Below are 72,089 nucleotides of genomic sequence, written 5' to 3'. Positions count from 1 at the left end.
ATAACAAACACCCTCCTTAATAACCATCATCGATTTAGTCCATCCCCTGCCCACCTCCTTCCATCACCCCTCAGTTTGTTCTACATTGTTAAGAGTCTCTAATGGTTTGGGGTGCCTGGGTGGCTCAGTCACTTAAACATCTGACTTCAGCTCAGGTCATGATCTCATGGTTTGTGAGTTCGAGCCCCGCTTTGGGCTCTGTGCTGACAGGTCACAGACAAGAGCCTGCTTCAGATTCTGTGTCTCCCTCTCTCTCTCTGCCTTTCCCCTTCTCGTGCTCGCTTGCTCTCTCTCTCTCTCTCTCTCTCTCTCCCTCTCTCCCTCCCTCCCTCTCTCAAGAATAAATAAACATTAAAAAAATTTTAGCTCCCTCTAGCTGCCATCTTTGTGTCCTAGCGTGTGTGTGCCTAATCTCAGCTGGTCCACCCAAGATCCCCTGAGCACCAGCCCTAGTCCCCCATGCATGGTCCCATTTCCACTCCAACCAGGTGAAAGAAACTATCACGAACCAGGAGAAACTCGACAAACTTGCAAGCACAAGTGCACGCTGGTGGGAAAGGAACTGCTCACGGAAAGAAGAAAGTGGTTCATAAAACAGCTACGGCAGATGATAAAAAACTTCATTTCTCCTTAAAGAAGTTAGGAGTAAACAATATCTCTGGTGTTGAAGAAGCAAATGTGTTCACAAACCAAGGAACAGTGACCCACTTTAACAACCATAAAGTTCAGGCATCCCTGGCATCGAACGGGCCATGCTGAGACAAAGCAGCTGACAGAAATGCTACCCGGTATCTTAAACCACCTTGGTGCAGACGGTCTGACTAGTTTAAGAAGACTGGCTGAAGCTCTGCCCAATCTGTGGATGGAAAGGCACCACTAGCTACCAGAGAGGACGATAATGATGAAGTTCCAGATCTTGTGGAGAATTTTGATGAAGCTTCCAAGAATGAAGCCAACTGAATTGAGTCAACTTCTGAAGAAGATAAAACTTGAAAAAGTTACAGGGAGCTGGTATCTTATATTATGACTGCTTTTTAAAAATTTTCTTCATGGGTCTGATAAAATCTAGATCTCTGATATTTTTAAGCCCACGCCCCTTGGACACTGCAGCTCTTTTCAGTTTTTGCTTATACACAATTCATTCTTTGCAGCTAATTAAGCTGAAGAAGGCTGGGAATAAAGTTTGAAACAAGGTTAATAAAGTTCTTTGCCTAGTTAAAAAAATTTTTTCAAGAGTCTCTTATGGTTTGTTTCCTTCTCTCTTCTTTCTTCCCCCACCATATGTTCATCTATTTTGTTTCTTAAATTCCACATATGAGTGAAATCATATGATACGTCTTTCACTGACTGTTTTCGCTTAGCATAATACACTCTAGCTCCCTCCACCTCACTGCAAATGGCAAGATTTAATTCTTTTTTGATAGCTGAGTAATATTCCATTGTGATTATACATACCACATCTTCTTTATCTCTTCATCAGTTGGTGGACATTTGGGCTCTTTCCATAATTGACTATTGTTGATAGTGCTGCTATAAACATCAGGGTGCATGCACCCCTTCAAATCTGTATTTTTGTGTCCTTTTGGGTAAATACCTAGTATTGCAATTGCTAGATCATAGGGTAGTTCTATTTTTTAACCTTTTGAGGAAACTCCATACTGTTCTCCAGAGTGGCTGCACCAGTTTGCATTCCCACCAACAGGGCAAGAGGGCTCCCCTTTCTCTGCATCCTCACCAACATCTGTTGTTTCTTTTGTTGTTAATTTCAGCCATTCTGACAGGTGTGAGTTGATACCTCATTGTAGTTTTGATCTGCATTTCTCTGATGATGAGTGATGTTTAGCATTTTTTCAGGTATCTGTTAGCTGTCTGGATGTCTTCTTTGGAAAACTGGCTATTCATGTCTTCAGCCCATTTCTTAACTGGATTATTTGTTTTCTGAGTGTTGAGTTTAATATCTTTATAGATTTTGGATACTAACCCTTTAATATCTGATATATCATTTACAAATATCTTCTCCCATTCTTTCAGTTGCCTTTTAGTTTTATTGATTGTTCACTTTGCAGAAACTTTTTATCTTCATGAAGTCCCAGTAGTTCATTTTTGCTTTTGTTACCCTTGCCTCTGGCCTGGTGACATGTCTAGCAAGAAGTTGCTCTGGCTGAGGTCCAAGAGGTTGCTACTTGTGTTCTCCTCTAGGATTTTGATGGTTTCCTGTCTCAAATTTAGGTCTTTCATCCATTTTGAATTTATTTTTGTGTATGGTGTAAGGAAGTGATCCAGTTTCTTTCTTCTGCATGTTGCTGTCCAGTTTTCCCAGTACCATTTGTTGAAAAGACTGCCTTTTTTCTATTGGATATTCTTTCCTGCTTTGTTGAGGATTAGTTGGCCATGTAATTGTGGGTCCATTTCCAGGTCTGCTGTGTTCCATTTTTCTATGTGTCTGTTTTTTGTGCCAGTACCATACTGTCTTGATGTCTATAGCTTTGTAATATAGCTTGAAGTCCAGAATCATGATGCCTCCAGCTTTTCTTTTCTTTTTCGGGATTGCCTTGGCTATTTGGGATCTTTTGTGGTTCCATACAGATTTTAGGATTATTCCTTCTACCTCTGTGAAAAATGCTGGTGGTATTTTGATAGGAATTGCATTAAATATGTAGATTGCTTTGGGTAGTGTAGACATTTTAACAATGTTTGTTCTTCCAATCCATGAGCATGGAATGTTTTCCATTTCTTTGTGTCCTCTTCAGTTTCCTTCATAAATGTTCTACAGTTTGTTTTAATAAGTTTATTTATTTATTTTGAGAGAGACAGAGACAGCATGAGTGGGAGAGTGTCAGAGAGAGAGGAAACAGAGAATACCAAGCAGACTCCATGCTGTCAGCACAGAGCCCAACCCTGGGCTTGAACTCACAAACCCGTGAGATCATGACCTGAGCTGAAACCGAGAATTGGACGCTTAACCAACTGAGCTACCCAGGTGCCCCAAGTATTCTCTAGTTTTCAGAGTACACATCTTTTACCTCTTTGGTTAGGTTTATTCCTAAGTATCTTATGGTTTGGGATGCAATTGAAAATGTGATCCATTCCTTGATTTCTTTTTTTGCTGCTTCATTATTGGTGTATAGAAATTGAACAGATTGCTTGATTTTATATCCTGGGACTTTGGTGAAAACATGTATTAGTTCTAGCTATTTTTTGATTGAGTATTTTGGGTTTTCTACATAGAATATCATGTCATCTGAAAATAGTGAAAGTGGACTTCTCCCTTGCTGATTTGGATGTCTTTTATTTCTTTCTTTTCTTTTCTTTTTTTCTTTTTTTTGTTTTTTTTTGTCTGATTGCTAAGGCTGAGACTGTGAGTACTATGTTAAATAGTAGTGGTGAGAGTGGACCTCACTGTCTTGTTCCTGTTTTGTTCCTACTGTCTTGTTCCTGACAGTAGAGGAAAAGCTCTGAGTTTTTCCCCATTGAGGATGATATTAGCTGTGGGTCTTTTGTATATAGCTTTTATGATGTTGAGTTATGTTCTGTCTATCCTCATTTTGTTGAGGGTTTTATCAAGAATGAACACTGTATTTTGTCAAATGCTTTTTCTGCATCTACTGAGAGGATCATATGGTTCTTATTTTTTATTTTATTAATGTGGTGATTTGCAAATATCGAACCACCCTTGCAACCCAGGAATAAATCCCACTTGATCATGATGAATAATTCTTTTAATGTACTGTTGGATTCCATTTGCTAGTATCTTGTTGAGAATTTTTGCATCCATGTTCATCAGGCATATTGGCCTGTAATTCTCCTTTTTAGTGGGGTTTTTGTCTGGTTTTGGAATCAAGGTAATGCTAGCCTCGTAAGGAGTTTGGAAGTTTTCTTTCCCTTTCTATTCTTTGGAACAATTTGAGAAGACTAGGTATTAACTCTTCCTCTGGGAAGGGGCACCTAGGTGACTCAGTCCGTTAAGCATCCGACTTTTGATTTTGGCTCAGGTCATGATCTCCTAGTTTGTGAGATTGAGTGCAGAGCCTGCTTGGGATTCTCTCTCTCCTTCTCTCTTTCTGCCCTTCCCCATCTTGTGTTCTCTCCCCCCTCCCCTGTCTCTTCCTCTCTCCCTCTCTCCCTCCCCCTCCCTCCCTCCCTCCCTCTCTCTTTTAAACTTAAATTAAAAAAAAAAAATAAGAATTCGTCTGGGAAGCCATCTGGCTCTGGACTTCTGTTTGTTGGAAGATTTTTGGTTACTGATTCAGTTTCTTTACTGGTTATGGGTCTGTTCAAATTTTTTACTTCTTCCTGTTTCAGTTTTGGTAGTTTGTATCTTTCTAGGAATTTGTCCATGTCTTCCAGATTGCCCAGTTCCTTGGCATAAAATTTTTCTTAGTATTCTCTTATGATTTCTGTGGTGTTGGTTGTGATCTCTCTTTTCGTTTGTGATTTTATTTATTTGGGTCCTTTCTCCTTTCTTTTTTGTGAGTCTCACTGGGGAGGGGAGGTTATCAATATTATTAATTCTTTCAAAGAACCAAGTTTTAGTTTTGTTGATTTGTTCTACTGGGTTTTTTGTTGTTGTTGTTGTTGTTTCTATATTGTTTATTTCTGCTGTAAACTTTATTATATCTGTTCTCCTGCTGGGTTTAGGCTTTATTTGCTGTTCCTTTTCTAGTTCCTTTGTAGGTGTAAAGTTAGGTTGTGTATTTGACACTTTTCTTGCTTCCTGAGGTAGACCTATATTGAAATATATTTTCCTTTTATGACTGCCTTTGTTGCATCTCAAAGGTTTGGGCTATCATGTTTTCATTTTCATTTGCTTTCATGTACTTTTAATTTCTTCTTTAATTTCCTGGTTAACCCATTCATTCTTTAGTAGGATATTCTTCAACCTCCATGTATTTGTGGTCTTTGCAAGTTTTTTCTTTTAGTTGACTTGAAGTTGCATAGCGTTGTGGTCTGAAAACATGCATGGAATGATCTTGATCTCTTTGTACTGTTGAGGGCTGATTTGTGATGCAGTATGTGATCATTCTGAAAATGCCCCATGTGCACTCAAAAAAAGTGTGTATTCTGCTGCTTTAGGGTGAAATGTTCTAAATATATCTGTTAACTCTATCTGGTTCAGTGTTTCATTCAAACCCATTGTTTCCTTGTTGATTTTCTGTTTATATGATCTGTCCATTGCTGTAAGTGGGGTGTTAAAGTCTTCTATTATTGTATTATCATCAATGAGTTTATGTTTTTTATTAATTGATTTATATATTTGGGTGTTGCAAGTCAGGGGCATAAATATTTACAATTGTTAGGATCTTCTTCATTGACAGACCCCTTAATTATGATGTAATGCCCTCCTTCATCTCTTGTTATAGCCTTTGTTTTATAATCTAGTTTGTTTGATATAAGTATGGCTACTCTGGATTTCTTTTGGCATCTATTAGCATGATAAATGGTTCTCCATCCCCTCATTTTCAATCAGCAAGTGACTTTAGACACTTTAAACACTTAAATAAGTGTCTTGTGGGCAACATATTGATGGGTCTTGGTTTTTAATTCCTTCCGATACCCTGTGTCTTTTGATTAGAGCATTTAGTCCATTTACATTTAGAGTGATTGTCGTAAAATATGAATTTAGTGCTATTGTGTCACCTGTAAAGTTGGTGTTTCTGGTGATGTTCTCTGTTCCTTTCTAGTCTTTTTTCCCCACTCAAAGTGTCCCCTTCAGGGACGCCTGGGTGGCTTAGTTGGTTGGGCATCCCAGTTCAGCTCAGGTCATGATCTCATGATTTGTGGGTTCGAGTCCTGCATTGGGCTCTGTGCTGGAGGCTTGGAGCCTGGGGCCTGCTTCGGATTCTGTGTCTCTGCTCCTCCCCCACTCACACTCTTTATTTCTCTGTCTCTCAAAAAATAAGTAAACTTTTAAAAAATGTCAATAAAGAATCCCCTTTAATATTTCTTGCAGGGCTCTTTTAGTGGTCATGAACTCCTTTAGTTTTTCTTTGTTTGGGAAACTCTTTATCTCTCCTCCTATATTGTATGATAGCCTTGCTGGATAAAGTAGTTTTGGCTGCATATTTTTCCCATTCAGCACATTGGATATATCCTGCCATTCACTTCTGACCTGCCAAGTTTTTGTGGATAGATCTGCTGTGAACCTTATTGGTCTTCCCTTGGAGGGTAAGGACTTTTTCCCTTGCTGATTTCCAGATTCTTTGCTTGTCTGTGTATTTTGTGAATTTGACTATGATATGTCTTGATGATGGCTGGCTTTTGCTGAATTTAATGGGAGTTCTCTGTGCTTCTTGGATTTCAGTGTGTGTCCTTCCCCAGATTAGGGAAGTTTTCAGCTATAATTTGCTCACATAATCCTTCTGTACCTTTTCTTTCTCTTCATCTTCTGGGACTCCTATGATATGGAAGTTAGCATGTTTTAAGAAGTCACGGAATTGCCTAACTGCCTTCTTGATCCAATACCTTTCTTTTCCTCTTCTTTATAGCTTCATTATTTTCTATGATTTTATCTTCTATAACACTAATTCATTCTTCTCCTTTGTCCATCCTTGCTCTTATGGCATTCATTTGGGTTTGCATCTTGGTTATAGCATTTTCAATTACTGCCTGACTAGATTTTGGCTCTTTTATCTCTGCAGTAAGGGATTCTCTAGTATCTTCTATGATTTTTTCAAACCCAGCTAGTATACTTATAATTGTTGTTATAAATTCTAATTCAGATATTTTATTTATATCCATATTGATTAAATCCCTGGCTGTTACTTCTATTTCCTGTTCTTTCTTTTGAGGTGAATTTCTTCACCTTGTCATTTTTGTCCAGGAAAAAGAAAAACAAAAGTGAGATCCTAGGTTGTTTTGGTCTGCTTGTTAAAAGCAGCTAGATCCAAAAAATTAAAAAAAAAAAAAATATATATATATATATATATAAATTTTTTAACAAAAAAATAATTTAAAAAAATAAAGGAAAGGATAGCTAAATCCTATTTCCCCTAGAGCTGAAGCTTTACAGCACTTTATGATTAGTAGACGTGGTACAGGCAAGGAATTTATGCTGGTCTTCTGGGGAAAGTGCCTGTTGTGCTTATTCTCAGGTCCATTTGCCCTAGTAGAGATGCACCTACAGGGGCACAGGGAGGGGGTAGGGAGCAGGGTTTGGTGTGACTCCTGTCTCCAGTTGGTGGCATTGTTTAGCTCTCTGAGGTTGGTCAATGCTAACTGGTGGGAGGCAAACTGGCAGCACTCTGCTCTCTTGCCTCCAGAGCAGAGAGCTCACACCTGCCTCTCTTCAGGAAGCCTTCACAGGAGAGCATTCACCTGCCTTGTGTCCCCGGCTTCTGCCAGTTTCCCCCCTTCACCTTCTCTGTGTCTGAGCTGTCCACCTACCAGGTTGCATAGTACTCCTGTGTTTTATCTCAGGTGCACAGCTGGGTTTCTAAACTCCAAATTTTAGGGACTCCCTTAGCATGACCCACGCTGGTCCGCTATGGGAGTGTCTCACCACACTTTTGCTGTTTGCCATTTTGTCCCAGGAAAGCCATCTCATGAGCACACAGCAATTTGGAGTTTATGGCTAAGCGGATCATAAAGCTGGCACCAAGGCTCAGTGCCTTCAGCCAGCATCCCCACTCTTATGCCTGGGAAGAGTGCACCTGTTTGTGCCACCCGTTCTTCTGTCAGGGGAAAGGCCTTGCCACCACTCCCAACTGCACTCCACCCCAGGTTTCTCCAGGTAAGACCAAGGGGATCCTCAAACCATCCTGTCTGCTCCTGGGTCTCCGCCCTCCTTGCCCCCAGGAGCACTGTTAAGCCAGATATGACCCTGGTGGTAGTGGACTTCTAAAACTTCAGATTTTGCACTGCACTGATTATAATACCTTGCAGTAGTCTCCACAATCAGGACTCCCTCCCCTCTGCAGCACCCAAAGTTCTCTCTCTCCCAAATTAACTCTTCACAGCTCCTACCTTCCACAAGCTGGTTATTTTTCTACTTATAGATATGCAGTTTTGTTCTTTCAGTCCTCAGATCGATTTCTTGGGTATTCAGAATGATTTGATATTTATCTAGCTGTGTTTGAGGGAGGAGGCAAGCTTAGGGTTGCCCCTACTCCTCTGCAATCTTAACTCCTCCTCCTCAACTAACCCATTTCTTTTGTAGTAGAATCTAATTCTCAAAAATGTTAAAAAAATCTTAAATTTATTTAGTGTGTGGGATGATTACCCCCCAGAATAAGATTCTAATTTATGCTGCTTTTTGAATGATTGTGCTGAGTGTCTGTGCTGAAATGATCTCTTTTGTCCATTAGTTGGACTTTTTTTCAAAGCTGTAATTTAATACTTTTCATTTTTTAAAATCATATTTAGAACATCTTCACAATAGACAATTTATAATTAAGGTAGACAATACATAGAGACATTTCGACTCTTAGCTGAATGAAGTAGCTAGGAGGCAGTCTTGTACTACAGTCTGATAATTTGTGGATTGAATCCCAAATGTGCTACCTACTGTTCTATGATCTGGGGCAAGTTATTCAACTTCTTGGAGTCTTGGTTTCTTAATCTGTAAAATGGGGGTCATGATACCTACTTTTTAGTATTGCATCACAGATGAAATAAGACAATTAAAGAGCCTAGTACCTAGGAGATAATAAATTGAATATTGGAGGATTCTAAGAGAAACACAGCCACTATATGTTCCCTTGGTTCTCTCTGGAGTTAGAGAGCAGATCAGTAACCATATAATCAACCTTCATATTTTCCCCTCATTTCCTGCCTGCAAGGGCTGAGAAAAATGCATAAAACGAGCTGAGGCTGAAGGCCTTCATGTTACTTACGTGTGGCTGTGTGTGCGTAGGTGTGGGTGTGGCTGCCAGAACTGTGGCTGGGAAGAACATTTCCTTTATCAACCATTTCCTCTCCCCTCACCTTGTCTCTTCTCTATTTCCATTTCATAAGACTACAAGCTTCACAGACATTTCTTGATTATTTCCCAGTGACACGTATTCACTGAAGAGGAGGCAGAGACTCATGGGGGAAATGCAGCTCAAGTCTAAAGCACTGACTTGGCGAAGACCTCCAGCTCTCTGAGCAGCCTCCCTCCCCTTTCCTCACAGTTTAATTTAGAGCCAGCCTGTGGTGTCGCTCCCTGGCCCCCATGGAGCTGTCAGGAAGGGCAGAGCCAGAATCTGCCCTGCCTGTAATTAAAGGTCTGGTCTTCCACCCCCTCCCCAACCATGTTGCGTTGAGACACCAGGTTCACTTAACACTCCTGGAAATGGCAAGAAAATCAATGTCTTGCTTGATATTCTTCTTGCTTGCTTTTCTTTCCTTTTATTTTTAAGTTAGAAAGTCAGGAAGTCACCCTGAAATCACTGAAAATGTCAACCAGAGAGCTGCCCATTTCATTTGGCCCCTGTGTGGGTTTTTTTCCCTCTTAATTATTATATCGATGACATTCCACCTTTCAAATTAAATCCCTTTCCTCATTATCTGGGGTTGCCATTATTACTGTGTGAGTTGAAATGGATTTCATGACAACTCTGAAAAACCAGGGTTGGCTAAATTTAGCTTTAATTAGGCATCATCGTAGCCCCGTGATTATTTCCTCATTTCATTCGGATTCTAACTGGAGTGCTGAGCGAGGGTTTGGCATGGCTTTTGTGCAGTTTTCACAGAATTATCCCCCACATTTCTTGTGATCATGGTAATTGTTTTCTGCCACAAATGGTTTTTGCAGATAGAGCTTTAGTCCCCTTTTATAACCCAGAGTTTATTAGAAATAGTCAAGCTATGTTCCACAGCTGGCAGCTTGTGCGAGGAAAACCCCAAACAAAATATCAGGATGTTTCTGCCTAATGTTGAGCCTCGTGAAATACCCCCAGTGGTAACTAGACACTGGCTATTCCACTTCAGGTGTACCTATCACCACTGAATGGAGGGATTGCCACAAACGATGTGCAAAGTGGAATTTTTCAGATCTTGCCTGGTCCTTCCCTTGCCTAGAGACATTCAAGCGTCCCGGTTAAGAGGAGGTTCTTCATGAAGCCAGAATGCCAGGTTCAAATCTCAGCTTCACTTTTTTTTTTTTTTAAGTTGATTTATTTATTTCGAGAGGGAGAATGAGAGAAAGTGGGGGAGGGGCAGAGAGAGAGGAAGAGAGAATCCCAAGCAGGCTCTGCACTGTCAGTGCAGAGCCCAACGCAGGGCTCGAGGTCACAAACGGTGAGATCATGACCTGAGCCAAGACAAGAGTCAGACACTTAGCCGACTGAGCCATCCAGACGCCCCTCAGCTTGACTTTCTAGTGGCCCTTTGACTTTAGGGAATTTCTTTGAGTCTTGGTTGCTGCACATGTCAAACTGAAATGTGGTAGTACTGCTTCATAGTGTGATTTTGAGAACTAAGTAAGTTAACATACATAAAACAATTAGAACAGCGTATCACACATAACTGCCTGTTGCTGCCGCCGCTTCTCTTACTACAGGGCCCTCAGAAAACAGCATCATACCACAGTTATGTTAGCAGACAGCAGTAAGGCAGGCATAGGCTGGGACTGAGGGGCAAAATTTCATTCCCTGCTGAGGAAATCACGGGAACTAGTCAGATTTTAATCTGTAGTGGACATCTATTGATTTTGCCTGCCAGAAATATATACCCTTTCCTGGATTTTCCTCTAAGGAATGTATGAGTCAGGTTCTAGTTGGCACAACACAAACCATGCCAGGTATTTCAAACAGAGGGAATTGTATTCCAGCAAGGAGTTATGCAGTTGGGAGGGATGGGAAGCCAGACGGGATGGTGAAGCTGCCCAGTGGTTAGCAACAGCAGGCTATCTCTACTCTAACACACAGAGCTAGGAGGCCAAGGGAGGGGGGCAGAGTCCAGGGCCATCTGTTGGAAGCTAGAACAATGGTGGGCCTGACCAGCCAGAGCTGAACCATGAAGGGAGGAGCCCCAGGGGAGACACAGCCATTGTCTGTGATACCCCTTGAAGTAGAGGGAAAGGAATAAACACCTTGGCTCCTCTCTCTTCCTACCCTCTAATCTTCTGTCAGTGCCTCCAATTAGCAGAGTCTACCTGAGAGCCAGAGGCAAAGCCATCAAGCAGCGAGAGTTCTCTGTGATCAGAGTAGCAAATAGGCAAATGTCTGGCCCAGAAATGACCTCTCTTCCAACCACCCACTCATACCGTCCTGATGCAGCAGACCTCGACCTTTGGCTCCAAGGGTGGGCATGTGACCTAGTCCTGGCCGATCAGCGTTTTCCCCTCCTCTGGCTATAGTGCCCCGAGTTGGTCCAATGAGAGTGAACCCTGGAATCTGGGGGAAAGAGGAAGCTGCTTTCTGATAAGGTTCCCAGGCATGTGGAATGTAAAGATAGAGTTGCTAACGGCCATGTTGCTACCATAGAAAAAAGAATGGCTTAGAATGAAGCTGGCATAAAGGGAAGCAGAACAAGGAGGAGAGAAAGATTACCAGCAACTATGTCTGAATACCTGGATTCAGCCATTGCTGTGCCTGGACCTCTCAGACGTATCAGCCATAATCTCTATGCTTCCTTCTTTTTTTTTTTTTTTTATAAGGTTGTTTCTGCCACTTTGAGCCAAATGTGTTATAAATAATATACAACAGACCTAAGACACACCTGGGGTACCAGGAGATGGCTACAATAAAAACTTGTGAACACTGGGGTGCCTGGCTGGCTCAGTCAGAAGAGCATGGGACTCTTGATCTGGGGGTCATGGGTTCAAGCCCCACATGGGGTACTGAGATTACTTAATAAAAAAAAAATTTTAAGCAACCCCCCCCCCCAAAAAAACAAAACAAAACAAAACAAAACAAAACTTGTGAACACTGACTAAGAGAGAAGTCTGTCTATCTGTGGAGTCAGTCATGGGGTTGGACATTTTTGTATAAGTCAGAAACCCAGAGATCTGAAGAAGTCTCCCCATCAGGGTCTGACATTCTACTTCTCATGCAGGATCTAGTTATAATAAACTTCTTACAAATTCCTCAGCTGCATTTTTTTCTCCTTTATCTCCAAGCTGTCACACTTGTTACTCCTTCAATATTGAGAACTCTTTCTTACTTTCATCCTTAAAAATTATTTTTCTTGTGAAGCCTTTTATGTGTCAGATACTGTGTTAATGAACTTATGTATATAGGAATTTATATATATGTATACATATATATGTATAGGATCTGTATATGAACATGCATAAGTGTATTCATATGAATACATATATACATTTCCTATTTAATCTTTACCTTTGAAGACAGTAATTTATGAGCTAAGAACTGTTATTATTTCTATTTGCCTTTTTAAAGTGTGGAAACTGAGGCAGAGTTGGGTTAATAACTTTGCCTAGGACTTGAACCTGGGCATCAGATCCCATATCCCACCATTGTAACCATGAAGCCTCCTTCTTCTCTGAGCATACTTATTTATCCATCTGGTGTCAGCTCAGATCTGTGCTTCAATTAGATTTTGTCCTGTTGCTGTGTATTCCATGAGCCCCCTGTTCTTCCTCCTCATAGTTGTCAACAGTATTGCCCACCACACCGTGGGCCACTTGCCACGACAGGTTGTATCTTGCATCTTCCCTGAGCTCTGTGCTATCCTCAGTTCCTAGCACATCACAGACTCTCAGTGACCATTTCCGTAACTAAGGGAATAATGAGTGTTGAACCAGCACTGTTGATTTGAAGGAATCCTGCCTTTCATTGAGGATTAACCTGAAAATTTGGTGAGAAGTGACCATTAGGATCAAGGAATTGTCAAGTAGTATTCCATTGTATACATACACCACAACTTCTTTATCCATTCATCAGTTGATGGACATTTAGGCTCTTCCCATTATTTGGCTATTGTTGAAAGTGCTGCTATAAACATTGGGGTACAAGTGCCCCTATGCATCAGCATACTACTTGGCAATGAGAAAGAATGAAATATGGCCTTTTGTAGCAATGTGGATGGAACTGGAGAGTATTATGCTAAATGAAATAAGTCACACAGAGAAGGACAGATACTATATGTTTTCACTCTTATGTGGATCCTGAGAAACTTAACAGAAGACCATGGGGAAAGGGAAGGGGGAAAACAAAAGGTTAGAGAGGGAGGGAGGCAAACCATAAGAGACTCTTAAAAACTGAGGATGAACTGAGGGTTGATGTGGGTAGGAGGAAGGGGAAAGTGGGTGATGGGCATTGAGGAGGGCACCTGTTGGGATGAGCACTGGGTGTTGTATGGAAATCAATTTGAGGGCCGCCTGGGTGGCTCAGTTGGTTAACCGCCCGACTTCGGCTCAGGTCATGATCTCACAGTTTGTGGGTACAAGCCCTGCGTTGGGCTCTGTGCTGACAGCTCAGAGCCTGGAGCCTGCTTCTGATTCTGTGCCTCATTCTGTCTCTGCTCTTCCCCCACTTGTGCTCTGTCTCTCAAAAATAAAATAACAATGTAAAAAAAAATTAAAAAAAAAAAAAGGAAGCCAATTTGACAATAAATTTCATGTACAAAAAAAAAAAAAAAAAAAAGGATCAAGGAATTGGCCTGTTAAGGAGCCAAGGACTACTGTAGCGAAGGAATCAGATACAGCTTGATTCAGCTCGAGTCTGAGGAATGGGAGATTCCAGGCCTGATAGCCAGATAAGGAGAGACTGTTGGGCAAGGGGAGTCTTGCTATCCTCCCAGATCACACCATGTGTATCTTCCCTGCTTATCCCACAACAAAGATTGTCTCTTTACCTTCTCCAGGAGGGTGTAAGCTTTCAAGAGAAGGATTTCTGTCTCTCAGCTCTATTTCCTGGCCCTCGACCTGGGGCTGGGCACCCTGTGGGCCCTTCCTGGATGCTACTTGGTTAGTCATTGATGGAATGTTCACTCCCAAGTCTACCTTCATCACTCTCCCAGGCTGAGCTGTGATGGACAAGGCTCATGCTAAATCCTCAGTGGCTGTCTGCTCTATGCAGCCTTAGTGGAAGTGCCAGCTATTTGAGAGACCAGCACAGTGACATTTCACAAATTCCTCATGCTTCCTTATTATTTCTGGTAATGTTATCTACTGGCAGATAATGCTCTTCATTACTCAGAATATGTGATGATTAGCTTAAATGTATCCCTGTAGGCATTGTAGGCATATTCACTCATTTGATCGTGTATTCATCACTCAGCAAATATTTTTTTTTAATTTTTTTTTTTTTACGTTTTATTTATTTTTGAGACAGGGAGAGACAGAGCATGAACAGGGGAGGGTCAGAGAGAGGGAGACACAGAATCTGAAACAGGCTTCCAGGCTCTGAGCGGTCAGCACAGAGCCCGACGCGGGGCTCGAACTCCCGGACCACGAGATCATGACCTGAACTGAAGTCGGCCACTTAACCGACTGAGCCACCCATGCGCCCCATCACTCAGCAAATATTTACTGAGCATGTAAATGTATCCAAGTACAAGGAGACACATGGTAGGTTCATGGCTGTTGGTAATGGGGCAAGGGGAGGGATAAAACAACCTAAATCCTGCTCTCAAAGAGCTGAGTTGACAGTACAGTAGCTACTATTTCTAAGGCACCTACTGTGTTCCAGACATATGCTAAATATTGTTTGATTTATTCTTTTTTTAATGTTTATTTATTTTTGAGACAGAGAGTGCAAGTGGGGCAAGGACAGAGAGAGAGGGGAACAGAGGATCGGGGCGGGGCTCAAACTCATGGAGCACAAGATCATGACCTGAGCCGAAGTCAGACACTTAACCCACTGAACCACCCAGGCACCCTTGTTTGATTTATTCTTCACCATCGCCATAAAATGTGGATAATGGATGGAGAAACTAGGGATCTATATGTTAAAGCTACTTGCTCATGATCACATAGCTGGTAAGAAGCAGAATGGGGATTCTTTCCCCCATTTCTGAGAAACCAAAGCCTCATTCTTACCTCTATGCTATACTGCCTCCAAAATAAGGACGAATAGAAGATGGGCTGTGACCTTTATTTCAAAGTGCCATAGAAGACTGGGGGTGACCACTTTCAGCCATGGAACTGCTGACCACTTCTGGAATGTGGAAGCCATCCATGTGGGTCTCTCTACCTTTCCCTTAATCTGGATGGAAATGGAAAATTCAGTGGAATCTTAGGTATCTGTGAACCCCAACATGAAATCACCAGGTATTTGGAACCAACTTTCCATTTCTATAAGATGGCCCATGTGTGGCACACACAGCCTTTGGGGTTTTTCCATTTTGCCTTGCTTGGCCCTAAACATCTGTGTAGCTGTGCTCCATATGGAATGTGTTCTGGGAAGAGGCACAGGTTAACCCTTTTTGTTTGTTTTAAAGTTAGAAACTAGGGGCACTTGGTTGGCTTAGTCATTTCAGTGTTCAACTTCAGCTCAGGTCACGATCTCATAATTTGTGATTCAAGCCCCACATTAGGCTCTCTGCTGTTAGCAAAGAGCCTGCTTTAGATCCTGTATCTCCCTCTCTCTCTCTGCCCCTCCCCTACTCTGTCTCAAAAATAAATAAACATAAAAATATGTTAATAAACATTAAAAAATAATAATAATGTTAGAAACTGTAACTCTTAGGACTTCAAACTGTATGTTATCTAAGGTAGAGATTATCCTGGGAGCGAAGACACCTTTGTTCTGGGAGGTCCCCTCTGGTGGGCACTGCTAATCAAGGCTAGTGAGCCAATACGTGAATCTGGGAAGTCACCCAAAGGCAGACTATCCAGCCTGTCCATGTTCTGTTGAGTCCTGTAAAGTGAGAGCACATCAGAGATGTGTGAGAGAATTTCTCTCCTCCTAAAGCTAGATTGAAGCTATCCTATATCTGAAAAAATTTATCTGAGCTGTTTATGTGTTCCTCATAAAGATTGTGAATGTTGGTCAAGACAAGTTACCTTCACACCAGGTTAGAAGAAAAACTGTATTTGGCTTAGGAGAGAGCTACCTAGTGAGTGTTGGTTTCACACACAGAGTGAACAGCCCCAGCTGGAGAATTTGGGCCAGTCCACTTCAGTGACCCAGTTCTGGCCATTGGGTAGGACCGAAGTATGTGTTGGACGTGGTGGGCTTCCCTTCAAATAAGTGGATGTTACCACTGTTGATCTTCCTGGGAACTTAACAGGCACTCTGAGAACTATATTAGGCTCTAGCATTCTTTTCTCCCCTTTCATTGAGACCTTGACTCCTGGGTGGGTGGCTTCAGTTGATTCCTGACCTATGGGCGTCTCCTAGGAAGCAGTAAAATCCCTGAGAATGAGTTTAGGACCAACCGTCTCTGGAAGTAATGAATCTTGGAGCAGATGTGAATTATCCTTTGTGGAATATTTCTGTGATTTCCAAGTCTTTAGTAAATTCTCATTAGAAGAGAAAAAGTAGAAGTTTCAGGTATAATTGCTGGCATCCTCCAGGTTTTACATTCTTTGATTTACTAGCTCTGTGACTGTCAGCTTACTTAATGTCTCTAAGCCTGTGATTCTTTATTTGTAAAGTGGGTAACAATTATACCTAACATATAGTATTAGTGCATGCTAGCTGAAAATGTGTCAGAGTAAATCAGATTCTCCCTGCGATGTTGGTATCTCCATGGCTAATTTCCCAGATGCAGGTTGGCTGTAAACTGAAGACAATTATCATTAGACTTTCAAAGCAACACACTTAGACTTTTTGTTAAAAAACAACAACAACAACAACAACAACAACTTTCCCCAGAGAAGCTCCAATTAGATGTTGATAGGATAGGCTATTTTCATTTTTTTCGTTTTCTTTTTTTAGCAAGGATTTTGAAAAGCATTAATGCCTGCTAATGAGATCATCATGACAAAGGTACTATAAAGAAATGCGGTAAAAATGAACCTATAACGATAACATCACTTTGGTGAAACTTATTTATTATTAAGCATATTTAAAAAGAAAAATGGATAGCAATTTAATTCAATTTATAACACTTTAATGGAATAACTTTCATAATGGGAAGGAATGCATATTTTGAAACAAGCTGTTCATGTTTGTCTACGAGGGGGAAATTCCATTGCTTCGGGAGCCAGAAAAAGCTGAACAGTATTTCCCCTCAACAAACAAGGCATTGTCCTGGAAATCTGGTCTTCCTTATCCCCCCCAGGTTTGATTGTTCAGCTACTCTGTTTCTACGGGCAGTTTTCAAAGGAATCAACAGGAAGAATTCTGCAAAGTGAAATTGGGCATTTGGTTATAAAATCTGGTGTGAAGGCATTACAGTGTGCTATTGGGAGAATATCAGAACAGCTCATAACTTCATGAGCCATTAATGAAGTTTAGATTCTCAACACACAGGCGTATTTCTTGACTAAGCACAATGTTACAGGTGATTTTTCTGGCTGCTTGCGGTTATGTGCCTATACTCTTATTTTTTTGAAAAAAAAATATATGCTTTCTACGTTTCTCCATTACTTCAGTAACACTGTAAGAAACTTCTAAGACACATGAATTCATATTTTGAAGAAATAAAAATGTAAAAAACTATGTTAATTTAATTTTTTCTTTGCTTTTTGGTTTCTTTTTAGTTCAATTTATTTAAACTAAAAAATAACATGAAAATAGTTCACCCATTTCTCCCATCCTTCCCCCTCCTCCCCCACCACCTCTGGTAATCGCCAAGCTGTACTCTGTATCTGTGAGCTTAGTTTTATATATATAGTTTACACACACACACACACACACACACACACACACACACATATATGTATGTATATATTTAGACTCCACGTATAAAAGAGGTCATATAGTATTTGCTTTCTTTGTCTGACTTATTTCACTTGGCATAATGCACTTGAGGTCTATCCATGTTGTCACAAATGGCAAGATTTCATTCTTTTTCTTGGCTGAGTAACATTCCATTGTATAAATATATACTACATCTTCTTTATCCATTCATCCATTGCTGGTTATTATGTCATTTCCATATCTTGGCTATTGTAAACAACGCCTCAGTGAATATATATCTTACTGAATTAATGTTTTCATTTTCTTCAGGTAAGTACCCAGAAGTGGAATTGCTGGACCATGTGATTGTTCTCTTTTTAATTTTTTCAGGAACCTCCATACTGTTTTCCACAGTGGCTGCCCCAATTTACATTCCCATCAACCATGCACAAGTGTTCCCTGTTCTTACATCCTCATCAATGCTTGTTATTTTGTGTCTTTTTGATGATGGCCACATGAACCAGTGTGAGTTGATAGCTCATTATGGTTTTGATTTGTATTTCTCTGAAGATGAGTGAAGTTGAGCATCTTTTCATGTACCTGTTGACCATCTGTCTGTCTTCTTTGAGAAAATATCTATTCAGATCTGCCCAATTTTTAATCACATTGTTTTTTTGCTATTGAGTTATATGAGTGTTTAAATGTACTTTGGATATTAGCACCTTATCAGATATATGATTTGCAAATACATTCTCTTGTCAGTAGGTTGCCTTTTCATTTTGTTGGTGGTTTCCTTTGCTATGCAGAAGCTTTTTAGTTTGACATAGTCCCCTTGTTTAGTTTTGTGGTTGTTGTCTTTGCTTTCGTGTCAGCTTCAAAACAATTTTCAAGACCTGTGTCAAGGAGCTTATAACCTAGGAGTTTTATGGTTTCAAGTCTTAAGTTCAAGTCTTTACTTGAGGTAATTTTTGAGGTAATTTTTGTGTATGGTGTAAGACAGTGGTCCAGTTTCCTTCTTTTGCATATGGCTGTCCAATTTTCCCAGTGCCATTTATTGAAGAGACTGTTCTTTCCTAATTGTAACTTCTTGCCTTTTTTTGTCATACATTGATTGACCATGTATGCATGGATTTATTTCTGGGCTCCATATTCATATGGAGTTATCTATAGGTCTATTATACCCTACTGTTTTAATTACATATTCTTGTAATATCGTTTGAAATCAGGGAGCGTGATGCCTCCATCTTCATTCTTCTTTCTCAAAAGTGCTTTGGTTATTCAGGGTATTTTGTGGGTCCATACGAATTTGCAAATTTTTTGTTCTATTTCTGTGAAAAATGCCATTGGAATTTTGATAGCAATTGCACTGAATCTGTATATTGCTTTGGGTAGTATGGACAGCTCACCAATATTAATTCTTCCAATTCATGATCATGGAATATCTTCCCATTTATTTGTGTCTTCTTAAGCTTCTTTAGTTAATGTCTTGTAGTTTTCAATATGTATATATTTTATCTCTTTAATTAAATTTATTCCTAGATTATTAAATGTGAGACCTGAAACCATAAAAATCCTAGAAGAAAACGCAGGCAGTAACCTCTTTGACGTCAACTGTGGCAATTTCTTCCTAGATGCCTCTGCTGAGGCAAGGGAAACAAAATTAAAAAAAAAATCTAATGGGACTACATGAAAATAAAAAGCTTCTGTACAGTAAAGGAAACTATCAGCAAAACAAAAAGCAACCTACTAAATAGAAGATATTTGCAAATGATATATCTGATAAGGGGTTAGTATCCAAAATATATTAAGAACTTATATAACTCAACCCCCCCAAAATGAATAATCCAATTTAAAAATGGGCAAAATACATAAATAGACATTCTTCCAAAGAAGACATACAGATCGCCAGCAGACACATTAAAAGAAGCTCAACATCACTCATCATTCAAAATTACAATGATATATCACCTCACATGTGTCAGAATGGCTAAAATGAAAAACACAAGAGGAGCACCTGGGTAGCTCAGTCATTTGAGTGTCCAGTGCTTCATTTCAGCTCAAGTCATGATCTCACGGTTGGCGGGATTGAGCCCCATATCACTGACTGCGCAGAGCCTGCTTGGGATTTTCTCTCTCGTTCTTTCTCTCTGCCCCTCCCCCATTTGTGCTCTCTGTCAAAATAAAGCAAAAAGAAAAAGAAAAACATAAGAAACAACAGGTGTTGGTGAGGATGTGGAGAAAGGGGAACCCTCTTGTGCTGTTGGTGGAAATGCAAACTAGTATAGCTACTCTGGAAAACAGTATGGAGGCTCCTCAAAAAGTTAAACATAGAATTACCCTACAGTCTAGCAATTGTTCTACCAGATATTTACCCAAAGAATACAAAAATACCAATTTGAAAGGATATAAGCATCCTGATGTTTATAGCAGTATTATCAACAATAGCAAAGTTATGGAAACAGCCCAGGTGTCCAACAATTGGTGAATGAATAAAAAGGATGTAGTATGTATGTTTGTATGTTATGTATGTGTGTGTGTATATATATACGGACACACAATGAATATTACTTAACCTTAAAAATGAATCAAATCTCACCATTTGCAACGACATGGATGGAGCTAGAAAATATTATGCTAAGTAATAGAAGTCAGTCAAAGAAAGACAAATACCATGTTTTTTCACTCATACGTGGAGTTTAAGAAGCAAGACAAATGTACAAAGGAGGAAAAAAGGAGAGAGAGGCAAACCAAGAAAACAGACTCAACTATAGAGAACAAACTGATGGCTACCAGAGGAGATGTGGATGGGGGGATGGGTTAAATAGGTGATGGGGATTAAGGAGTGCACTTTTTGTGGTGATCACCAGATGTTGAATCGTTGTATTGTGCACATGAAACTAATATTACACTGTATGTTAACTAACTGCAATTTAAATAAAACCTCAAAAATTTTATTCCTAGGTGTTTTATATTTTTAATGCAATTGCAAATGGGATTTTTTCTTAATCTCTCTGATAGTTTATTAGTAGTATGTAGAAACACAACGAATTTTTGTGTATTGATTTTGTATCCTGCAGCTTTATTTATTCATGTATTAGTTCTAATAATTTTTTGGCAGAGTTTTTTGGGTTTAGTCTTTTTATATATAATATCATGTCATCTACAAATAGTGACAGTTTTACTTCCTCCTTACCAAATCAGTTGCCTTTTATTTCTATTTCTTGCCTAATTTCTCCAGCTGGGGCTGCCAATGCTATGTTGAGTAAAAGTGGTGAGAGTGGGTGTCCTTGTCTTGTTTGTTGTTTTAAAGGAAATGCTGTCAGCTTTCATCGAGTATGTTAGCTGTGGGCTTGCTGTAAGTGGCCTTTATTATGTTGAGATACATTCCCTGTATACTCAATTTGTTGAGAATTATTTTATTATAAATGGATGTTGAATTTTGTCACATGCTTTTTCTGCCTATGTTGAAATGATCGTATCATTTTTATTTTTCATTTTGTTCATGTAGTGTATCACATTGACTGATTTATGGATGTTGGACCATTCTTGCATCTGTAGAGTAAATCCCACTTGATCATGGTGTATGATCCTTTTAATGTATTATTGAATTTGGTTTGCTACTATTTTGTTGAAGATTTCTGTATCTGTGTTCATCAAGGATATTGGCCTATAATTTTCTTTTCTTGTGGTATTTTTGACTGGTTTTTGGTATCAGGATACTGCTAGCATCATAAAATGAGTTTGGAAGCATACCTTCCTTTTTTTTATTTTTTAAAAGAGTTTGAGAAGGATTGTTTTAATTGTTTTTTGAATGTTTGGTAGAATTCACCAATGATGTCATCTGGTCCTGGACTTCAGTTTGTTGGGAGGTTTTTAATCACTGATTCAACCTCCTTACTGGTAATCGATCTCTTCAGATTTTCTATTTCATCATGGTGCAGCTTGGGGAGGTTATATGTTTCTAGTAATTCATCCATTTCTTTGTGTTGCCCAGTTTGTTAGCATATACCTGTTCATAATAGTCTCTAGTGATCCTTTGTATTGTAACATTTTCTCTTTCATATCTGATTTTAGATGAGTCTCCTCTCTTCTTACCTTGGTCAATCTACCTAAAGGTTTGTCAATTTTTTCTCTTCAGAGAGCGAGCTCTTGTTTCATTGATACTTTCTATCATCTTTTCGGTCCCTATTTCATTCATTTCTGCTCTAATCTTTATTTTCTTTATTCTACTAACTTTTGGCTTCATTTGTTCTTCTTCTTTTTTTTTTTTTTTTTTTTTTTTTTAGTTCCTTGAGGTGCAAAGTTAGGTTGTTTATTTGAGACTCTTCTTATTTTCTTGAGATAGGCATTTATTGCTATGAATGTCTCTCTTAAAACTGCTTTTGCTGCCTCCTATAAATTTTGGGATGTTACATTTCTATTTTCATTTATCTCAAGGTATTTTTTTATTGCTCTTATTTTATTCTTTGATCTACTGGTTCTTCATTAGCATGCTGCGTAATTTCCTAAGTGCCTCTACTTTAAATTCTTTCTAAGTTACAAACAATAATATTTAAGCAATTTGGAGCTTAGATTCTGTAGTCGAACTGCTAAGGTTAAAATCCCAGATCTACCAGTTATTAACTATGTGAGCAGGTCACTTAAAGTTCTTGAAAGCTCAGCTCATTTGTAAGTCTTTAAAATGGAAAGAAATAAGGGTAACTTATCTCATGGCTTACAGTGAGGACTTAGTGAAATAACATGTAAAGTGCCTAGCACAGTTCTCAAAAATTATTGGTAGTATTTTCTTTGCTTTTCTTGTACTTGCACATGATTGGAACATAACTCAAATAAGTTTTCAAAAATAATGATAGCATATTTTGGGGACACAGTATGTGCCACTCAGTAGGATAAACATTTCATCTTGTTTTATTTAATTAAAAGGACTTTTCAATATTGCATTTGTGGAAAACCTAGGTTTGGTCTGGATCCGGGTAAGGCTGGACCCAGGAGTTTGAATGCGGTCCTCAGAAATCTGTCTGTCTCTACCTTTCAATTCTCACCTCTATATTAACTTTGGTCTCAGCCAAATTCTCTCCATGAGAAAGCCAGATACTACTAGTAGTTCTAGATGTTCATGCATTCAGCTCTTCTAGCTCACGCCTTCCAGCAGAAGTCCCAGATCATTTTTGTTTGGGTACATTTGGGTCAGTGTCCTTCCCATGATGAACCTTCTGTTAACCTGATGTGGGTCACTCTCTCAACCCTTGTTTAGACTGAAGATTGAGAATCTGAATTGATGATAGCTCAGCTTATAAGCTTTCTTTTCTAGTTTCTGAAAAGCAGGGAGACCACCCATGTAACAAAAGTCAAAACCCATGGACAGTATCTTCAGATGTTGTAGGAGATAGAAAAAAAAAACCCAGACCCAGAGGGAGCAGACCTGATATGAAATCAACAACAGTGGAACAGGAAGGAAGGGGGATTCTGAAATGTCCTGCAAGCTGCAAATCCATCAAATGGCCAAACACAAGAGAGGGTTGCATCCTGAGTGAGAACTGTTGTGAGCAGATTTGAGAACAAAGAATAAAACTAGGGAGCTGAGAAAGGGAGGAGCACTTGTATACTGCAAATTACCTCTCTATAAATGGAATGGCCTGCAAGCAATGTCGTGTCAGGATTGATTTAAGCACCCAGGTTGTTTATTTCAATACATCCCCATGGCTCCTTAGAGAAATGGCTCATTCTAGGTCTGGGGCAGGGAGGATGCAGGCTGAGCTGGAGACAGCTTGTTTGTCAGAAAGCAAGGTAACTATCCAAGACTAATAGAGTTGCATCAACGTGACATAGGAGTTGGTCTGAAGAGGCTCCCAGTGGCTAAAGTTGGGAAAATTTGGACATCAAAAAGAGCAATGATTATAGATATAATGTATTTGATTATATAAAATTCATGACTTTATAAAGATACCCAAAAAAGAGAAAGCCAGAAAAGCATCATATGAGATGGCCATTAAACACCACCTTACTTTTCAATTTGTAATTAAAGGAAAAATAAAATATCTATTCTGCCTCCCCAGTGGGAACTATATGGCACAATTACCAGCTGGCTCATTTGATAAAGAACTCTATATAACAAAAGAATACCAGTTAGTAAATGTAGAAGGAATGATAGAATTTGAAAACATCATTTTGTAAAACGTAAAACCTAATGGAAATAGGGATTGAAGCAAGATTTGTATGTTTGGTGAGTGTTTGATAGAGGACAAGACATTGCAGAAGGCCAGAACAATACTATACCAATTCGTTTCTGATTGTGTATCAGTTATCTATTGCCAACTAACCATTCAAAAAAAAAGTAGTGGCTAAAAACAGTAATCGTTTATGATTCTTCATTACTCTGTAGGTCAGTTTTCCTGGTCTCTGTGATTAGATGGTATCTTGCCTAGAGCTGATCGATCTCAGAGGTCCTCGCTCACATGTCTGGCAGTTGACAACAATGGCTGGATGGCTGAGGTCCTCTACAGAGTTTCTCAAGATGACCTAGCCTGGCTTCACTCACATTTCTGGGACCTCAGCTGGAATAGTCGTGGCACTCTCCACGTGGTGTCTCGTGTTCCTGTAGGCTAGTCTAAGCTTCTTCATATGATTGTCTCCAGTTTTCAGCAGCAAAGGAAAGAAAACTACGGGGCCCATTTTCCAAGCTTCTACTTGCATTATGTTTACTAGTATCCAATTCACTGAGGAAAGTCAGGTAGCCAAGCCCAGACTCAAGGGGTGGAGAAATGGAATCCGTCTCTAGCTAGCAATCCAGTATAACTTTCTGTAATGAAGGAAATGTCCCATATCTGCACTCTGCAAATGATAGCCACTAGCCACATGTGGCTGTTGAGTGCTTGAAATGTGATTAGTGCAACTGAGGAACTTAATTGTCAATTTTAATTAATGTAAGCATAAATTTCAATAGCCACATGTGGCTAGTGAGAGCTAGCCACATTGGAGAGTGCATTTCTTAGTACAGAATCATCTGTGGCATATTTTAGCCAAAAATGTTGATCATGAATCCATCAATCCTTTAGATCTAACTTCAGGTTCATAGGAGATCGAGGGGTATAGGAATCAGCTACATAGTACAACAAAGAAGCAACCAGAAAAATCTAGAAGGTGCAACATTCCATGGGAAAACTGGCCCTGTGTCTTCAGCAAGCCAAAGTCATAAAAAGAGAATCGTGACAGATTGAAGAGACATAAGGGATATAAAAGCCAGATATGTTTCTTGATAGGATTCCTGCATAGGACCAAACGGTTGTAAGGTATTATTTAGCTTAATTGGGAATATTTGTATGTGGTTTAGCTATTCAATAACATAAGAAAATGTACTGAAATGGAAAGGTAAAGATCACTGACGAGCAACGGTTATGTTTTAGAATAGTATGTAGGGTATAATCTCATGTGGGTGAAGAAAACATACATAGAAATATGTGTGTATATAAATACAAATTTACATGCACACATACAGATATCCAGAAGCATATGCACTAAAATGTAAGACACGCTAATTCTGGGTGATGGGAAGAAGTTTTTTTTACTTGTTTGCATGAGTTTACTAATTTTTTTTACAAACATAAAGTGTGCTGCCTCTAGAATAAAAAAGGGGTTATTTTTTTAAAAGGTAAAGACACTACTAAGTGTCTAGGAGGTACCAAAAATAAGCAGCCATAGTACTGTGTGTGTGTGTGTGTGTGTGTGTGCGTGCATGTGTGTGTGTGTGGGCACACGCCTGTTGAGAAAATGCTTCCTCATGATAATGTTGCAAATGTTTCCTGTGCACTCAGGAAGACCATGGGGTTCTGCAGGTGCTGGAAATGGCTTAGCTAATCTCAAGGATCTGGTAAATGGATCACTTCTCTCTGACACCACAGAAGCTTCAGCCATCAAGTTAGATTAGTCACAGCATATCCCATTGGCTAGCATGTTCCAGAGTGTTCTAGTATGAATCATTCATGTAGGCTTCTAATTATGTTGCTTGGTTTCCCTCAGAAATAATGGCCCCAGGGACTGAATGTTGTGTCACAGAGAAAGTGAATAAATTGGCCAGGCCTTGCCAGGTGTCAAACAAATAGGAATATACCACAAGAAAAGTGTTCCATCCATAATTAATGACAACATTTTAAAGTTTTACCAGAAATTGATAATACGGTGCTTTATTTTAATGTGATTTTCCCTTAGTGATGTGTATGTATTTTCAAGTAGATCTAATATCAGATATACATTAAACTTTCCTTATTGAAAATGTAATTGCTGAATAGAAAAATATTATATTTATAAACTTCTCCTTGTCACTCTTTATGCAGTTATTCACTCTGTGTGTTCAATGTGGAAGTTTCAAGAATATAATGTTTTTCACAGAAAATATATTCAGGGCTACTAAGTGAATTGATGACTGCCAACTTTTTTTTACAACTTTTTACATAATTGTCAAATTGTTACTGCCATAATAAAAATTGGGATTGACACGAGTTTCTTTTGGAATCACATGGCTATCTTTTAAAATAAACATGTATTACCATTTCTGAGTTACAAGCCCATTTGGGTAACTAAATCTTCCTAGCAGTCAACTGAATAATTAAATAGCAAGGCAAGAGCTTTTATTATCCCCCAAATCTGCAATTGAACATTTGCGACGGAACAAATGGATCCATTCCTCTTTGGGACCCATTAAGGAGAAAGGAGAATTTTAAAACGCTTATAGTCTAGCAAACAGCAGTTGTTCAAGTGTTGAGTTCTATCAAATAAAATTAAGTGAAATCAAATTCTTTTCCCATTTGTATACTTTATGTCTTTGTTGAAATCACTTATTCTGAGACACAATAGGCTGTCACACCTGTCCCCTAAGTTTCCAAAGCATTAAGTCATTGCTCTACTGTCTAACTTCTCTTAGTGCCATATGCATTTTCCCTTAAATTTTGGAGTAAACAAAAGCTTTAACAAGTTCACAGACTCCTCTTCTTTTCAACAGAGTGACCTACTTCCAGCCTTGCTATCAAGTCCCTGAGGATGTTCCTGTTTCGTTGTAGTTAATTTGAAAATGATATACAATATGATGCTTTGGTTATAGATAAAGGGTGATAATGATTTCATCGCATTTTGCCCTTTGCCTTTCTATTTACACAGAGCCCTCTCAAATGACTTGTCCAGGGATCTAGCCACAGTGTTTACTGAGCATGCTGGTTTATAGAGTATTTCATCTAAATGAGGAGAGTGAAGGGTATCACAGGCAGAGAAATGCAAAGCCTTCGGGGCTGGAAAGTATAGATTGTGTATATTCCTTCTTTTATATCCGTTGAGTGCTTGCAATATGCAAACATCACGCTAGGTGTTAGAGGTATGTGGGTGAACCATATAGGCTCTCACATACTTTACAGCCTACTAGGAGTAGCAGATAATTACAAATGCAATTCATCAGTTAATTAACTGTAATCATGAGAAGGGATATGAAAGAGAAAAACAGATACTATAAACACAGATGCAGCAGGGTATCTGACCTTTTGGGTGTAGGGATTGGAGCCTGGGTAAGGGGAAATCAGTCAGAAAAAGCTTAACTAAATGCCATTCAAAAGGAAGGAAGGAGGAGGATTTCATAAGTGAAGAAGAGAGAAGTATTACAGACAAGGAGGAATTGCATGTGCAAAGGCCCTGAGGTAGAAGGGACATGACAGATTTGTTAACAAACACAATTCAACTGGGTAAATTTGAATATCTAATTGGCTTTATTAAATGATTCATGAGTTGGGTGACATCTCATCTAGCAAGTAGAGAGATACTCAAAGGAATTGTCTAAAATAGAAGGTTTTTTAGGGAGGTGGGTAGACAAGGAAGTTATTATCGAAAGAAAAACAAAGGATTCTTTCAGGCAAGGTCACCTTTCCTTAAGGGGAAGGGCAGTGGTTCTTACTAGGTCGATGACCTCATCTTCCATTGTGGTAGGTGGAGAGGGCCCCTGTGATACCCTGCTGATTTGGTTCTGACCAGAAGATTCCTGACTGGCTAGTTAATACTACATTTATGGGGGAGGTTGAAACTGTAGTTAGATCAGGTATTAAGCCACTATTTGGTTATTTGGCTTAGCATAAGTGAATCCATTTTGGGATGGATGGTGTTTTGTTTTGTTTTTAAACACATTTTTAAGAATTGAAAGAAGACAAATAGGGCTGACATACAGAGAACAAAGGGAGAATGGCATGGTATGGCCAGAAAGGGGCAGAAGGAGAGAAAACAGGACACACAAAGGGCATCAGATAGATTTGATTACCTGGATTGAAGGTGAGTAAAACGGGAAGATTGTGCCAAATGGTTTGGCTTTACTCTAATAAGCAACAGTGCAGCACTTGAGCAAGAGGGGGAAAAAAACCAAAAAAACAAGCACATTCTGTCGATGGTGTCAGAACAGTAGTGCATGGCCAAGGTGACATCAGTGTGGAACTAGAGACGGGGCTTACAGCTCAAAGGATACATAGAACTCTGCCCAACGGGCTTATGAGTCTGGATGCAGAAGGGAAAGAGGAGGAAGTGTGGAACTGAGACCCAGTAGAGGGATAAGAACCCATTGGCAGTGATGACAGAGTAGACGAGAAGAGGGAGAGAGAACTGAAAATAAGGCTAAGAATATAAAGCTCATGCTAATGCCACTGAATAGCCTGTAGCTGATGGCAGAGTGTGGGTACATACTCCAGCTTTTTGGGGCATGTTCTACTCTGTCCCCCGGAACTGCCCAGTTGTCCTCCTTCCTCACATGCTTGATGCCACCTCCTTTATCATCTTTCTTTCCTTCTCCATCTTACTTCCCAGGTCCCCCACTTCCTGAAAACATGTGCTAGATAAATCCACTTGATCTCACATCAACTACTTCAGGAAACAAAAACTAAGGCAGTATGAGTGGAGAGAAAAAGAAGAAACACGCATGTGTGGGGGCAAACGCGCACGCGCGCGCGCACACACACACACACACACACACACACACACACACTTTCAGTTTCAACGTGTCAGCAGAGTGAAAGCTTGGGATACGGCCCTGGATGTCATCTCCATGCCCATGACAGTTGAATCCCACAAGAGGCTGAATTTCTTACAAACAAAACAGGAGGAGCGCCTGGTGGCTCAGAAGGTTAAGTGTTTTGACTTCAGTTCAGGTCATGATCTCATGGTTCAGGCCCCTCATTGGGCTCTGTGCTGACAGCTCAGAGCCTAGAGCCTGCTTCGGATTCTGTGTCTCCCTCTCTCTCTGCCCCTCCCCTGCTCATTCTCTCTCTCTCTCTCTCTCTCTCTCTCTCTCTCTCTCTCTCTCTCAAAGATAAACATTTAAAAAATTAAAAAAAAGAAACAGGAGTCTCAGACACTGCTGGAGAATACAGAAGGTAAGCTTACAGTGGCAGAGAGGGTGTTGTTTTAACTAAGAGTGACAAAGAGGTTTGACTTTGTAGCCTTTAACACAGAAAACTTTAAGAATAGCAGCTCAGAAATTTGGAAGAGAAGTTGCACCTTTGAGAAGATTGTGTAAGTAGAGCACACGTGATGTATGAAAAGCTTTGGGGTTTGTGTGTAGGTTTTGTTTTTTGTTTTTTGTTTTTTGTAGTTTGTGGAGTAATAGGTTACTTCAGTAAGAGGTCATGCAGTTTACTTAACACAATAGGTTTAAAAAAAGACTCTAAGAGTGTGTGGTTTATGAGATTCATCTGAGGTTACTTCTAGGTGTGTTTCCAAAGTTTTTCCCCCCAAAGTATTGGCTTAGAAATTAAGCCAAAAAGAAAAATGCTACATGTAATATCGCCTTCTACCCTTTTAGCCCATTGTTATTCCAGATATTTCACCACTATTTTGCATCACTTTAATGACTTACCAAATATTAGTTAGGAAATGCATTATTATCCTCATTGTCTACAGGAGGAAATTGACACAGAGAAGAAATATGCCTCACCTAGTTACTACTTACTTCCACAATTAATGATGAATCTAGGACAACCCACAGTGCCTCACTTCTAGCATTTCTGTGTTTTGAATTTAATTAGAAATTAATATAATTTAATAGGGTTTTTTTGTTAGATATTTGATGATGGTTTATAAAGGAAATGTTCTTTGAGCAATCATTATGAAATGAAAGGGCGTGTTAACATGGGCATGTTAACTGAATAAAAGGGCACGGGACCTGTTTAGACAAAGTAGTTCAGTGCCTTTATGTTACAGATCTGTCCTTTCTTGCCTTTCACATTGTCCAGTAATAGGGAGAGATTCCACAAGATGAAAGACTTACCCCCCTGAAACCATAGGATCAGGGAGTTCAGTGGGAGACACCATCCCAAAGAATTTGGTCTAACAGAGTTCATGATTATTTTGAAAGGTCTTACGGTAACCACACTAATGTGAGTTCACTTCTTGGTGAGTTACAGATAGAGATGATACCAGATGGAGTAGTCACACAAAGAAAACTTTACTTGTAGCAAAAAAGGAGATCATGGAGAATAACTCCCAAAGCTGGGACTCCCCCAGCAGGGGTGAGTGGGTCCCTTTTATTTTGGGGTAGAATGAATATAAAGAAAGGTGAGTTTTGTCATTGCATGTAGAGATGGGCATAAGGTCGTGCACATGTATGTATGAAACATACATATACATGCATCATATATTACGTTAATGAGGTTTGTGCTTATATAATGAGGTAGAGGTGACTGCCCGACACTCTATGGTCCATCTGCACAGGTAGTGGTCAGTGATCAAGCTCAATCTGGTCAAGGCTGGCTAGAGGTCTTCCTATTGTTTGCCTTTAAAAGATAAGGTTAGGGGTGCCTGAGTGGCTCAACTGGTTAAGCTTCAGACTCTTGATCTCAGCTCAGGTCATTATCTCACAGTTCTTTTCTTTTTTTTTTTTTTTTTAAATTTTTTTAATGTTTATTTTTTAGAGAGAGAGAGAGAGAGAGAGAGGCAGAATGTGAGTGGGGGAGGAGCAGAGAGAGAGGAAGACACAGAATCCGAAGCAGGCTCCAGGCTCTGAGCCATCAGCACAGAGCCTGACATGGGGCTGGAACTCACAAACTGTGAGATCATGACCTGAGCTGAAGTCAGGCGCTCAACTGACTGAGCCACCCAGACGCCCCATATCTCACGGTTCTTAATACTGAGTCTCATGTTGGCCTGTGCGCTGGGCACGGAGTCTGCCTGAGATTCCGTCTCTCCCTCTCTTGAAAATAAATAAATTAATAATAATAACAAAAGATAAGGCTAACATTCCTGTGAAGAAGAAGAAGGGGGGTGGTCAGTGGGAGTCTTGCTGGTGACATTATTAGACCTAAATTATTCAGTCTCAAAGCAGAGTATTTTCTAGTTTTTTTCTGTCTAATTTTTTTTGGACAGAAGCAGAGTTTTAACTTGGGCTCTTGAATCCTCAGACGTGATCTTGGGCAAGGAATTTTCACTCAGACTCAGTTTCCACACCTGGGAAATCCGAATCATAAGAGTCCCTACCATAAAGGTTTCTGGTAAGGTTTAACAAAGATGATTCGAGTGAAGTACTCAGTACATAGTTAGTACTCCATAAATGTTAACTGTTGTCATCGTTAATGATCATCCGGGTCAGTGACTGAGACCGATAGGTTAAGGAATCCAAAGCTTGATGTCTGATTCTGCGAGGTTGACATTCTTTCTAAATCTCTTCATTGTTTCAGGCTGCTTTTTGTTTGTCTGAAATATAAGGGGGAATGGTGGTCTAAAGATTCACCTGGAAGCCGTGGCATGTATTTGAGGGGCTTCTACATGGACGAGGTCCGTCTGACTTTGTCTAGGGGAAAGCTTATAGCAAAGGCACCAAAAGGAAAAGTATTACAGGATCTCCCTACTTTACTAAAGATGGTAATTGCAGTTGACGAGTAGCACCCACGGAGGCACTCAGCAAGGGTTACAGCTTATTTAAAAACGAATAAGAACTCAAATTCAAACATTAATAGGGTGATTTTGACTTGGTATTCTTTCAAACATGTAACCACTTTTCTCTTTTTAAATTCAAGGCAAGTTGCTTTATTCCCTTGGGCCTTCATTTAGAAATGAATGGCTCATTAATTATCTTCTTGACTGCAGAATATAGATGATGTTTCATTTCATTTTCACGTTGGATGAGTCAACTAAAAGGGGTCTCATTGCTGAAAATCATGGATCACAATTTCTCTTTGTTTCTCCACTGTTAGGAATAGCTCAGACCTACCCCCTGCAAAGAAGCATACTAATTCTCCCAATTGCCTTTAGCTTGTTAAGTAAATCTCATAAATTTGGTGCAGTGAGATGTTTGCATATAACTTCATCAGAAATATCATTTATGTCCTTTGTCGTAACCTCATGCCAGGGTAATCGTACATTGGAGACCCATCAAATAAAACGATTTATGAAGAATATTGATTCCATTCTTCTTTCCACACAGATATTTACAATTGGAAACAACTTTCCAAATAAAAGAGATATGAAATCTGCCTTTGTTCTTGGGTATCAGAAGAAAGCATTTCGTAAATATTCTCCAGATGAACAAAGTTTCAGGCAGATTTGCTTGAGGTACATATTACACAGACCTGAGCTTTCTCTCTCTTTGCTTAGTTTTCAGAGTTTAAAAAGCTGATTCATAGGGTTATTTTTCAAAGGCTAGCTACTGAACAGGATGGCGTCTATGAACACTGCAAAATACAGGAAAGAAGTCCGGCCTCTGCTCTGCTGCTTACAACCAGCATCAGTTTTTCTGACTTCTAACATCTTTTTTTAAACGAGGAAATGACGCATTCTCTATGTTGGAAGCATGATTGTTTACCATTTATTTCATTTCTCCCTAAAATGCTTTTGCTCCCTTTTGTATAATCACTATGGGTTTTTAAAGGTCTTTTCTAAGCAGAATGGGTGTACTTTTTCTCCTCACCTTAACAAAAGCTATGTCTTCAGCTGTCTTTTGCTCTCTCTCTTTTTTTCCCCTTTCAATAGAACCAGTTAAACATTAGCAGCAAAAGGAGAATAATTTATTTATAGGGTATACACCTTTGAACGAATTACCCCCAAATCCCACACAATTATAAAACAGAAGCACTTAAATGAGTTCAGTACAATAAAACAGAGTGAACCAATCAAAAAAAGTATACAAACAATGGGTCTAGACTGACTCTTTAAAGTGTGGACCAGAAAACCCACTTCTAAATGGCTTTTGAATATTCAATTAGACAAATTGTGGCCCAGGGAAGCTTTCCATTACAGTGGTGGGTAATTTTTCAATGGATGATAGACTTGAGGATGTTTTTGCATTTATAAGGAAGCACTCCTTAAATAAACACTAAATCCCCCAAGGAAGAGCAAAGAACTCTGGAGAACACAAAATCTGATTGGGTGTGACCTCAAGCACTGAGTATGTGGGGATGAGCATTGAGTACTGACTGATGAATGAACGCAGAATGGGAACAAGAATAGCAAGACACACCCAAGTCCCAACTGTGATCCCCTACATGTTCACCTGCCCCACTGGGAATCGCACTTTCATCTCTGGGCCATCTGCAAATATTGGGCAAAATTCGCTTGTTGAGGAGCAGATCCCTCTGTAGGGCTTTAGAGAAGAAAGGAAGAGGTAGCACACAAAACCATAGGGCGAGATTTCTCTGGGACATAAAGACCAGTTCTGCCTTCATTGCCAAACCCACCCACCCCCACCCCCACCCCAGGGCCAAGCCTCTCTTCTCTCTGGGTCTTAGTTTTTCCTTGTGAGATGGAAATATTACTACCCATCTTGTAGAGTGGTGCATGAAAAAGCACTTGACAAACACGATGCTCAAAATGTTACCTCCATTGGGGCACCTGGGTGGTTCAGTTGGTTAAGCAGCCGACTTCGGCTCAGGTCATGACCTCATGGTTTGTTGAGTTAGAACCCCACATTGGGTTCTATGCTGACAGCTCAGAGCCTGGAGCCTCCTTCTGATTCTATGTGTGCATGTCTCTCTGCCCCACGCCCGGCTCACTCTTTCTCAGTCTCTCCAAAAACTGAATAAAAGTTAAAAAAAAATATTACCACTGATCAAGTCATCTTAGCCACTCAACCAGCAGAGAGCTTGTGGGGGACTTGGATTTACAGGGTTATGCAAAAGGAAGTTCGCTAATGTGCAAATACAAGAAATCCTGTGTGGTAATCACCAGAAGATGGTAGCCATGTGACAGAATGGAATAAAGCCACTGAGATAAATTAACTAGCTTTGCTATATTGTAATAGCTCAAATAAAGGTATTATATTTTTTAAAAATGAATATATAGTGGTGCCTGGGTGGCTCAGTTAAGCATCCAACTTCGGCTCAGGTCATGATCTCCCGATTCGTGAGTTCGAGCCCCACGTCAGACTCTGTGCTGACAGCTCAGAGCCTGGAGCCTGTTTTAGATTCTGTGTCTCCCTCTCTCTCTGCCCCTCCCCTGCTCGTGCTCTGTCTCTGTCTCTCAAAAATAAATAAATTTTTTTTTAAATTTTTTAATGAATATATAGATCAATGTGAATTTTTCTTACCTCCTGCCCCTTTCCCAAGCAACCAACTGGACCACAGTTTTTTGTCATTTTCATAGGGACCCATTTCAGCCTTTGTTGAATGTTTGTGTTGATACTAGAGGAAATTTCTTACTACTCTCGAAGTTCTGTTTCATGTTGTTTCAGTCATTGGGTTTTGCTTTAGTACTGGTTTTTTGGTCCCCCCCACCCCCACTGCGGCCAGAATGACTATGTTATCACCTAAAAGTGTCCCCTCCAACAGGGGTGTGCTGGTTTTTCTAAAACATATAAATACAAGATGCCCAGTTTAATTTAAATTTCAGATCAACAATGAATACATTTTTTAGCATAAGTATATCCCCAATGCTTTGTGGACCAAACTCACACTGAGAAATTATGGGTTGTTGATCTAAAATTCAAATGTACCTGGGTGACCTGGATTTAGGCTGGCAGGCCTACCTCAGGAGCTGGGTGTGGCCTAGAGGGTACTTCTGCATCCTCAGGAAGAAGTTTTATTCCCACCAGAGGCCCAAGCTGAGGCACTGAAGGAAAAGAGAGAGGCCCCATATAATCCTGGAATGGGGACAGAATATGGCTGTCTGAAAGCAAGGAATGGGTTTGGTCATGTGGGATTCTGAATCTTGCCGCCTCTGCAAGGGACCACCCAAGGAGGGCTGTCCTCTCGTCTGAGGACTTATTCTGATTTAGTGCCAACCACAGATCTGGTTAGAAGAGACCAACTACCTGCACGTTAATGTTTGATACGCTTGTACATTTCAAATCGATAAGCAGCAAGTGGTGGTCAAACACACCCTCTTCTTTGGTGAGGTCAGTGTGGGACCCCATGAAAGGAAAATTTTGCTTTCATGTAATAACTTGAGATTGGTTTATTTTATCCCAAAGCTTTTTGCAATCAAATAAAGCTGATTTTTGAAGCGGGTAAGTGTGTTCTCTTTTTCTTTCACATTTTTCCTGCTTTTTCTATCTGTGCTAGTCTCTAATTTTAATTCTTTGTTATTTTTAGGATAAGAAGTAATAAGTACCACAAAGCTCATGAGTGTGTTGTTGTAGTCATTTTTTCAGGTAATTCCTATCAAAATTCTTGACAAAATAATAGTTGTTATTTTTGTTATGATTTGTATGCGATGCATTTTGACTTGGCTCCCATATAATTTGAACATTCAGTGGCAAATTGAGGCTGTAATGTTATAAACAATGTCATTTCCAAGATGAATTATTAAATGTTATGTAGAAAAATGTTTTGAGTGAATTATCAGTTTATTCCATTTACCAACTATAAATTTAGGATCATAAACATGATGATACAGAGGATAGAATTTCAAGATCTCCTCTCAGTGATTCTGATTATCTTACAACAAAGATACCACTAGAGTACATTTGTAAAGAAAATTACAAATATTATTGGTTATTAAATAGGAATAGTTTCATTTTTTATAATTTTTAATATGATGCTGACATCATTTTATTGTCAAAGATGCTGTGAGAAAGTTCTGTAACATTATGCTGGAGTAAGTGAGTGGGTATGTGATCCCCTTTCAGAGCTCTCTCAAATTCTAGATGTTTTAAGTAAAAATGAATAAATATTTAATATCATAAACACACTAAGTAGGAACGTATGGTATAATATAATCTCAAAGTCACTGTGCGTAACATTCTAATTCTCCTGGCAACCTTGCAAGATAATTATTATTGTATCGGTTTATTCATGAAGAAACTGAGGCTCAGAGAGCTTGAATAAATTGTCTAAGGGCCCTGTGCTAGTAAGGGCAGAGCTAAGATTTGAACTCTGGTCTGGCTGACACCAAACCCATGTACTTTCCCTATACCATTCTGTTGTTAGAAGGAGTACTGGACAAAGATGAATGATTTATAAACTTCCTCCCTTCAAAAAAGGAATAGAGTCAATGTAATATCAAAATAAGACATTGACAAATGAAAGCAGAATACACAATCATTTAGAGCTGGTGTTGCATGGGAGTCGTGGGAAATTACTTTAGGTGAGTCCTAAACAAAGCTATGACTGTACTAGTAGCCAAGGAAGAGAGGAAATTGAAGAGTACATTGGTTGTTTTCCTCTTAAAAAGTCAAAGAATGAGCTCATTTGCAAAGGTAGTCTTTTTCCTTTCATGATCTGATGGAGGAGTTTCTGAACTGAGTTCTTTAGTGAGAAATGCTAGTTATCAAATGAATATTGCCTTACTTAATCTTTGGTTTTGTAGAAATCTAGTTAGTTTCATGGAATCCTTGAAGCTGAACTGCATTTGAGGCTAATTTTATTGATTGATTGATTGATTGATTGATTTATAAAAAGACACAGTGTTGTGATCAGACTAGTCCATTTAGCAATCAACAGCATGAGTGAAAAAAAATCTGTATTAAAATGCTTTGTTGGAATGCTTTACACTTTTCACAGAATGGAAACTAAAATAACCTGTTGTACAATTAGTCATGAATACAGTCCTTGAGTTTTCTGCCCATGAACATGAGTATTGTCTAAAACATGTCTTCTTTGTAGCAATTAGGCCCTGCCCCCACTGTGCTTGGCTGAGTTCACAAAAGTGTTGTAACCTGTAGCTTCCCTGTCACTTCTCTGGCTCTTCTCTCCTGCTAAGCTTTGTTTCCTGACAGTAATTAAAACCTTCTACCACTTCCATAGCTACTGCTGCTCCTGGAACTGCATTAGCCACCTGGTTACGTGGCTTGGCAAAGTATTGGCCTCCGTCACCATAGGGGCCAGGGCTTCTGCCTCCAAAATTTCCTCCTCTCATGGGTCCAGAATTTGAAGAGTGATTGCTATAATCGCCAAAGTCATTATTAGCTTCCACCACCTCCAAAGTTGCTTCCATCGTTACCAAATCGATCATAGCTGTCCGTGTTGTTGCCATATCCACCACCAACTCAACTGCTACCAAAGCCACCTTGCCCACTGAAATTTCCTCCATGACCAAGGTTGTCATTCCCACCAAAACCACCTCCACGACCACCACCAAAGTTTCCAGAACCACTCTGACCTCTTTGGCTGGATGGAGCACTAGCCATCTGTTGCTTAGATAGGGCTTTCCTTAGGTCATAGTTGTGGCCATTTACAATCTGGTATTTTAGGGTATTGTTGTTGTTGTTGTTGTTGTTTTTAATTTTATTTAAATCCAAGTTAGTTAACATATAGTGTAATAATAGTTTCAGGAGTAGAATTTAGTGATTCATCACTTACATATAATACCCAGTGCTCATCCCAACAAGTGCCCTCCTTAATGCCCTTCACCCATACAGCCCATCCTGCCACCCAACACCCCCTTTAGTAACTTTTAGTTGATTCTCTGTATTTGAGTCTCTTATGGTTTGCCTCCTTCTGTTTTTATCTTATTTTTCCTTTGCTTCTCCTATGTTCATCTGTTCTGTTTCTTAAATACCACATATGAATGAGATCATATGATATTTATCTTCTCTGTCTTATTTCACTTAGCATAATACACTCTAGTTCCATCCATGTTGTCGCAAATGGCTAGATTTCATTCTTTTTGATTAATGAGTAATATTTCATTGTGTAAATCTAAACCACATCTTCTTTATCCATTCATCAGTTGATGGGCATTTGGGTTCTTCCCATAATATGGCTATTGTGGACAATGCTGTTATAAACAATAGGGTGCATGTGCCCCTTCAAATCAGCATTTGTATCCTTTGGATAAATACCTAGTATTTATCTATTTTTAATTTTTTGAGGAACCTCCATACTGTTTTCCAGAGTGGCTACACCAGTTTGCATTCCCACCAGCAGTGCAAAAGTGTTCCCCTTTCTCTCCATCCTCACCAACATCTGTTGTTTCCTGAGTTGTTACTTTTAGCCATTCTGACAGTTGTGAGGTGATATCTTTTTGTGGTTTTGATTTGGATTTTCCTGAGGATGAGTGATGTTGAGCATCTCTTCATGTGCCTGTCAGCCATCTGGATGTCTTTTTTGGAAAAGTGTCTGTTTGTGTCTTTTACCCATTTCTCCACTGGATTATTTGTTTGTTGAGTGTTGAGTTTGCTAATTTCTTTATAGATTTTACATAGTAACCCTTTATCCAGTATGTCATTTGCAAATATATTTTCCTATTCTGCAGATTGCACTTAGTTTTGTCGATTGTTTCCTTCTCTGTACAGAAGCTTTTTTCTTCACAAGGTCAACATTGGTTCATTTTTACTTTTATTTCCCTTGCCTCTGGAGACATGTCTGGTAAGTTGCTGCGGCCGAGGTCAAAGAGGTTGTTGCCTGTGTTCTCCTCTAGGAGTTTGATAGTTTGCTGTCTCACATTTAGCTCTTGCATCCATTTTGAGTTTATTTTTGTGTATGGTGTGAGAAAGTGGTCCAGGTTCATTCTTCCACATGTCACCATCCTGTTTTCCCAGCATCATTTGCTGAACAGTCTGTGTTCTTTCCATTGGATGCTCTTTCTTCCTTTAAGACTGGTTGGCCATACATTTGTGGGTCTATTTCTGGGTTCTCTCTTCTGTTCTGCTGATGTTTGTGTCTGTTTTTGTGCCAGTACCATACTGTCTTGTTGATTACAGCTTTGTAACACAGCTTGAAGTCTGGAATTGTGATGCCTCCAGCTTTGGTTTTCTTTTTCAGGATTGCTTTGGCTATTCGGGGTCTTTTCTGGTCCCGAACAAAATTTAAAACTATTGGTTCTAACTCTGTAAAGAATGCTGGTGTTATTTTGATAGAGATTATACTGAATGTGTAGATTGCTTTGGGCAGTATTGACATTTTAGCAATGTTTTTTCTTCCAATCCATGAGCATGGACTGTTTTTCCATTTCTGTATGTCTTCTTCACTTTCTTTCATAAGCTTTCTATAGTTTTCAGCATACAGATCTTTTATTTCTTTAGTTAGCTTTATTCCTTATGTATTTTATGGTTTTTTGTACAATTGTAGATGGGATTGATACCTTGATTTCTCTTTCTGCTGTTTCATTATTGGTGTATAGAAATGCAATCAATTTCTTTATGTTGATTTTATATCCTGCGACTTTGCTGAATTCATCTATCAGTTCTGTCAGTTTTTTTGGTGGAGCCTTTCAGGACAATCTGGTATTTCTGAATGGCATTCTTGTGTACAGTCATGGTCATCAAATGTTACGAAAGCAAAACCTCTCTTCTTGCCACTGCCTCACTCCTAATTTCAACCACTTCAATTTCCCCATACTGTTCAAAATAATCTCTCAGATAATGTTCTTTGGTGTCTTCTTTAATGCCACCAACAGAAATATTTTTCACAGTTAAGTGGGCAAACAGGCCTTTGAGAATTCTTACCTGAGGCAGCCCTCTGGTTCCACACCTCTCCCATCCACCTTGTGTGGCCTTGCTTTCATGGCTGCATCCACCTCTTCCACAGTGGCTTACGGGACCAACCCAGATCTCTCATTACCACACAGTCCGTGAGCGTTCCCCATTGCTCAGAACGGCCCCTCAGACTCTCATCAGTTGTTTCAAAGCTCGAACTTCCAAGGAAGAGCTTTTGCAGCTGTTCGGGCTCTTTGGGGGACTCTGGCTTAGACATGCTGGTGGGGGAAGGGAGACTTTAATGACGCTTCCTTGGTGGCATCCACAGGCAGAAAGGCTAAATTATCATTTGAAAAGATGTTTTTCATATGTAGAAATTTGGTAGACATGGATATTTATTATAGGAACCATTTTTACATGCTGAGGGACTAACATTGAATTGTAATTCACTGAAGACATTTAGACAAAGGCTGGCATAGTATGATGGAGATTGTGCCATTTGGTGATCTCATACCGAGATTGGCAAATTTTTCCTCTAAAGGCCCAGGTAGTTAATATTTTAAGCTTTGTGAGCTATGCCGTCTCTCTTCCAACTACACAACTGTGCCGTTGTTGAGTGAAAGCAGCCATAGACAGTACGTGGATGAATGTGGGTATGTTCCAATAAATCTTTATTTACAAAAACTGGCGGTGGGCCACATTTGGCCCAGGGACCCTTATTTGCTGATCCCCACTTGCACATAATACAAGATCAAGCTTTCAGATTATGTCCCTTTAGCATTCTGTCTCAAACTACATGTCCAAATGAGCCTTGTGTCCCAAGTAACTCAAGAAGGAATTGTACAACATGTATGCGTATTCTCTATTATTGCTTCATTAAAGTTTAATTCTGTGACCAGACAGCCAGAACCAGAGTTTATGCTGTGAAGATGCAGGGCCATAGCACACAGCTGGCCAGGCTGTACCGTCCCAAAAGGCTTTCAGCCACAGGAGCTAAGGGACATGGAAATCTAGCTAATGCTCTATTGGAAGGAATGTCTTTTTCTAATTCTTCCATCTAGAGGAAGAGTCTTTTTCTAATTTGTCTGCCGGGAGGGATGTCTTTTGCTAATTCCGATAATGGCACATGGAGTGTGCTAACAGAGGCCCTGTGAAGACCTAAGAACCTGACTCATATCCTTCCCATTTTTGTGGGCTACCACTTAAAAAGCAATCTTTGCATGGTTCTTTAATAAGAATTAATTGGAAACCATAGGGTTTGGCGCCATAATCCAGGAATAAGACACTTCAGGTCTGAAAGATATTAAGGGTAGCTGTTAACAATTGACTGTTGCAACCAGAACATTGTGAGATTGTGTTTACTCTCTCTGATTTTGGTTTTAATAAACTGTCATGGACTTTAAAAAATCCTAGCCCTCTGAAATATTAGGGAAATTATATAGTTTACATAATGGGCCATTACTCTCAAGGGGATCCAATGCTGGCTTTGGACAACAGTGTGAAGAGTCTCACATTGCCTATACTCATTTTCCGATAAGATTCACCATTAAACTGTGATCAGTTGTTTAGGAATTGTGTTTAAGATTTGCTCCTTCTTCATATGACATCAGTGAAACCTGTTATAATTTGTTAAGAAAAATGCTGACATCGACTTGTTTACTTCATAGGGTTAATTTTATTATTTTTATTATTAAAAATTCTCGTAGAAATTAAAACAGTGCTAAAATATATAAAGGCAAAACTGAAGTCCCCTGTGTTTTCTGACCTTTGTGTATTGCTGAGAAATAAGTGTCCTGAGTCAGAGCTATAAAAATATATCTTTGTACGTTTTCTTCTGGTATTGTTTTATTGTTGTATTTAAATCTTCAAGGACAATTGGTCCTGTTTTGGGGTATGTTGCAAGGTAGGGATTTGGCTTTTCCATCTAAATGAGTAACCAGTTTTCAACCATTGATTGACTACTACATCATGTTAGTACCTAGGAGAAGAGCTTTATGTGTATTTCTGTGGTGTCACACTCTGAAAAAGGTATTCATCTCAAGGGTGAAGATTTAATTGAATCAATAAGTTTTACTGCCTCATCAAGAACATTCATAAGGGAAACTGGTATTTTTTTTTAACTGTAAGTGGCCTAATGGGGGTGAATATAATAACTGTATCCTCAGCTTGGTCCTCTGCCTTGGTTTGTGTTAAGGTACCATCAGCTGTACCCACCATTGTCTTTGTATCATCAGTGCAAATGTCAACACAGTGAAAAAGGAGAAAAAGCAGATCATGTTTTGGTATGATTATGAAAATCATTTTGACCTTGCAGACCTTCCTGAAAGGGTCTCACAGGACCACTGCAATGGTCTACAAGTTCCATGAGAATAAGAATTCTGCCTATCTTGCTAGTCATTGAATCCCCGGTGCCTGGTACATAGGAGGACAATTAATACTTATTGAATTAATATGTGTTGCCACCTGTATCAATTAGCTTTTGTTGTAATAATTACGTATAGCAAGTAACCATAAAATCTCAGTGGCATTATAAAAGTAAGCATGTTTTACTCCTGCATGTGCTGGTTGCTTGGGATTCTCCTGGTCTTGGCTGGGTTTGTCTGGGCAACTCTGCTTCTTGCTTCTGGTCCATGTGTCAGCTGGACTCATTCAGTGCTTCGTCTCTCATCCTTCTTGGGCCAGTGAGCTAGTTAGGGCCTATTGCAGAGACACAGAGAGAAACGAGAAACACATTGGGCCTTTGAAACCTTGGATGAGGCCCTGTCACTACTACCCATATGTTTTTGCCCAGACAAGTCACATGGCCAAGCCCAGAGTCAAGGGGCAAGAAAGGATTCTTTGTCCACAGTAAGGTCATGGCAAAAATGTGGATACAGAGAGATAGGGATGGAGAACTGAAACCAAACTACTAATAGGGAGACCAACTCTTCCCAATTTGCCTGAGATTTTTCTGGATTTACCCCTGAAAGCCTGACATTCCTAGAACCCCCTCAGTCCTGAAAAAACTGGGACACTTGGTTACCGTAACCGCTCCCCAATATATTTTGAGCTGTAAGCAGGTTGAAAATTGTATGGTGTGGGAGCTGGTCCCATTTAAAATTTTTTCTCAAGCACTATAACTTTAGATGAAAGTATTTAATAGAAAACAACTGGTTATAATTGGGGAAGGAATAAATGTTTCATAATTATTTTAACCCTTCGCTAAGAAAGACATATTCCATGTATATAGAACCATCAGGTCAAACTTTAATATAGCACATTTTACTTGAACACATTTTTAAACTATATACTAAGAAAATCCAATTTTAAATGTATACATACTATATCATTTATATGTGATAAACTATGGTAGCAATCTCTTATATTTTGCAAATATCTTTTAACATTTTCTTCAATTCAGTTCATTTTTATATCCTTAATCATAAAACTATAAAAACAAGATGATATTGTTACTGGTACCATGTAATTATGTAACAGCTCATTGGGCAAGAAAGAGCACATTTAAAGGAGTGAGGTAAGCAAAGGATATTTTGGAGGTATTAATGACCTTGGGTATCGAAGCTAAGAGACTGAAGCAAATTTATGGGGTTACATTGCATCTTTAGCAGTTAAAACGCAAGAGAGAAATAATAAATCAGCTGAATCGTTGTAAGAAAATTGAATATTGTGTAGAGAGATTAACAGAACTACACAGGAATTGCGAGACGTATATGCCTGTTGCTGGGAATGGTAATGAGAGTATTGGAAATGAATGGTTCTGCATCGTCCTTGAAATATCATTACCTGTTGTTCAGAAAGGCCTGTTCCCATTTGTATTTTTCCTTAATATAGTACATGCGTTTGCATCCTTGTTTGGTGAAATTGTTTGAAATATGTCAGAAATGTTCTCTAATTCCAATTGAAAATAACAATGTTCTGGAAGCTCAAAAGAGACTTTTAAAGAAAATCACTGGTGCTTAAAAATATGCCCTTTTAAAAATACAGTATTGGAAACCAATGAATCTGCTCTTGCTCTCAAATGAAGATGAATATGTATTAAAAGGATTGACTACCACTACAAAAAGACCTCGATGAAAATGTATCAAAAATGAAATAATAATTAAATATACATTATATGTTGGGAGTATTTTCATTCACTATTGTTCTTAGCACTGATGATTTAATATTTAATACCCAAGAATAAAGCTTTATACTCGAGTGCAACAAAGATCTCTATATAATGAAGTCAGCTGCCAATGTCCTATTTTTTTGGAGCAGCTCTATTCAGCAAAATCCGAGGACAGCAAAAATATGTGGATGGTTATAACATTTATCATTACTACAGCCCTAGAAAGTTGATAGAACCGTCCTGATTTGACAGATGAAGAAACAGGCTCAGAATGGTTAGTGTTTAGGCGATCACACAGCTTGTAAGCATCAGCATTGGAACTGACACCATCAATCCGGTGTCCGTTGTTATTGCATCTGTATCCCACTGGGCTGTAGATGGGGCCAAAAAAGTACCTCTCTTAGAGGCTTTTCCTAATGTCCCTCTGTCATGCACATGCCTTGCTTTTGTCTGTTCAGTATTCTTCTGATGAACAACTCTTCCCCTACCATGGAGTTCTCCTGGGTGTGGCTGGTAATGACAGTGCCTGCTCCCATAAACATACATGCACCCATACGCCTGTTCTCCCTCATGCAAGGTTGTGCTGTCACTGGATTGGGCCACTCACAGTACCCGTTATTTTTCCATGAATTCATCCTTTCCATGAATTTTCCAAACTGGTATAAGACAGCTTAATTAACTAATCTCTCTCCCTCTCTGTCTCTGTCTCTCTGTCTCTCTGTGTCTCTCCCTTCCCCTCAATAAAATGTAAGCAATTAGTCCATGTAATCTCAGCTGCCATTTTTCTGACTCCACCCCCCAAACTCCCAACACAGTCAGTAAAGAGAGCCTGTTTGCATTGAAAGACTCAGTCTAACACACAAAGAGAAGCAAAGATGAGAGGTGAATAGATAGAGAATCCAGAAGGCTCTGTATGATCCCTAGATCTAGCCATGCTGGACATGAGCCAATAAATTTTCGTTGACATGAGCCAATAAATTTTCTCCTTGGATAAGCTGGTTTGAATTGGGTTCCTGTAACTTTCAACTAAGAGGCTCTTGACAACTACACCTCTCTCTTCTGTGCTCCTGTAGCCCTCAGAGCCTGTCTTTATGGTGTATGTATTCATATGTGTACCATCCTTCCCCACTAAATTGAGAAGTCATCTAGGATAGACACTGTGTCTCATTTACTTTGTATCCCCAACCCCTTGCATAGTGTCTAAACAAAGTGTACATTCATTATTAGAATCTAGTCAAATTAACAAGAAACAGATAAACACTCCAATAAAATATGGTCAATGACATGTTCAGGTATATCCTAGAAGAAGAGTCCTGAAAAAATGCTCAACCTCACTGGTATCCAAGAAGTACAACTTAAAGCCACAGAAATATCATTTCACAGTCACCAAGATAGGTAAAATGTTGAACTCTAACAATAAATATTGGTGAAGATGTGGGGAAACACACCCATAGGTTCTTTGTGTTGAGTGTAATTTGATAAAACCATTTGGAAAGCAATTCGTCAAAACCTAGTAAAATTCAAAGCATGCATACCACTTAATTCTGTGATTCCACTTCTAAAAAAAAAAAAAGAAAAGAAACCTTAGTGCATGTGAACAAGGATCCCCACTGCAGCCTTTTGGAAAAAATGAGAAAGCACCTAAAACTCTACCTTCAGAAGATTAAGTTGTAGCCATGCCTATCATGGAGTACTCCAGAATAGTTAAAATGAATGGAATGGATCTACACGTATCAACCCAGATCCACTTCAGAAATATGATGATGTATGTGGATCCTGAGAAACTTAACAGAAGACCATGGGGGAGAGGAAAGGGAAAAAAAAAGTTAGAGAGAGGGAGGGAGGTAAACCCTAAGAGACTCGTAAATACTGAGAACAAACTGAAGGTGAATGGGGGGTGGGGGAGAGGGGAAAGTGGGTGATGGGCACTGAGGAGGGCACCTGTTGGGATGAGCACTGTGTGTTGTATGGAAACCAGTTTGACAATAAATTATACTTAATATAAAAAATACATATACTGGCTACGTTTTGATGAATTCCTTTTTCTCTATAGAGTTTTTGTCCCTTCCTTCCCCCCCACCACCAAATCAGGCAGTAGTTTTCAATTTTTAATTTCCTAGGGGCTCCTGGGTGGCTCAGCCGGTTATGCGTCCAGCTTAGGCTCAGTCATGATCTCACAGTTTGTGGGTTCGAGCCCCGTATTGGGCTCTGTGCCAACAGCTCTGAACCTGGAGCCTGCTTCAGATATTCTGTCTCCCTCTCACTCTGCCCCTCCCCTGCTCACATTCTGTTTCTCTCTCTCTCAAAAATAAATAAACATTAAAAAATGTAAATAAATATTTTTTTTAATTTTTTTTAATGTTTATTTATTTTTGAGACAGAGAGAGACAGAGCATGAACGGGGGAGGGGCAGAGAGAGAGGGAGACACAGAATCGGAAGCAGGCTCCAGGCTCTGAGCCGTCAGCCCAGAGCCCTACGCGGGGCTCGATCTCGCGGAGCGCGAGATTGTGACCTGAGCTGAAGTCGGACGCTTAACCGACTGAGCCACCCAGGCGCCCCTGTAAATAAATATTTTTTAAAATTTCTTAAAAAAAGAAATATGATGATGAGTGTAAATCAAATTGCAAGAGGATACGTGGAAGGTGATACCATTCACCTGGGTTTTTTTTAAATATGAAATTTATTGTCAAATTGGTTTCCATACAACACCCAGTGCTCATCCCAACAGGTGCCCTCCTCAGTGCTCATCACCCACTTTCCCCTCTCCCCCACCCCCATCAATCCTCAGTTTATTCTCAGTTTTTAAGAGTCTCTTATGGTTTGCCTCCCTGCCTCTCTACCTTTTTTTTCCCCCTTCCCCTCCCCCATGGTCTTCTGTTAAGTTTCTCAGGATCCACATAAGAGTGAAAAACATATGGTATCTGTCTGTCTCTGTATGACTCATTTCACTTAGCATAACACTCTCCAGTTCCATCCACGTTGCTACAAAAGGCCATATTTCATTCTTTCTCATTGCCAAGTAGTATTCCATTGTGTATATATAAACCACAATTTCTTTATCCATGCATCAGTTGATGGACATTTAGGCTCTTTCCATAATTTGGCTATTGTTGAAAGTGCGGCTATAAACATTGGGGTACAAGTGTCCCTATGCATCAGCACTCCTGTATCCCTTGGGTCAATTCCTAGCAGTGCTATTGCTGGGTGATAGGGTAGATCTATTTTTAATTTTTTGAGGAACCTCCACACTGTTTTCCAGAGAGGCTGCACCAGTTTGCATTCCCACCAACAGTGCAAGAGGGTTCCCATTTCTCCACATCCTCCCAAGCATCTATGGTCTCCTGATTTGTTCATTTTAGCCACTCTGACTGGTGTGAGGTGATATCTCAGTGTGGTTTTGATTTGTATTTCCCTGATGAGGAGTGACGTTGATCACCTTTTCATGTGCCTGTTGGCCATCTGGATGTCTTCTTTAGAGAAGTGTCTATTCATGTCTTCTGCCCATTTCTTCACTGGATTATTTGTTTTATGAGTGTGGAGTTTGGTGAGTTCTTTATAGATTTTGGATACTAGCCCTTTGTCTGATAGGTCATTTGCAAATATCTCTTCCCATTCTGTTGGTTGCCTTTTAGTTTTGTTGACTGTTTCCTTTGCAGTGCAGAAGCTTTTTGTCTTGATGAGGTCCCAGTAGTTCATTTTTGCTTTTAATTCCCTTGCCTTTGGAGATGTGTCCAGTAAGAAATTGCTGCGGCTGAGGTCAGAGAGGTTTTTTGCTGCTTTCTCCTCTAAGGTTTTGATGGTTTCCTGTCTCACATTCAGGTCCTTCATCCATTTTGAGTTTATTTCTGTGAATGTTGTAATAAAGTGGTCTAGTTTCATTCTTCTGAATGTTGCTGTCCAGTTCTCCTAGCACCATTTATTAAAAAGACTGTCTTTTTTCCATTGGATACTCTTTCCTGCTTTGTCAAAGATTACTTGGCCATACATTTGTGGGTCCAATTCTGGGTTCTCTATTCCATTCCATTGGTCTATGTGTCTGTTTTTGTGCCAATACCATACTGTCTTGATGATTACAGCTTTGTAGTGGAGGCTAAAGTCTGGGATTGTGATGCCTCCTGCTTTGATTTTCTTCTTCAATATTACCTTGGCTATTCGGGGTCTTTTGTGGTTCCATATAAATTTTAGGATTGCTTGTTCTAGCTTTGAGAAGAATGCTGGTGCAATTTTGATTGGCATTGCATTGAATGTGTAGATTGCTTTGCATAGTATTGACATTTTAACAATATTTATTCTTCTAATCCATGAGCACGGAATGTTTTTCCATTTCTTTGTATCTTCTTCAATTGCCTTCATAAGCTTTCTATAGTTTTCAGCATACATATCTTTTACATCTTTGGCTAGGTTTATTCCTAGGTATTTTATGATTCTTGGTGCAATTGTGAATGGGATCAGTTTCTTTATTTGTCTTTGTGTTGCTTCATTATTAATGTGTAAAAATGCAACTGATTTCTGTACATTAATTTTGTAGCCTGTGACTTTGCTGAATTCATGTATCAGTTCTAGCAGACTTTTGGTGGAGTCTATCCGGTTTTCCATGTATAGTATCATGTCATCTGCAAAAAGTGAAAGCTTGACTTCATCTTTGCTAATTTTTATGCCTTTGATTTCCCTTTGTTGTCTGATTGCTGATGCTAGAACTTCCACTATATTAAACAACAACGTTCACCCAGATATTTAAAAAAAAAACAAATGGGCTTTATATACTATTCCACCTAATTTTAAGTTTAAAATATCCCTTAATAAAGTTTAAAACAGTATGTTGCTTATTGTCACACAGAATGTAGTAAAAGATAAAAACAGATGAGAAGAATAATCTGCTTTAGTGCATTTCTAAGGGAGAAGAGTACGAAAGAAGTTTCCATGAAATCTATAATGTTTTACTTAAAGGTTTCTTGTTTTAATTTTTAATTTTTTAATTTGTTTTACATGGTTTTTTATTTATTTAGAGAGAGAGAGTGGGACAGAGGGAGATTTTTAAGCAGGCTCTGCACTGTCAGAGCAGAGTCCAATGTGGGGCTTGAACTAACGAACCATGAGATCATGACTGAGCTGAAATCAAGATTTGGTGGCTCAACCAACTGAGCCACCCAGGCACCCCTATGTTTATGTGTTATTTCTTTGGGAAAAAATTTATCTGAAGCAAATACAGCAAAATATTAAGAGCTCTCAGGTCTAGGAGACAGGTAGATACTTTCTTACGTGTTAAGAAAAGAACTTTTTGAAGAATGATGATTCAAAAAATCAAATATTAAAAACTCGAAAAATATTTTAAAAATAAGTAATCCATGTTCACTTAGTTAGTTGTTGAGGGACTGCCCACCCCAGACCCATTTTGCTACAAGGGAGGAAAGCAAAAACAATTATGGCAGGAGGAGAGGAAGGAATAAAAATCCTTCAGTGTTTTATAATATACAGCAACCTCAACTTGTGTTGTAGCCATTTAATATAATAGAAAAGGGCATCTGAATTTCTGTACTGCAGATTTTCTGAAAGCCATGAGAGTTTACTTTTTATTTATTTATTTTTTTTAGCTTTCACCGTTACACAAAATCCCATTCACTGGAACCAGAATTCCGTACCATCTGCCTCCTGGGAAACTCTGATAATCTGCTGGCCTAAAAGGTCCAGGTATCTGAAAGTGGCAGGTCAGCGAGGTTTTACAAAGGCCTCTCTGAAGACAGTTTACAACTTACCCTTTTCCAAGGTAGGAAAGTTAATTTGCTATTTATAGGTACCAATGTTTATGGTCAAAACGCTTCCAATTTTGTGAGCAATTGATTTAATTGTAATAACTTCTATAACCCAGCGGTCTGGACCTGGGCCAGCCACCAACATTCCCTGGCAATGTGCTTACGCTCTGGGAGGCTGAGACCCAGCCCTGTGAAGCTGGAGTAGAAGAGAAGACAATCTCGGTGCTTCTAGGTCAGAATGTCTGCAGAACAGGAACAAAAGCACATATGTCAGAGTCACAAAAAAGCTAACAGAGCGGCTGCCCTTGGAATAACTTGGGACTGATCTTGCCCTCCTCCATGAAGCAGTGGGGGGGGTGCTGCATTTGGGGTGTTTGTCTGGGCCCTCCATCCCACCACTCCATATAACAGGGCATGGTACAGAGGAGCCTGTGATACAGCAATAGAAACACTGTGATCCCTTCTCAGCCTACAAAGGTTGTGCAAGGGAGCACTGCTGAGTTCTTTGGGGTAGTTTTTCTTTTCTTTTCCACCAAGGGAAGAGGCAGACAAAAGGAATCTTACCTCCCCCAGGAGGACCAGCCACAGAAACCGTGGTATGGCATGGCCACATCAGGCAGGTGAGTTCACAACAGAACAGCATAGTTTGGCTCTTAGGTTGACCATTGAAAGTAGTGCAGAAGGAGGGACCTTGTGTTCTTTGGCTACATGACCTGATGCCTACCTTCAGAAAATGAGCAAACAAAGATAAGAACACACTGCAGAGAGCTTGAAATCGAGGGAAACAGGGGCTGTTGATGCCAAATACACTTCATGGAATCCAGTTTCCCCACGGAATCAGTTTCCCCACGGTGGACTGTGATTAAGACACCTGGCCTGATCCTCCATCGAAACTAAGAACCCAAGAGCCCAAACTTCCTGTGTCTGGCTTGGTTCATCACTAAGTTAACAGAACAAAGGAAACAGTGGACCTTGATTTGTAATCTACCTGGGCATTTTCCTTCTGCTTCAGTTGTGTTTCACATACATCTGTATTGGTCTGTATTATCCCTGAGTTACACCTACACATCTGGGAGAACACATAGGTACTTCCTGGGGCACAGGAGACAGGGTGACCCTCTTAAAATGTAAATATCATCAGGTCACCTTCGGTTCAACATCCTGTTGTGACATCTCATTCAGAGCAAAACCCAAAGTCTCTACCATAGCCCTCGGGCTCTGTGCAATATAGACGCCTTCCACCACCCACCGTGCGCCTCGAACCTCACCTCCTACCCTCAGCTCAGTCACTCAGGCTAGCTGTGGCTCTCCAGCACAACAGGCACATGCCAACCTGGAATGTTCTTCCCCTGATACCTGGATGGCTTGCTTCCCCATTTTCTTCAAGTCTTTAATTGCCTGTCACTTTCTCTTCCCTGGCCATTCTCTATAAAATTGCAACCCTCAGCTCCAGTCCCCACTCTACACAGACGTATCTCTTTACCTACTTCGTTTTCTCCAAATGTGTACCACCATCTGACATTCTGCATGCTGTAGTCCTTTGTTTAATATCTGTCTGTCTTCCCTCCCACCCTCCTAGAGTGTTCATTTCATAAGTGCAGGGACTTGTGCCTGTCTTGATCATTGCCATATTCTCAGAGAGAAGACCGTGGCACATAGAAAGTGCTCAAATATTTATTGAATCCGTGAAGTACCTGAAAGAAAGATGTTCATTGAACCCAGAAGATGGAGCAAAATACAATTTTATCCGTTAAATCACGTTCTCATGGACACCTGTCACCCACCTGTGTTTCTCTCCCAGGGTTCCTGCCCATCTTGGATGAACAAGATGAGGTCTTTCATTCCCTACCTAATTCTTGAGAGAAAAGCCTTCTCAGAGCAAATAAACTTTTCTTGCCAACGTTGACTGCCTCTTGAGGTTTAACATCAATGTGTAGTTATGCTATTAACTTCTTGGCTTTTCCGTCTGTCTAATGAAAGACCGTGTTCTTAGAAGAGAGGATGGGGAGAAGAGAAGAAGGGGGAAGAGAGTCCCATCAGGTCACATCTTTGTATCTCACAGACGCAACTACACCAAATAGCAAATACCAGTCACTGTCCATGAATCTCATGAACAAGTATCACCAGAATAGGGACTTTCAAATGTCTTTGACAGCTAAACATTTAATATTGAGATCCAGGACACATGCACACAGGCACATTTATATTTCTGAAACAAAAGATTTATGAAACTGTATCATTATTTGGAGTGTGGCACTCTTGACATTTTGCATTCTATTCTATTTCATTTTTTAAAATGCCAATCTTGATCTTTGACTTCGTTTCATAACCCAGTGGATCACAGACCATAGTTTAAAGACCTCTGGTCTCAACTCTGAGCCCTTGAACTAGAATGTCACATGCATCTCTGCAGTCTCTCAGATAAATGTGGAACATACAGTCATTGCACGTCACCATTTTCCTGCTTCGTGCACAAGTATGATGTAAGTAAAAAATATGATATAAACGTGGATGTATTTTTTAAGACCTTTTATGTCTAAGAGAGAGATGTTGTATTATACATTATGAGATATTTTAGTAGAATAATTAAAAATAACTATAGTACCAGGTAAAATGTTAAATGTATAGAATATTCCTTCACCATGAGCGGTTTCCAAAGCCTGCACTCTTGTGATTATTACCAGATGACTGTCACTTCATACTAAACGAATTTACCGAGTGCTCTCCCTCCTTTTCTTCCTCCCTCTCTCTCTCTCTCTCTCTTTCTCCCCCTCCCCGCCCTGTCTCCTTCTCACACACACACACGCACACACGCACGCACGCACACACTTTATTCCAGCTCTCAGAACTCCGGCACTACCTTGGAGTAGCACTTGCTATGGAACTTTGTAAACTAAACATCAATCACTGAAAGGGTGAATTGTCTATTCAAAAAGCAGTTATGCCTACTGGAAAAAAATGTTCAAGAAGGGGGGAGCATGTGACAAGTGTACAAATTTTATATTAGATCGTGCAAACAGACAAAAGCAGGTGGCTTTGACAGGCTGCAGCTTGGATCAAGTGGGATTTTATTTTATTTTTTTTTTATCAAGGGCCCTCCTGATTCTAGGACCACCACATCATTTTTACATGCTGACTCAGACCGTCCTTACATAGTGTGTGAAGGAAGTAGGCAGCTGTTGTGATTCTCATTATGTGTTTGTGTAAACTGGGCCTCCAAGGAGTTAGTCACACTGGGGAAAAAGCCTCTCGTTCCCAGTTCCAGTTGCAGGAAGGAACCCAGCCTCCGTGCTCTATGTGCAGTGACATTGATTGCTTTATGGTTAGTAGTGCCAAAGAACTGGAAACAGGGTGGAGTTGGTCTGGAGGGAAATGGCTGGCCAAATAGTAATATCTATACTACAAAATGTTATGCAGCTGTTTTAGATCTGAGCAATAGCTTAAGTCTGAGTTTACTCAGAAAAGCAAGCTAGAGAAAAAGAAAAATATATATAGCATAATCCCATTTTTTTTTTTTATTTAGAAAGAAATGAACATGCTATACAGTATTTGGGTAGAATTACCTATAAGTGTTCATAGAAAGTTGTTGAAAAATAAAGACAGATATATACTAAATGATCACTCTTAGTTACTTAGGGAGAGCTGGCGTATGGGCCTGGACAAAGGGGATGACAGGGTGTATAGGTGGCTTTTTTGTTGTGTAATTACATTTCTTTCAAAAAGTAATATTTGAGAATTTAAAGATTCTGACAGAGGATATTTAAAACAATCAAAGAAAAGTACCTTTCTTCTACATCTGTTGTAAGTAAAGTGACCTTCTCAAGGTCTCCTACGTTGAAAGGGACAGCATCAGGACCGTCATCCATGTTTTTGACCCCAAGGCTGCACCCTTTCCTCAAAGCTACAAGCTGCCTCTCGTGTATCAAGTGCATGTAAAACTTTGTACCCCTAAAAGTGGTATTGGGCTGAACACACATAGTGAAGAAGAGAATAATGCCACGTAAGAAAATGGCCCGAATGGTTGTTGTTACCGCACAGTGTTTAATGCAAATTTAAGCATGCGAGTCAGGTACCACACTAGCTGTTGAAGAAATGTAATGCTGACAGTATTTGGCAATAAAATAATAATCACTGTGTGTATCTCTGATGAAATGAGATTTAATCCATTTGAGCTCCTAATTGTCTGCCACACTACATTAAAGATGGATACCACTATTGTCTCCACTGCTCAGAAATATGAAATTCAAAGCAATATGCACAATGTCTTGAAATAAGCTAGCTTAATGAACCAGCAAATTAGACCTTTCTATCTCTTTATTTAACATCCAGTTCCATGAATTTATCAGAGTTCATTACAAAGGTGCAATATTTAAAGAAATGCTGCTAAATTCATTTATGATTAGAACTAATGACTTTGAAAAAGACTTCTCATATTTTTAGAGAGAGCCATTATTTATTATTGAATTTATATGGCTTTGGGTAATAAATGTTCAATCTTTTCTCCCTTCCTTCTGTTATTTATAGTTTGAATTTTGTAATACAGCCTCAAAAAAAAAAATCTCATGGAAAGAAGTAAACTTTCACTTGCAAACACGGCAATGGCGTTCAGGAAAACAATGGCAAAGCTTTCTTCTTGACCTGTGACAGGTTTTCAGTGGGTGGGTGAAAGGGAACTTGGCCCCTAGGATACATTTGGCAATGTCTGGAGACATTTTTGGTTGTCACACCTGAGGGGGGTGTTACTTGCAGCTCTTGGATGGAGAGCACAGACGCTGATGAACACCCTACAGTGCACAGGACAGCTCCTTCATTGGTTAATTATCCAGCCCTAAATATCAGTCCCAAGACTAAGAAACCCTGACCTAGGTAAATGGGTCCCATTCAAAGAATGCTCCATTTTATTCGGTATTTTCTCAAATGAGATCACTTTTCATCTCGTCACATAGATTTAGAGGAAGACGAACTAAAAGTGTGGATCTGGATCACATGATTTTTCCCCCTAATAGCTAAAGTAATAATGACTTTAGCATCTGCAATAAAGACAATAGCGTTGAGGACTAGAATAGAACCCTAGAAATATAGATTAGAGAAATGACTTTAACTTGTCCAAACTTTTGATATATTTTCAAGGGGATAGCTTGGCCATTTTGAACTAAAAGCATCTGGCTATCTAATGGGTTTCAAGATGTTAGCATTTTAGTCCAAAAATGCTTAAAAGAAACCTGCTTGGGATTCTCATTTAGATGAGAAGGGTCTATCTCCAGCGTCAAGAATGATGGCAAATAATGGGAAGATCACAAGGTCTGATTCATTGTAATTTGCATTTACCTAGAACATTATTTATGGTCAGTTCAATGTAGCAGTTCCACACTTTCGACAGAAGTAGATCTGATTTCAGTATTGCTGAATTTCTCTTTTAATGTTCTAGTCTCAGCTCTTTAACTTGAATCTGTCTCTCTGCATGCATATGGAATCCAGTTAATTTGATAAAATTTAACTTGGTATGTTTAGTATGCCTGTGATAACAATGATCAATGTTTCTTTAAGCCTTATGTATTTAAAGGCAAATAGAACCATTATGAAGTGGCCCAATGAAGAAGGATGAAGAAATGGAAATTCTCCTCATCCAAAAGAAAATAACAATCAAGAATCAGAAAATAAAAAGATTAGAATCCCAATTAGCTACGCTTCTTGAGAACTAGGGTGTTTTGAAGGAAACTTGGTTTGATATCTAACATATGTTGGTAAATTCTTCGATCTCATTAAGTAGAATGAATATAACTGAAGCAGTCATAATTTAAGGGTCGTGTAACGTGGCCTTTTTTTTTTTTTTTTTGTGGCATTTCTTCTAGTGAGGGAAATGGTTTACTGGTTATGTGCTTGTCATGTATTTTCGGAAAAATAAATGTTACTAGCACGTCAAGTCCGTGATTTTACTATAACTGCTCTCCAAAATAATGAAGTAGGTCTTGATGTTAGATCCCAGTCTATTTAGAGACAAATATCAAGTAAAGTACACAGGTAGGGCAAAAATTATGACTGGTACACAAATGAATGAAATCCTAGGGCAGTGGTTCAGAGTCATCATTCCACATAGGGTCCCCCTACAGCCCTGCCATCTTAACTCCTCCACCTCCACCTCAAAGTCATCATTCTGAACATTTTCATTATATAGCATTTTGGATGAACAAAGTAATAGGGATAGAGGTGTAATGGCCTCGGCTTGTCATTACATTGGTTTTTACAACCAGTAACTCTTATTGTTCATTGGGCCCTTGTGATGATGATCAGTAACATTTATATAGTGCGTACTACATGCCAGGATGTTGTAAGGATGTTACTTACTTGGTTTGGGGTTTTGTTTTGTTTTTTAACTCATTTAATCTACAAAATAACCCCATCTAATCAGATGCAGTTAGTCCTTGGTGAAGCTGGGATTTGAAACCAAGGATCTGCCTCTGGAGTCTGTACTCTTAACAACTATGCAAAACTGGGTCTCTTGTGAGAAAAGCAAGTGCCACACACCGTGTCAAAGGCTTTCACATATTATTTAACCCTCAAGGTACTCTTCTGCTGGCCCTCATTATCTCATTGACTACATGCAGTCGATGGGGTGAATCAATTCGTTTCTCACTAAGTTGTTTAGAGGGATAAACTTCCAATTACTCAAGACTTCAAATCAGTGAAAATGAAAATGAGGAAGACACAAGAAGAGCCGTAATGATGTGAAAAGTAGAATTTTGATGAACGTTTATTCCCCATCTCATCGTTTTTAAAGCTCATTCTTTCTGTATGGCTATAATGTATTTATACATCCAGGCAGTATCATGTGATATAACTTATAAATTATATTATGTTATGTTATGTTATGTTATGTTATGTTATGTTATGTTATGTTATGTTATATTATGTTATATTATATTATATTATATTATATTATATTATATTATATTATATTAATTTATAGGGGATGTTTGAGCAAAAATTTTATACTGATGGATCCATATTTTATAGTTACTACAGATATTCTCCCTGTCTGGGCCATTCCCTTGGCATACACAAGTCAACTTGGAAACTTACATTGTCTTCTTATAGCCTGTATATATGGACGACTTCATTTGCTGTGTACATTTAAATCCACTTTCACAGCCCATTGTCACTAATTGCTGGGAGTGTCTTAGACATAAAGAAGAATATGTCATTTTGAAGTTTCATCCACAAGATGAAATCAAAAACAGAACAGCTAGTCAATTTACAGAAAAGATCACATTGCTTAAAGGAATCCAAGAGGTTAGCTAAGTGAGCCATTTGGATATTCAAAGTATCCACTTCACAAATATTCATATAGCCTTATGCCAGCCACAGCAGAGACAGACCCCATGTGTCTGTCCTCAGGTTGGTAACAGTCTAGCCCAGTGGTTAAAAGCACAAAAGCCTGGCTGCATGACCTTGGGCAAGTTATTTAGCCTCTCTGTGCTCAAGTTTTCTCATCTGTACGATGGAAAACAGTACCTACCTCAAAGGGTTATGGTGAAGGAGTAGATAAATTAATAAATGTGAAGTGCTTAGCACAGTGGCACCCACAAAGTACACACATTACTGTGTGTCATGATTAATTTTATGTGTCAACTCGGCTAGGCCGCAATGCCCAGCTATTTGGTTTGAGAAGGTATTTTTTAGATGAGATTAACACTGAAATAGGTAGACCTTGAGTAAAGCACATTATCAAAAATGTGGATACGTCTTATCCAATCACTTGAAGGGCTTGACAGAAAAATACTGACCTCTATATATACATATGGAATCTTATGACTATAAATATATATAAATATAAAGATGGATGGATGGGTGGAATCTTATGACTATAAATACATATAAATATAAAGATGGATGCATGTATAGATGGATGGATGGATAGATAGATAGATACACATTCTGTTGGCTCTCTTTCTCTGGGGACCCTAACTAATATACTACAGGATAATGTAACTTGGATATGTATTTCTAAGCCCTTCATACATATTATTTATCACTTTGAATATCATCTCACTTATTCTTCATAAAAGCCGTATTACCTGCATTTACAAAGAAGCAAACTGGCCTAAGAAAGGCAAGTGACTTGCCCAAGGTCCATCCAGCTGGTACCTGACAGAGACAGGTGTCTCCCTCATATCCCCCTTCCTCAAGTAAATGCTGCCATTGTTTAATTTAGGGTTAAAAAGTTAGGGTTTCCAGTTCTGGGTGGAGTGATTTGTCTTCAGCTTACCCACAAGGCTGGGTGACACAGAAATATTGATGCAGCTGTTTTAAAACACTTTTCAAGCTATTGAAAGATACTAAATGGCAAATAATAAATTCCTGAAATGCATTTTGCCCGCCTTTGATTGTAATTCTTGCCTGAGTTGAACTGCAGAACTATGTTAGTGAAGCTATTCACAATATTGCAGACAGAAGCCAACTAGACAGGAAAGAGTGTGGAACCCACAGAGTCCCCTTATTACAAGAGCTGTCTGGCAGAGGGGAGCAAGTGTAACATCTTAAGTGAAATTAGTCAAGGTTTCAAGAAGACCAACTGTGCTTTCGAGGGGAACAAATGTCTTTTGAGATAGATGGGAGGTTCAACTGTTTGAGAACGGACTTTCATGTCCTGTTGTCTTATCAAGGGAGCGTATTAGGGAATTGGCAAATCCAGTCAAGCGTCTTCCAGTAAATAACTCTGATCCTTGAATGAAGCTTATCTGAGGGCTCACCAGAGGCATCTAAATGAGTCCTAGAACCATCAGGCAAAACCAAATTAGCTAGTGTTCAGAAACAATTTCCTTTTATGTGCAAAGCTTGTTCTTAAAAAAAAAAACCTACACAGTTCAGAAGAGCTGTAAGGAAATATTTTTACAATCTGTTCCACTGGTTAACAGATTGAGTTTAGCCTCAGCTGGTGATTTTTGTCTCCTTAATTATGGGCAATAACAACACTTTAAATTGATATGGCGCTTTTAACTTTGCAAAAGATGGTCAAGTTCATTTATCAACTGATCTACTTTGTTGTACTGTGCTCTAATTTTCAACTGATGGTCCAAGACAGCAGGCTAGCACATTATACAGAAAGACATGCTAAGAAGGATTGTCATCTTTTTTTTTTTTTTCTAAACAATTTAAGTGATGATGACATGCTCTAAAGAAATGTATCTGGTACAATTTATTTAGTCCCCAAAGAGAAAATATCTACATAAAGGCAAATGAATAAAGAACACTAGATAATATAAAAAAAAATTGGTGGGCACCTGGGTGGCTCAGTTGGTTGAGCGTTCGGCTCTTGATCACGTCATGATCTCACAATTGTGGGATCAAGCTGCAACACTGGGCTCCACACTGAGCATGGAGACTGCATAAGAATCTCTCTCTCCCTCTCTCTCTGTCCTTCCCCCACTCATGCACTCGCTTGTGCACTCTCTCTCAAATAAATAATTTAAAAAATTAAAAAAAAATTTTTTTTAATTTCACATGCATGTTCTAAGTATCAAAATGCAAACCCAAACCAACTAGGAATGATTGGGGAATAAATTTTGCTGTGCATTTCTCTCTGTGAGTCTAGGTATTGAGAGTTTACTGTGTTTTAATGATTCCAAAAAATACTGGAATAGGATTAAGAGCAAGGGGCTTAGAACTGACTGTTGAAAGATACATGCTGTGCTTGGCTATAGAAGCATCTTTATTTGGTTTATTTAAAAAACTCATATACTCACTATAATAAGGAATTGATAGTTAGGTTGGCAAACCCTTCAACTGTAAAAATTGCTAAATGGTGTTTAAACCAGCAGGAGAGGCTTTGTCTATACATTTTGTATTCCTGTTTTGAATTGTACGAGATAAGATTATGTGCCATATTTTTAAATTATGTGACAAAGGAAGGCAAAAGTCTTAAAATATATGAGGCTCTGAACTTATATTTAGATGTTTCGCTTTTTAAAGAGACAGGTTTGTAAAATCAAATTGATAGAGACATGCTTACACAGTTTTGGAAGGTAAATCAAAGAGCTAAAGCTACAGAATGTGGAATTTCTATCCAGAAATAAGATATGAAGATAAATTAGTCAATGAGAGGTATGTGTATACATAAAATATGTACTGGATTATATTCTTTTGTGTTTGAAAAGAGAAAAGGCATTATCAAATAACTGTATGTTATTTGCAATATGTATATATATGTATGTTGCTATGTTAGAATTAACTGCTATAGCAAGGATTTTTACACCAAAAGTGCAAAAATTCTGTGATTAGTCACAGTTTACACTTCATTTGGTCTCCATCCATTGTATCCCATCATGCTAACCAATCCCATTACAAATTTGGTCCTGCACTAACTGATCCAAGCACCAAACTGGAAGTTTGTTCTCTTTCAATATGCTCAGCAAAATTACTGTGGTCATTGCCTATTACCCTGAGAATGAGGTCTCTGTGTCTTTCTCTCTGTAAGTTCCATGAGTTCTCTATCTGTAATGGCAAAAGTACAAAAGAATCCCAGGGCTACCGTATTGTACAACTTCAGGGGCAACATTCACATTTTAGTCTAAGTGAATCCCTAGCACTGTTTATACAGACTACTATGTGAGTGGTGCATTTGGAATGGTGCAAATGCCCTCAAGTTAGGCTAAGCCCTAGAAATTAACAAAAGTGGGTGAGGTTATATCAACATAGAGCATTTCCTGCTGTTTGATATTTTTCTCTCCACCTTTACAAGGGCCAAAGACTTCCATCTCATCTTCCTGGCTTTGCTTGGCACTGCAGTTTAGGCATATAATAGGAAAGACCAGATTGGAAAATCCAGATGACCTAACATGGGCCAGGCATCCACACCCTGGCCCAAACAGCTGCATCCACAGAAGTGGTTTCATGTGGTTCAAATTTGCAAAAGACAGAATCTCTGAGAAAAGTGTATGGATCGGGCAAGCAAGTTGGTCACTCAGCTTTCTGTGGTTACATAGATCATGCTGGATTTTGTCAGGAGAGTCTATACTCTGTAAGAATATTCCTGTTATGCAGAAGTCATTCACCCTAAGATAATTACCCTTCCATGACAGTAAACATGCCTTTATGAGTAGACTTTATTATTTATTTTAAAATATTTGTCTCCTCTGAGTGGGAGTGGATTATAGTTTCCTGTCCCACTAAAGTCAGGCTTGGCCATATGACTTGCCTTAGCCAGTAAAATGCTGGTGAAAATGATGGCTGTCAGTTTTGAACAGAAGCTGTAAGAGCCATCATGTGCTTCCCCCACTGCTCCTTTCCTTTTACTATATGGAAGCAACATGTTAGAAAGTCTTTCCTGTAGTTTAGGTAGAGTGAGGAGCTAGAAGCAGATGTGGTACTGTCTGTCTTTTGATGGAAGTGTTTATCCATTAATATTTAATGCAATTATCAATATGATTTTATTTAGATATTCTGGGGTTTTTTCTGTTTTCCCCTCCGCCTTTTGTTCCTCTTTTCCCCCTTTCCTGCCTTTTTTCTGGTTATATTGTGGAAACTCTTGCTTCTATTATATTCCTACAAAGAGTGTTGATGATTTTGTTTTAGCAGGCGATTACCTTGGAAAGAGTCAAACAGTGAATTCTGTTGCCTGTGGAGGATCGCAGCTCACATCTCAATGTGCTTCTCTTAGCCTTCCCGCCCCCCCCACCCCCAAGCTGCTTTAAGTCTGCCTCACACATTGTTCAGGGGTCAGAGACTTGGACAAAGTTTATGCACAGAAGTGGTGGCCCTTTTGCTCTGCCTCTTTTCTGGGATTCCCTTATTACTTTCCAGCAGCAATGACCAGCTCAGAGCCTGTGATTCCTCAAGCCAGAAAGAACAGCAGGTTTTCTATTCGAATTTGAACCCACCCATGCTACTACTTAAGCTTAATCTAACACCACTGAAAGGGGAAATTCCTGTTATCATCAACTCTGATGATGACTCTTACAAGTTTTGATTCCTTAAATCTGTCTGCTTTTGCTCACTCTCCAGAACCTTCAGCAGTTTTATTGTTGTTGTTGTTTTGTTTTGTTTTGAATGTATTTTGTTCAGAGTTCACAGTCATTATTTGCAGGAAGAGCAGATAATGGAACCTACTCTACCATAGTGGAAGCAGAACTCTCTAAAGCCAATTCTGAGATAGGTGTGTAAGGAGAATCAGAAATAAGATGTTATGATTGAAAGCCATTGAGATTTGAAGGTATATATGTTCCTCCAGCCTAATTTACCCTAAACTGACTAATTAGCCAGCTAGGGCAATCTGGGATATTACTCTGACTGTTTCACCCCTGGACTTGTGAAATCCATTCAAAGACCAATGAATTTCCCCAAAGCACACTGGTTTTATGAGTTTTGCTCTTCTCCTTACACTGGTAACATACTTTAAGTGGTACTCTTTCCTTCTTAATTTCTACTACAGTCATGAAGAACAATGCTCCTTAAATTGAGAAGACATTCTCTTTCCATATCTCCACATTTCATTCTTATCACTGAAATCACAAGGTTTGGAGACCAGAATTCACAATCTAAATGGAACACACATCTACCATAGTGAGTCACTAACAGAATTGGGCCTGGTAAAGTTATTAAATACTTAAGAGCACATAATTAATTGATTGTGGCTAAAACATGGGACCATATAGAAGCTATAGAAAGTAGAGATAAAAAGGAAATTATGCCAAGGACAGCATTCTTCTTGGAATTGCCATTTCAGTGTTTACTTCCGCTAAAATTGATTCCATAGGGAGTAGGTCTTTCATCCTGCAATACAGTAAAGTAGGTCTTTGACATCGTTGTTGTATACTATGTATGATGTTGCCTTTACTAGGAATACAAGATTGTGAATATGCAAGCTTCAAAATTCGAGTACATAACTTCTGTCTTTTAGTTGAGTAAAGGAAATACACACACACACGCACAAATATACATATCTATCTATCTATCTATCTGTTTATTTATTTATTTATTTATTTATTTAATGTTATTTAGTCCCTTAGATAGTTACTTTGCAGTTTAGAATCTAATTGCTAGTAACACTTCTTCATGAAAGTCTATAGGAGAGGAGAGCCTGGGTGGCTCAGTCGGTTGGGCGAGCTCAGGTCATGATCTCGCAGTTGATGAGTTCGAGCCCCACGTTGGGCTATATGTTGACAGCTCAGAGCGTGGAGCCTGCTTAGGGTTCTGTGTCTCCCTCTTTCTCTGCCCCTCCCCTGCTCATGCTCTGTCTCTCTCTGTCTCAAAAATAAATAAACATTAAAAAAATTAAAATAAATAAAAGTCTATAGGAGAGTTGTAGATTAGAAGTCTTCTGGAAGTACATCACAGTCTTTGAGTATTGTTGATGTCCACTTACATTATGAGTAAAGTCTGGGAGGCCAACCCCAGGAGATGTCTTACAGGCATCCTCACAACTTGCTTTTCCTGATTTTAATGCGCATCTATAATTCCTCATAAAGAATCTGAACATTATGTCCATATAATTAAACTCATTGTGTTTATTTTTTTCCTTTACCTATTTTCATCAGATTCAGCCAATCCTTTATTCAACAAATATTTATTAAATGGCTACTTTGTGCCACGCACTGGGGATGCAGGAGTGAACAAGACAAAATTTCAGACTTCATGGTGCTTCCATTCTAGAGGACAAGACAACAAGTAAGCACATAAGTAATACTGCTTCACATTGTGAAAGGTGCTGTGAAGAAACAGAATAGGGTATGGAGCTAAAATCCACTGGAACTCTCTTTTGCCCTGCAATCTCTTGACCTTTGCATCATCACTAATCACAGTGACTATTCTGAATTGTAAGTAAGCTCTGCACGAGAGATCAGTATTTTCTCCCCATTTTGCTTCTACATACCCCAAATCCAACCCACTCCATTGGCCCTGCTCACAACAAGGATACCAATCACCTGCTCATTTCTAAATCCATTGAACACTTCTCACTCTTTTTCTGACTTGACTCCTCTGCAGCAGCTGACATTGTTCCCCATGTCCTTGGAGAGCTTTCCTGCCCCAGGGACATCTCTGGTCATTCTTGGCTTCCTTTGGAGTCTCCTCTTGGTCTTGCTGCCCAGTCATTATACAGTAGCATTGTGGAGCCTAAGAAAGCTGGGCCCTCGAACCTCTTTTCTTCCTTCTCTGACATGTTCTCCTTGACACATCTCATGCACCCCCGCACCTGCTTCATTACCCACCTCCACTGATCAAAAATCTGTGTCTCCTGCTGAGCTATTGCTCCCAAACACCAGACTTGTGTCACCGACAGCCTTAAAACACATCTACTTGGATGTGTCTCACATTGCTCAACTTCAATATGTTCAAAACTGAATTCACAATCTTTACTTCCTCCCTACCCTGCCCCACCTCCAGCCTGTTCCTTTCTATCCATTCCCCATCTCGGGAAATGGCACCACACTCTAATCCTTAGCTGCCCAAGCCAAACAGCTGGGTGCCACCTCTCTCCCTCACCCTCCATATCCACTTAGTTACAAAGTACAGTCAACTTGACTGCTTTGGTTTTGGACAAGTCCATCCACCTTAGACCAGACTCTAGTGTGGTCTGCATACTCTTGGATCTGCCCTTTCAAATCCCCCCTTCACACTACAGCCTGGATGAGCTTTCTAATCTCTAACCTGATTGTGGCTTCCTTAGGCTTGAAGCCCTTCAGAGCTTCTTTCAGGGGAAAGACTGTGTTGCACACAAACCTCCCCACCTTCGTAGATTCTTTTACCTTTTTCCTTTATGAAGGAGCTCAGCTCTGCTGTCTGGGGTCCAAGTTGAAGTGGTGGGCCTGCATGGCCTTCCAGTGTCACACACCAACCTCCACTTCCAAAATCGCATGAAATGCCACACAATGGAGCGTGACGTCTGACTTCTTGGGCTGTGCCAGGTGACATAACCAGAAAGATGGAGAAGTTAACTTCGAATAGATATTCCTTAAACAAAGGAAAATAGGATATGGAAGGGAGCTGGACAGAGAACTTTCCCCTTCTTGCTACTTTTGTGGACTACAAGGAGAGGTTTCTTCTTATAATCTTTCAAGCAAAGTCCCTTGTCCCATGCAGATTCACCTGCTGAGTTAGTTACTTGCTGTGCCTCCTTTTGGCTCATTGTAACATGGTGGCCACCAAGGCCATGTGTTATAGTTCCCTCATGTTGCTTTGCTTCTGCATTTGCCTTCCTTCCCTTTATAACTTTCCTCACTGCCCTGGCCTTGCATCCCCCACATTAAGTGTCAGTGCTTTCATTTCTGCCTTGTAGTCCACTTTCTAGAGGACCTGGGTTAGACAAAGACCAAACTTCCTGGCCACTGCTTATCTCCCTGACTCTCGAGTCTGCTTTCCCCTCTCTCTTGCCCAGTCCCTACTTGCCCAGACCCCACACAGAATCCCCACACTCAGCAGCATGATGAATATGCCATATTCTCTTTCCCCCTGCAGGCCTCTGTACAGATGCTCTCCTGCCTCCCATAGAGAAGTCTTCTGTCTCACGTGGAAAGCATTCCTTGACACTACTGTTGCACCAGCTGGTTAAGGTACCATGTTTTGATGTTCCCGTGGTGTAGACATTATTTCCCGCCCACCCCCACCTCCCGCCCCGTGGAAGTGCTCCTCACCCAGCATGGTGATTGCCATTTGCTGGTCTTTCCTGCTAGACAGGAAGTTATTCACTTTTGTACCTGTAGCACCTGGTACAAAGGCTGACACATAAGAACCCAATAAATATTTAATGAATGACTGAATGGATGAATATGTGTTTTCAAAAAGGGATACATTTTATGAAAAAAAAAAGATACACCAGCAAAAAAATTGAGCTAGTGTTCAATTATTTCCTGAGAAAGACTTGGTATACTTTTTTTTTTTAAGCGAAGCACACTCCATTCTTATTTTTGTTGTGGTGGTGGTGTATATGTGTGTCACTGGGAACCTTCATCACATTAAACACTGTATAGTTCACTGGTTAGGTGTAGGACTAGGTATAAGTTTGGCTCTAGAGCCAGATTGCCAGTGTTTAAACTCCACCTCCCTCACTAACCTGTTGTGTGTGTGTGTGTGTGTGTGTGTGTGTGTGTGTGTGCGTGTGTGCATGTGTGTGTGTCTTTGACATACAGCTGGACAAAGATTTCCTTATCTGAAAATGAGCTTAATAACAATCTCTACCTCATAATGATTGTTTGGAAGCATAAATAAGTAAAATAGCCAAAGAGTTTGGCACAGGGTTTGACACAGTGATGAGTAAGCATTGGCGATCATTACTATTATTATTTGAAGAAGGCATTTTTAGTATCACCTCCTAAATAATTTTGCAACCCATTAGGTAGAATGCTTCTTGTTGCAAGGTGCTGAAAAGCCCATCCTAAATGACAAACAAGACATACCTGGAAAGAGTGGAACCATCAAAGATACTATCAATTGCCTTGCCCTCTCCATCTCTCTATTCCATTTTCTCATGATGAGTGAAACATAATTCTGGAGCTCCAGGTGATTGTGACACGTCAGTGGCAGTTAGATCCACCTGCTTCTTTGTTCTCAGTTGACCCCCTGATGGGAGAGGGAAAAACCACACTCCAAGTGTGAAATGGAAATATTTCCCTCATTCTTATTGGACCGGCATTAATTATGTGACCAATCAGAATCGCAGAAGTGGGGCAAGGGGGAAAGGATGCCATGTGATTGGCTCAGACTGCTTAACATCCACTCTAGAGCTTAGTCTTGGATTACATTCTCCCGAGTCATGAGACATGTGGAATGTTGAATACTTGCTCAGGAGCTAGGTTCTGTTAAGAAGAAAGAAAGGGGTGAATGGAGGCTGATTGGGCAATCAGCAGTGTTTACTACATGTACTGTTGCTGTCAGGAAGTAGGGAGATACCTCTGTTAATGAAAAGAATGGATTAGAGAACATTGCATTAAGCCTAGAAGCTATGTGACCAGGTATAAAAAATAAAGTATATATTTATATGTCTATTTTACATGTGGATAGCTAATATTTATTGAGAGACTGCTTTGTGCCAGACACTATGCAAAGTCCTTCGTACTCACTGATTTCCTTCAATCTTCACAAACACATCATTCGTTAATAAGGCAATACTTAATGAGTACATCCCATATTTCAGGCACTGTCTAGTCACTAGGAATATAGTAACAGTCACAAAAGACCAAGACCTCATTCTCTCATGTCCCCTGCATTCTGTACTTAGGAAACTGCAGCCCAGGGAGAGAGAATGAGGTGCACCATATCACAGAGCTTGAATGTGACAGAGTTGGGATTTGAATTCAGGGAATCTAACTCCAACGCCAAGAGTAAGTTGGGACAGGAAAATGTTTGGCTCTAAGTGAAGTACTGTAAATGTGAAGTAAGATGTTAACTGAAACTCGGTCACAGTACTCAGCCAATCCCAGACTCCCTTCTTTCAAACCTCTGTTTTCCCAGAGAGGGTTCTGCGTGTCTTGGAAAAGGCCTTGCTCCGGGGGTCAGGCACCATGACCTGCAGTGGACTCACCGCGAGAGAGCACCCAGGACCATGAAGGGCAGTCAGCAGGCTAGAAAGAGTGCAGCAAACAGAAACTGTGAGGGCTGAGGCCCCAGGAGAGCTCTGCACAGATTTAAACTCCCCTTAAGAATTCATCCTTCTTCCCAGACCTCCACTCATTGGAGCAACTTTATTTAATGTTACCTGTAGCTTTGCTTCTGGGATGCCATTGTAGCCAGCCTGCTTACCAAAAAGAGGGTTTTGTGACATCTAGTAGGGTGAGACTCCTGGGCTTCTCAGTGGGAACCTAAAGCTAATTAAAGAATGAGGCACATTAAAGGGGCACCTGGGTGGCTCAGTCGGTTGAACCTCCAACTTTGGCTCAGGTCATAATCTCACAGTTCATGAGTTTGAGCCCCACGTTGGGCTCTGTGCTGACATCTCAGAGCCTGGAGGCTGCTTCAGATTCTGTGTCTCCCTCTCTGTCTGCCCTTCCCTGCTCATGCTCTGTCTCTCCTTCAAAAAGAAATAAACATTAAAAAAAATGAGACACATTAAAAAGAAAAAAAAATGTTAATAGGCTTTACATCCAGTGCAGAACCCAACACAGGGCTTGAACTCACAACCCTGAGATCATGACCTGAGCTGAGATCAAAAGTTGGACACTTAACTGACTGAGCCACCCAGGTGCCCTGAGACACATTTTAAAATCTTAGTCCTGCTCATATTATATTGATCCATCACCTCAAATTTTAATGAAAATTTAATATCCAACTTTGACTAGGTTACCTTGAATTTGAGTTCCACTAAACTGAATCAAACTTATATAGAGAATTAGTAACTGTTACTGAATCATATGAACTTGACTGAATTCGAATGTTTCTTTTCGCTAGAATTGGTTATTTGGTCAAGTTTAATGTTGTTTTGTTTGCTTTTTAAAGCAGTCTTGCCGAGGCTCTCAAGCACTCACTATGTGTCAGGCTCTGTGCTAGGCGCTGGTGAATCAAAGCAACATGATTTGTCCCCCAGAAGCAGACTAAAGATTCTTGTGAAAATGATTTCTTAATGCAGTGTTCCCGGGAGACCCTCGTAAAGCAGAGGGTGGGGTTGGGGGGGCAGGAGGATAGAACTACTAAAGGAAGAAGGCAAGCCAGGTGGTGCTCTCAGGCAAAACTCCAGGCTTCGGCAGTTCCCGCAGGGAGCTCTGGAGGGTAACTACACCTCCAAGTTGTGTCCTACTCAAGACGAGGGAGTAGGCTTTCCTAGTCCTGTGTTAGCACTCACTGGCTACAGGCCACCCCCCCCATCCACCGCGTCTCCCCACCACCCCCGCTCAGCCCCCAGGATGGAAACACTCAGGCTTTTCTGTCTCCCTGCACAGAGGAAAGCCTTGACTAATCCTGACCCAGGCTCTACTGTTAGCAGCAAAGGTTTAAGGCAGCTAAGGGAGGGGAGCACAGAACCAGAAGAAGGATGGGAGGGCAGCTGGGCAGAGCATGGACCAGGCTACCACCTACTCCTTACAGAGTTTGTCATCTACTGTGTTGGCCCAAGGGAGCCACGACAAGAAAACAGGTAACTATGTCATTATTGTATGTGATGAGTGCACGTGGGCAATGAACAGAGTGTGATTTTTAGAGACTAACCGGTGAGTATCTAGTTGGAATGGTCGCCAGAGGTGGACATTGTCAACCCGCAGGCATCCTTTACCCTTTGCTCTTCTCTCCTCTCCCCCATGGCTTTCAATGGAACTGCCATCTGACCACCCTGAGGGGATATATATGAGGACCAAAGTTCTAAGAATGGCTGGGTAGAAGGGTAGAACCATCCCTTGTCTCTGGTGGCATCATGGAGCCAGTGTACCATCCTGGATAGTCACCTTCAGACTTCTTTTTTGTGCGGAAAACAAAACTCCTGTTTGTTGAAGCCAGAGGAAATCAGATTTTTCTGTTACGTGCAGCCGAATTTATTCATACACACACACACACACACACACACACACACACACACACACACGTGTGTGTGTGTATATATATATTCTTTTTGGGTTGTTGTTGTTGTTGACAGAGAGAGAGAGCACGTGTGCATTTGCTCTGGCAGGGGAAGGGGGAGGGGGAAAAGGGAGAGAGAAAATCATAAGTTGGCTGCACCCCCAACCCAGGGAAGAGCTGACTTGGGGCTCTCTCATGACTGTGAGATCACAACCTGAGTGGAAATCAAGAGTCTGATACTTAACCGACTGAGCTACCCATGCACCCCACAGCCAGATTTATTCTTAAGTAGCTTCCAAGCCTTGGAGGAGGGGTTGACCTTCTAGAGAAGATCAATTTCGCAGGAAGGAAGAAGCAGAGGTAAATACAGAAATAGGTTGGAAGACTTCTGACACTAACTTCTCTACAGCTGGATATAGCATTATTATGACACTTTAATATAGCGGTTATCAGCAGAGTAAGTACAATAAGGTGATATATTATCTTTGTGGGAATCTTCACCTGCAGTAATGGGTTCATTGAACCGGGGCTTTCCCAGCATCAGCACAATTAACGTTTCGGGCCAGATCATTCCTTTCTGTAGGAAAGGAATCCTTATAGGATGTTTACCAGCGTGCCTGGCTTCTACCCTCTGGTGGCTGGTAGCACCCCCTCACCCTAGTTGTTGACAAACAAAAAAGTCTCCAGGCATTACAGAATGTCCTCTGGTGGGGAAGAGGGAGAGGCAAAGTCACACCCAGTTGAAAGCTTTTTTCTTTCAAATAGCTATTTAGTTTCAATAGCTACGTAGTTTTATCTACAAACTTTACAATTAATGATAAATTATATTTAAACTACAGGAAAGCAATCTTGCTTTGTGAAGAAAGCAATCTTTTGATCCTTTAGGCCTACCTTCTTTTAAGTAAACATTGAAAACAGAATCTGCATTTAGCAAAAAAAAAAAAAAAAAAAAAAGAATAGTAATACAAATCACAGAAGAAACTCTTTAAGCATGCCTTCCGTTAAGTCATTTTTCACCATGTACCTCAGTTTCCAAATCTCTAAATGGAAGAACTTATGTAAGACAACTCACAAGTATTTTTTCCCTTTAGAATTAAGATTATTCCATGATTCACTGAAAATATTTCTGGGGTTACCCTGGACCTTAAATGATGATTCGGTTTACAAAAATGTGATTGACATGCCAATTTGGGGAAAATAGGTCTATAGAATGAGACATACTGTTTTTCCTTCCGAAAGTCTTGTTGAGGACTATCATTATTTTAAGGAAGAAAAATAGTCATTGATATATATGACTATTTTTCTTTTTAATTCGACAAAGCACTTGTGCTCTCATTGATTCAAGGTCAGGTTTTCACACTGTTATCTTGTGAAAGCATTCATTATCAGGTTCTTCACTGCTTTTTACAACTGACATGGCCACAGTCAAAAACAGAATACGCCAAGGAAAAAGGTCAGTACATGCTGAGGTGAATCAATTTGCATAGGGGAGAAAAAGAGAGGGCTGTTTCCATGGCTTCTAACAGAAGTAGGGAGAGAAATGTGAAAAATGAAAACTAGTTTTCAGTGGCAAACAAAATGAACTGGTCTATAAATATTTCATAATTTTAGCCCCATAAAGTCTCATTGTTTGGCGGTAATCTTTATTATGAGTAATCATGGGTTGCTTTTTTGTTTGTTTCTGGCTTTTTCTGCTGATCTCTGTGCCATACATCTCTGAAATAACACCCACTAATTTCTTTTTCATTTACCTCACTCTGGTAGAGAGAGAGAATATGTAGTCATCAGTAGGAAGTTAGAGACATAACTATCCGATTTAAACAAATAAAGTACATTTTTAGAGTCAACGAGTATTGTATATAAAAATGAAAACCCAAAGATAAAGTCCTCAGTAATGTTTTCCTTTTGGAATAGAATAATTTTTAAAACATCCTGAGAGGTTAAGGAAGTCAGCCGTACACAGGAGCAGTTAGGTTATTTCTTGTGTCTTGGGAGGGGGTGCCTGGAGCATCAGCAACTGAGGTATGTCAGTTTCCCTCTTTGCTTAGAAGTGGGGCACACATGTCTTGCCTTTACCTATCCATGTCCACCATCTTTTTTTTTTTTTTTTAAGTTTACTTATTTACTTTGAGAGAGAAAGAGAGAGAGAGTGCAAGCAGGAGAGAGAGAGAGAATCCCAAGCAGGCTCTGCACTGTCAGCACAGAGCCCGATTCAGGGCTCGATCTCATGAACTGTGAGATCGTACCCGAACCGAAATCAAGAGTCAGTCCCTTAACTATCTGGGTCCACCAGGTACCCCAACCCTCTCTTGTTTGTGAACAGTACCTCATTTTCCTTAGGCAAACCATCCCCTCTCACCTTAAATAGAAGAGGTCTTGTGGGGCTACCCTCATATGTGTATCAGCATCATACCCCCAAGTCACAATCATGTCCAACAGCACATTCCATCCCTGTGGCTGTGGTGATTGGCTCAGAGATGAGTGCCTAACCCAGAATGGTCCTCTGAAACTCAGTCCTGAGATTCCTGCTAGGATGCCTGGTGCAGGAGGCAGGTAGAGAGCCCCATTTTTGCTAAATGGGAAACAGTGAGAGTATCATCCAGGATCTGCTGGGGTAGGTCATTCAAGAGACCCTGGCAGAGGAGACCAACCCAACCCAAAACACGATTGAAGACCAGCCTGAACTCATGACCAGTCCTCTTTCTAGACTGCGTAAATTCTTTCTTTGCCTAAGCCAGTTTGCACTGGATTTTATTACTTGCAAATGAAAGATTCCTGAGGAATTCAGAAAATCAAGTTCTGCAGAACCTGGAGAAGACTAAGAGCTCAGAGATGCATGTGGAATGGAGTTCAAAGAAGAATCCACGTTTATTTAGGGAGCTGTATGTAGTCAGCAGAACTACAAAGCACAAACTTAGGAAGTAGTTAGCAAACGAAAAATCAGGATACGTATTTGGGGAAGCACTCCAAGGACTGCAGGAGCACTGGCAGTGTTCAGATGTTGAAGCTGGCTGTTGGCCACACAGGCACTTAATTTGTTATTATTTTTTAATTATTATTATTTGTTAATTATTTTTAATTTTAAAAAATTATTATTTTTTATTTTAAATTATTTTTATTATTATTTTATATACTTCTATGTATACATTATGTATTTCTATTTTTCTGAGGTTAGGAAGCTTGCACAAAATCGCAGGACTTATAAATGGGGTAATATTAGTACTTTATCTCACAGGGTTGTAAGGATTAAATGAGGCAAAGCATGTAAGGCTTTAACATCATG

General features: G+C 39.8%; 1 long non-coding RNA gene and 2 pseudogenes across 1 annotated transcript; 2 read left to right on the top strand and 1 right to left on the bottom strand.

Annotated features, from left to right (window-relative positions):
• The window catches only part of LOC132675867 (transcription factor BTF3-like), a 2,511-nt pseudogene extending 1,324 nt beyond the window's left edge, over window positions 1–1,187 (top strand).
• Window positions 1,188–34,230: 33,043 nt separating this feature from the next.
• LOC144615688 (uncharacterized) lies at window positions 34,231–69,765 on the top strand. The gene is made up of 4 exons (XR_013554138.2): window positions 34,231–35,124; window positions 35,210–35,268; window positions 62,866–62,995; window positions 64,784–69,765. It is a non-coding gene; the product is annotated as an uncharacterized LOC144615688 (long non-coding RNA).
• LOC132675854 (heterogeneous nuclear ribonucleoprotein A1-like) lies at window positions 36,838–39,751 on the bottom strand (annotated as a pseudogene).
• Window positions 69,766–72,089: the final 2,324 nt, after the last annotated feature.

This window comes from Panthera onca, chromosome A2 (genome assembly GCF_046562875.1).
Source record: "Panthera onca isolate mPanOnc1 chromosome A2, mPanOnc1 haplotype 2, whole genome shotgun sequence".
Classification (NCBI taxonomy): domain Eukaryota; kingdom Metazoa; phylum Chordata; class Mammalia; order Carnivora; family Felidae; genus Panthera; species Panthera onca.
The sequence above is the reverse complement of the archived record's forward strand: the minus strand, read 5'-3'. Positions and strand labels throughout refer to the sequence as shown.